Source organism: Cornus florida, unplaced genomic scaffold, assembly GCF_030987335.1.
Source record: "Cornus florida cultivar Cherokee Brave unplaced genomic scaffold, ASM3098733v1 CherokeeBrave_3.0.0_Hap2_Chr11, whole genome shotgun sequence".
Classification (NCBI taxonomy): Eukaryota; Viridiplantae; Streptophyta; class Magnoliopsida; order Cornales; family Cornaceae; genus Cornus; species Cornus florida.
The window spans coordinates 97,538,045-97,602,473 of NW_026775581.1; the positions used below are offsets into that span (position 1 = coordinate 97,538,045).

General features: G+C 34.4%; 5 protein-coding genes and 3 pseudogenes across 7 annotated transcripts in view; 3 read left to right on the forward strand and 5 right to left on the reverse strand.

The window, feature by feature from the left end:
• Window positions 1-841, reverse strand: part of LOC132284853 (gibberellin 3-beta-dioxygenase 1-like) — a 1,333-nt gene extending 492 nt beyond the window's left edge. The window contains exons 1-2 of the mRNA XM_059786988.1: window positions 363-841; window positions 1-79 (exon numbers count right to left, since the gene is read on the reverse strand). The exon at window positions 1-79 is cut by the window's left edge and continues 492 nt beyond it. Coding sequence (XP_059642971.1) covers window positions 1-79; window positions 363-841 — 558 coding nt within the window. The remainder of the gene's footprint in view (window positions 80-362) is intronic.
• A 9,757-nt stretch (window positions 842-10,598) lies between these two features.
• Window positions 10,599-24,180, reverse strand: LOC132283097 (katanin p60 ATPase-containing subunit A1). Its single transcript, XM_059784989.1, has 7 exons — window positions 23,861-24,180; window positions 22,677-23,151; window positions 21,127-21,324; window positions 20,125-20,369; window positions 19,508-19,666; window positions 19,254-19,341; window positions 10,599-11,069 (listed from the first exon to the last, which is right to left on the reverse strand). Exons 1-7 carry the CDS (start codon window positions 23,980-23,982, stop codon window positions 10,788-10,790), a joined length of 1,569 nt encoding a protein of 522 aa, XP_059640972.1. The 5' UTR covers window positions 23,983-24,180; the 3' UTR covers window positions 10,599-10,787.
• Window positions 24,181-25,452: 1,272 nt separating this feature from the next.
• On the reverse strand, window positions 25,453-33,202 carry LOC132285026 (aromatic aminotransferase ISS1-like). Its single transcript, XM_059787185.1, has 9 exons — window positions 32,538-33,202; window positions 32,263-32,310; window positions 30,604-30,732; window positions 30,320-30,379; window positions 28,813-28,969; window positions 28,032-28,138; window positions 27,794-27,852; window positions 27,567-27,675; window positions 25,453-26,071 (listed from the first exon to the last, which is right to left on the reverse strand). The coding sequence occupies exons 1-9, from the start codon at window positions 32,598-32,600 to the stop codon at window positions 25,619-25,621; spliced, it is 1,185 nt and encodes a 394-aa protein (XP_059643168.1). The 5' UTR covers window positions 32,601-33,202; the 3' UTR covers window positions 25,453-25,618.
• A 3,748-nt stretch (window positions 33,203-36,950) lies between these two features.
• Window positions 36,951-42,086, forward strand: LOC132283046 (D-glycerate 3-kinase, chloroplastic). 2 transcript variants are annotated; one of them, XM_059784925.1, is made up of 12 exons: window positions 36,951-37,245; window positions 39,371-39,768; window positions 39,942-40,021; window positions 40,130-40,181; window positions 40,268-40,309; window positions 40,405-40,483; window positions 40,569-40,600; window positions 40,679-40,747; window positions 41,106-41,180; window positions 41,311-41,427; window positions 41,515-41,565; window positions 41,682-42,086. In XM_059784925.1, the coding sequence occupies exons 1-12, from the start codon at window positions 37,020-37,022 to the stop codon at window positions 41,814-41,816; spliced, it is 1,356 nt and encodes a 451-aa protein (XP_059640908.1). In that variant the 5' UTR covers window positions 36,951-37,019; the 3' UTR covers window positions 41,817-42,086. The 2 variants fall into 2 exon arrangements, with proteins under 2 accessions (XP_059640908.1, XP_059640909.1); XM_059784926.1 differs by having other exon boundaries at window positions 36,952-37,245; window positions 39,386-39,768.
• On the forward strand, window positions 38,007-38,192 carry LOC132287612 (small nucleolar RNA U3; annotated as a pseudogene).
• Window positions 42,087-48,746: 6,660 nt separating the features above from the next.
• Window positions 48,747-53,892, reverse strand: LOC132284012 (protein CDI-like). Of its 2 annotated transcripts, none has more exons than XM_059786073.1 (3): window positions 53,722-53,892; window positions 52,692-53,610; window positions 48,747-48,957 (listed from the first exon to the last, which is right to left on the reverse strand). In XM_059786073.1, exon 2 carries the CDS (start codon window positions 53,589-53,591, stop codon window positions 52,743-52,745), a length of 849 nt encoding a protein of 282 aa, XP_059642056.1. In that variant the 5' UTR covers window positions 53,592-53,610; window positions 53,722-53,892; the 3' UTR covers window positions 48,747-48,957; window positions 52,692-52,742. The 2 variants fall into 2 exon arrangements, with proteins under 2 accessions (XP_059642056.1, XP_059642055.1); XM_059786072.1 differs by having other exon boundaries at window positions 49,549-53,610; window positions 53,722-53,891.
• A 2,438-nt stretch (window positions 53,893-56,330) lies between these two features.
• On the forward strand, window positions 56,331-58,106 carry LOC132284010 (uncharacterized; annotated as a pseudogene).
• A 3,072-nt stretch (window positions 58,107-61,178) lies between these two features.
• Window positions 61,179-63,036, reverse strand: LOC132284011 (uncharacterized; annotated as a pseudogene).
• Between the last annotated feature and the right edge of the window lie 1,393 nt (window positions 63,037-64,429).

The following is a 64,429-nucleotide window of genomic DNA, read 5'->3' on the forward strand; positions in this document are numbered from 1 at the left end:
GCCCAATGGCCCAAGCATGAGCCATATCAACCTCCCAGTTAGTTGTTTCATCTCTTTCTTATATTCCTCAATCACATCACTGTAAATCAAAAGAGAATAAAACTATATATAAGAAAACAATATTGTACTGTAATTCAACAAAACTGGAATTGATTTTCTGAATTCTATCACTCTATATATATCTTCTTTGACAATTTTTTGCTAATTGTATATATTAAGGACATAGGTACTGGGCTATTGTGCTTTCACAATAAAATACACAAATCAAAAGCATATACTATATATATATATATACACACACACACACACACACAAATGAAAAATTACTTATAGCTAGTATGAACTTGAGCATGTGATAGTACCAGAATTTGTTGTAGTCTTGAGGCCAAAGTTGGCGAGCGTGTTCTAAAGGCGAGCCAATGATAGTGAAGCCCTCATACCACATGAGCTTGGAAAAATGGGAAGCAATTCGAGGCATGCCATAGCCGGAGAAACTATCTGGAGCGCGAGCCACTTTGAGCTTTTGTTCCTTGGGGAGTGAAAAAAGGCTACTTGCCGCGGACTCAATGTCGTTGAAAAGTTGAGTTGTGATGCCATGGTTTGCAACTTGAAAGGCCCCCCATGTTTTGCATGCCTCACAGACAAGCTGTGGGGCATTGGGGTCATTGAGATCGATTACTGGCAGCATTTCTGAGCTGCACGAGTCACCGGGATGGTACTCGTAATCGGCTGATGTCCATGCATGAGAGTCGGGCAATTTTGTTACTGAATTCAAGTCCAAGAAGTTTTGGTGAAGCTGGACAGGATTGGTTTTTGAGGCGTCTGAGTTTCTTGAAGGCATGGTGAACTTTATGTTGATAAAGAGAGGAAGAAAGGGAGTGAAATTTATATAGAAGTGTTCTTCAACTTTTGAAACTAGGTTTTTGGAGCAGAATACAGTAGGGTGTTGAAGTAGTACTATGAGTTGGGCTTGTTATGAAGAAGTAAGGACTAAGGAGGAGATATGAATTATGACGGTGTGTATAGTGTAGTGTATTAATGTGTTTATAAAGAGGTCCGAGGTGGGTGGAAATAGTGTGTTGAACAGAGTAGTGGTGTTCCATTGGGTGGTGTTAGGGGCAATGTTGATGGCAAGGGGACAATAAATGAAAGAATTGGAAGGGCCATCTTGTCCTTTTACCAGATATATATATATAATACATATGTAAGTATATATTTTATGTATGTATGTACAAAGTATAAACTTAATAAGGCCCAGGTTATCTCATAGTCTCACAACCAAGAAGAGGTTCCTTCCAAGTGGATGGGCTGATCTGCTTCTCCATGTGCCCTTGTCCTCATGTAGAAAAACATCTATATCAATAAATCTATTTCTGGAATCAGGTTATTTGGTGTTACATTATCAAGGAGGATTTAGGGTCCTCTACTTGGCCCCTAATTACTATCACTAAAAAGATAGCGAACTCTAACCCCTCAACAATTGTAAAATGGTTAAACTACCATTATTCTTATCTTATTCTTTGGATGAAACTTCTTCATAACATACCTAAGATGATCGGTGGACATAAAATCTTTTCGGGTTAAAACCAGTGGCGTAGCCACATAGGGACAAGTGGGGGCAGATGCCCCACTGAATTTTTAATTTTTTTTTAATTTTATATGAAAAGATTTTTATATTTGTATAATTGTTCCCACTAAAAGTTGACATTGCACATATATATACTATATATATATAACCAAATGACTATTCACGGTATTATAAAAAATAAAAAAAATAAAAAAATGAATATAATCTTTTCAAAAAATATGATATTTTTTTTTTTCCAATTTCTTAAAATATTATATTATTTCTCACTTTCCCCAAAAAAATACAAAATATTCTTTCACACTTTTGACTTTACCACAAACAAATGCGTTGTTAATTAGACTGGTAATCTAATATATATTTTTTTATCATCTAAATTTACTATTATTATGCCATGAACATTTTGAAAACTTGACTTCGTGCTTTCAGAATATGAAAAATATTCTGAAATATTTAGTGTTGTTTAATTTTTACATATATTATTTTGGTTCAAATAATATATATATATATATATATATATATATATATATATATATATATTGTTGCTGTTAAAAATTGTCCCACTGAAGAAAATTTCTGGCTACGCCACTGGTTAAAACATAACACTGACCTATCTTATAAAACAAATTTGCATTACTCCATACGCAGATTATGCCATTCTAGTATTTCACTAAGGCTCAGTTTGGTAGAGTGGGTTTGAAGAGAATGGGAAGGGAAGGTGATGGAGGGTTATAAAAAAATTGTGTTTGAGTAAGGTGAGTGGAGGGAAAAGAAAGGAAAGGGAAGGGTTTGGAGGGGTTCTTCATAACAATGTACAGTAATTTCTTTAACCTTCCAAAAATGGGAGGATAAGGAAGGAAAGGGAAGGCAATAGCAGGCAACGGCTCATATAATATTTGTCATGCCACTTTTACCCTCAAAATTGCACTTGATATTGGGCATGTATTCAGCGCAGGAAGCTTGCGAACGGCAGACGGCGAACGGCGGACGGCGAACCCGAAATGGAATAGCGATGGAAACTGAAAGATGTGGGTTTTGATTTTTTGAGGCTGATGGCGACGGCGAACCCAAACTGGAACAGCGATGGGAAGTGAAAGATGTGGGTTTTAATTTGAGAGAGAGAGAAAGAGGAAGAGAAGGCAAGTTCAGATTTGAGAACGAGATTAGAGATGGAGGCTGAAATGGTTTGCCCAAATCTCTTTTCTTTTCTGTTTTTTTTCTTTTGTAGCAAAATATAAGAGATTATATATATATATATATATATATATATATATATATATATATATATATTCTCTTTTAAAATATAATAAGGATATAATAGTAAATTTATTATTATCCTTCCATTTCTTTTCTTTTCCCAAACATAATTATTATTCTTTCCTTTCTTTTCCTTCATTAACCAACCAAACACAATGGAGGGTTAAAATTATCATTCCCTTCATTTTCCTTCCCTTTCCCTCATAACTAATCCTATCCCTCCTTCAAACCCACCGTACCAAACATAGCCTAAGAGACAACAACCTCTCTGATTCCTCAACAATTGTAAAGTGGCCAAATTACCCGTACTCTTATCCTATTCAGGTGTATAATTAGTTTTTTGATATTTTAAAAGTTGACACGAGTAAAAACCATTGGTGGGCTGAGCATAAAGTGTATAACAGGGAAGGGCATTTTTGTCTCCAAACAGTAGATCAAAGCTTGATGAGTGTAATTATGTATTTCTATTATTTGGGCATTTTCACGAAAAGTATAGAAGTTTTTTTTTTGGTGTTCTTCGATTAGATTTGTGTCTTTTTATGACCCAACTGGAATTTTTGAATGTCACATTTAAGAATGGTCATCATTCATTAACAGGCTTTCTACTATATCTGACTATTTTCCACATTCTCTCTCTCTCTGGACAGTGTCGACGGTCGACCCCATCATCCTCATCCTACCGTCACAATAAATAAATAAATAAATATGTGTGTGTGTATTTTTTGGGGTGGGGGGTCCCTTTGTCCTCCATACATTGTGTTTTTTTAAAATTATTAAATTATCTTTTTTTAATATATATATATAGTTACAATGTTTAAAAAAGTTTAAAAAAATAAAAAATAATGATAAAAATATAAATGAAATATGTTTTGACTTCTTAAAGAAAATAAATAATTTGAGACATGTAAAAATAAAATAATAGGTTATTAGTATGGAATAGAGAGAACATGTTATTCACGTTACTCAAGCTACTCAAGCGTGCTAAGGTTTTGGTCTTTCCACAAAATATTCCAAAAGTTGTGTTTTAGATTAGGACGTCCCATCTGATTTTGTGGGGAAGAAAATCTTAATTGAATGAAAATAAAAGTAGTGGTTGTCCACGAGTGCGAAATATTTGATATATGAAGTCTTTGTTAATAGTCATGGGTTTAGTGGACTTTGTTCTCTTTTTAGAATATAAGCTAAAAGATTCAAGTCGTCCTAAATAGTATTATGAAATGATTTGCGAGGAAATTATTTTAAAAAATAAAGAAATCAATTGTAATATGCTGGGTACAGCTTTATGATAGGTCTGGAACAAAATGCCAATCTCAATAGTTACACGGTTCAGAAGAGAGACGTTCTACAATATAGTACTCCGTACTGATGATACTGTGTGTGTGTGTGTGAGAGAGAGAGAGAGAGAGTGATTTTGGTGTTTTGCGGCAGGACTTGTCTCTTGTGGCCGACCCAATTGTGCTAGCTAAATATCAACTTTTGGATAATTTAAAATATTATGAATGCCTGGGAGGAATAACCGTTTGATCAAATCAAAAGGAAAAAGATTAAGATAGGAAAAATCAAAACCGACCTAAATCAAAAGTTTAATTGAAAGGAACAATAGATCTGTCCATGTAATTCGAAAACGAATCGAACATGAACAGATCTAGCCGAAGAAAAACAAAAATGAAGTAAAAAAAAAAAAACATCCATAGAATGCACTTATTAAAACACACTGAATTTATTACAGTCGTGAAAGACGGCCATTATCTCCCTGTTCCCATGGAAGTGTGCGGAGAGGCAGAGTGATGATGAAGACAAAGGGTTAGAGAGAGAAAGATAGAGAGAGGTGGGAGAGAAAGTTGAGCCCAATTCGCTGTTTCCATTCATTAGTTTATTAACTTCGATTCGATTACCGTATGGTATGAGACATGTCTTCGTAATATGCCTAGGATAATACATAATTGAAGTGGGATTTTTTTTTTTTTTTTTAATGTTTCAAAATTTACAATTAACCAAACAAAAAATATTGCATAATTTATTTATTTATTTATTGCTAATATTTGCTTATTTTTGTAAAGTTTATCGGTATGTAATGCCTCAGAATAGTTACAAAAAATATTGTACTTTACCCTTTATTTATTTATTAATATATGAAGGACCAAAATGCCTGAATTGAGTTTGTGTATTGAATGTATATCCATTACCATACATTCATTATACATGCTTGTGTCGTGTCAAATCGATACAGGAACATGGATGAGAAAAAATAAGTCATGTAAAAAGGATTAGGACTTCATTAATTTTATAAAAAAAAAAAATTATATTTAGCATACCATTGATCAATTAAAGATATTCAAGTAGGGAATTTTTATAAATCATTTTCCTTACTTTTATATGAAATCAAATAAAACTTGACTGAATTTTCTCAAAAATTAAAATATGTAATTATATATATATTATTGTAGAGAGAGAAATTGGAACCTCAGTCTTGGTGCCTTCATGATCATGGGGAGTATACCAACACCACCTTCTTCTGGTTGTTCGTGGCTATATCAATCTATGCTCTTTAGACTGCTCAAATAAAGGAGTAACTAGTTTCCATATGTATGGTATTTGATTATTTCATGTCCTGAATTCACTAAATATTATTCTTTTTAATAGAAAATTAAAAGAATTCCTCATGTTCGACAAAGGTAAAACTTAAAAGTTACCGTAGAAGATTACAAGGTCTATAAGGTCATTTTCATACTCGGTCACATATATTATGAGGTTTGGTTGTAATCGTCATACTAGGTATTAGGGTATAGGATTACACTTACTATATATTTTCACTCATTAGAAGTTTATGAGTTGGATCGTTGCTCAATTTTTATTATTTTAAAATTATGTTTAAGAGCGTCAAATTAATAATTTAATATTAAAAAAAAAATTAATTAATTTCAATTTCAAGACTTTTGCCTTTTAAACATAACATTAGCTTATTCCAAACTTAATTCATTAGTAATTGTACCTGTGAGATCGATTTTCTTTACCCCACATGAGAAGTACAAGAGTCAAACTCATGAGCTGAAAATAATAATAATAAAATGTGAGAGTGTTTTTTGATGAATAAATCAGAGGTGGACATGTGTAAAATGGATGATCGAAGTTGGACCAACCTAGCTAGTGATGAAGCAAGTACACTAGAGACCTAAAATCATGGTACAAAAGTTACAATTAATTTTCCAGGTTCTTGTCTGTAATAAGTGAGTGGTCATTTTTTCATTTCCACTTATGGGATTCAATAATGTGCTCCCACATTGGTCATTTGGTAGATTGTTGAAAGTTTCTTTTTACATTGTGATGCACAAATTTTAAGATATTTTCCAAATGGAAGTGTTTAGAAAAGTTTACCAAAAAGGTGCGAATGTTTAGACCCCATTATCACTACTTACTCTACAATTAAGTATTTATAAATATAATTTGACAGTAATTTATTTGCATTTTTCAACTAATTAAGATGCTACAAATGTTATGTTCTTTGAGGTTTATCTTTCATTTTTAATATTGGATTTTTAATGCATTTCTGGCTTCTTTCGCCATGAATTATGTTGGCAGAGAGTCGTCTATAACTTTCCTAGTACATTCACTTTTTTACGATTTTTTTAGTATTTCTATTCATTTATATTATATTAGTACAGAATGGTCTATAATTTTCTTACCACATTCACTTTTGTTTCCATTTTTTTAGTAATTCTATTAATTTATTTATTTATGTTTTATAAGTATTCAAACGTAATTGGGTGATCTGCTGGGTGATCCGCTGATGTTACAAGGGGTATTAAAGGGTGTAAATGATGAGTATGCAGTACTATCTAACATTAAATGGGCAAACGTTTACCTATTGCAGTTAGTATTAGAATCAAACCTAATCCTTAATTCGGTGTCACGCCAAGTGCCCGACCCGATAGGCATTCGGGTGAGCTACCCGGTAAGCAAGGTGGTCCGACTGTAACGAGAAACTTATGAGTTCGGGTGGGAAAGAATGTTACAAGGGTATTTGTCTCATATCAAATTCAAATAAAAAGTGAAAGAGATATAAATGAGTGGCTCACCCGTTACAACTGACAGTCATATACAAGGAATATTTGTCCTATATCGAATCCAAAAGAAAAGTAAAAGAAGTATAAATGAGTGGCCCACCCGGTACTGCTGCCATCGGCTAGGTATAACTGAAACAAACCAACTGGAAATATTGCTAATTCTAGTGTTACAAACTGGACAAAAAAACATAACATAAAAAAATTTCACCCTAACTTTTATTTCTCCACACTTTATTATATTATAAAACTGGACTTCTTGAAAATTGTAATGCCCCTTCGCCCAAGCAGAGGTATTCAGTCAAGGATATAGAATTGCGAACAAATGCAAACCACACATTGACTGATTTTATAATAAGTTAATAGCATGTTGGTTATATATATATATATATATATATATATAAACACTCAGATATTTATAACGTAGGATCTTCTCTCCCCTTGTGCAATACAAAAAGGTCGGTCACCTGCAGAGAACAATTGCGGCTACTGTCAAAAAAGAAAATGTGGTCAGATTCACGATGCACATAAAAAAAGGATAGTAATTACAAAGTTTATTAATGAGTAAGAGTTCCAATGCGATGTAAGATGTCTGACGAATCCGAAATATTGTCTGTTGGGATATTTTGATGGGAGGTGGTAATTAGAATAAGTTTAAAATCAATAGTAAAAAGTAAAAATAAAAGAAAGTGAAAAAAATGGAACAAAAATTAATTTTCTAATTCGCATTTAGTTAGTATGAGAAAAAAAAAAATTTGTGGGAAGTGTCATTCAATAGTTTGAAAAGCATGGAAGTTTAAAAAAATATATTTAAAAATAAAAAATTATGATTTATCTAAATTATCCTTATTAATTTTTATTAAACATGATTATCAATTTATTTAAATTTGTATAGAATAAATTTTTTTTTTCTTTTGCAAGAATAAAAAATATAAGAATTTAAATAAATATTTTTGTAAAGCATTTAGAGAGAGATACACCTTGCTTCTTTTTTCTTTATTTTTCCATTTCAAAAGATGTAATTGGAACTTTCTTCTTAATTGGCTCTGTGTATGATTAAGAATAGGATAATTAATTAATTTATGTCATTTACGTCCATAGAATTAATGGATGAAAAATCATAGATAAAAATAAAAATAATAAATAAATTGCGACCATAACATTGGTTAATCAATTTTATAATAACATATAAAAGTTTAAATTATGAATTCAACTCAACAAGATCTAATTAAAACGTCCATATCGAAAGAAAAAATAAATAAAACGTCCATAATTGACTATATCATTTCTAATTAATGAAATTGTTTCAATATATATATATATATATATATATATATATATATATAATTATATATATAGGATCTTTTCGTCCCCGAGCAATACAATACAAGGTGACCAACCTGCAAACAATTGCGGCTACTATCAACCAAAAATGGGGTCAGACTTTCACATAAAAATAATTATAAAAGAATAATATATAATAATTGATGGGGTTAGACTTCCACGTAAAAATAATTATAAAAGAATAATATATAATAATTAATGGGGTAAGAATTCCAATGTCTCTAGGATATTTTGATGTTTGCAGGATATTTTCATGGGAGGGAACCATGCACTAAGTTTAATTAGATGAAATGTGAAGTAAAAACTAAATAAAATTTAATTTTTTAGCACTCCGTATATATTTAGTTAGTATAAAAAAATTAGGAAAGCTGTACGAGTGTCATTTAATAAGTTTGAAGGACGTGAAAAAAAAATTATTTTTGAGAGACAACAGAGGTTAGAATAATGATAGGGAGACCTAAGAATTAACCCATAAATAAAAATCGAATCTGACATGTTTTTACTCACCTCGTCTACTTAAACAGTTTTTAAAAAATAATTATTTAACACGTGATAAGAATGACCAACTACGTCAAATTCGATGTTAATTCGGGAATTCCTTTTCAGTTTCTCTATCATTACTCAAAAGGTTATACTTGTACGTTCACTAATATCCAAACTTCAATTTTTTAATGTTTTTATTTTTTGGAAAATTATATGAAAAAACTAGATAATAAATGGAAAGTTATAGTCCCTAAAAAAACTTTCTTGTCTTAATATCCGAACTCTTGTGCTCCGTTTGGTGGGAAGAGAAAATGGGATGAATGAGATTTCCGTAGAAAAAATATTATATCCTTCCCTCTTTTTATATTGTTTGTTAGGATCGAGAAAACAGAAGAGAGACAATATTAATTATACGAAAATTTTTGTAATTTAAAAATATTTATAATAGTCTTTCTTTTTCTTTTCTTTCTTTTTTTTTTTTTTTATTTGTTTCTTTCTTCTTTTTTTCCCTTCACTCTTTTTCCTTTTTACTAGACGGAGCATTAAAATATTAGAAGGAAAAAAAAAAAAAAAAAAAACTTATCCTTTTCTCCCTTGCTGTGTCTACCCAAATGAAGCCTTAAGAATCTGAAATTGCACACTTATGAACTCTTTCTTTGCAATAAAGAAAAAGAATATATATTAATCATGAATACTCGTCCATATCATGGTGTAATGTAAAAACTCTAATTTTATCTTCGAGTATAAAATCATTATACAAAACAACGTCAAATATATTAGGGGCATGATTACAGTTTATAGAAATATAAAACAATTTCCATAGAATTCCAAAATAATGCTATCTAAAATTTAACCAAACAAATTCTCTATGCCAGTGATATCTCCTCTACCTTTTAAAGGAGAAGGTATTCGATGTACCCAGTATAATGTGTACCAAGTTTAGCTAGCACTACACATGCGGGAATGAACGATGTACTGAGCACACCGAATATATTCTCCTTCCAAAGAGAATGAGAGGGTTAGAGTTCCTGTAAAAATAAATGAGTGCCTGAATTTCTTGTCAATAAAATTAAAATTATAAAATAAATAAATAAACTACCCTAATTCTATAAAAATGCTCACATACCTGTCCCAAACAAAGATGAGTCAACGTTAGGATTGATCAGTTTGTACAAGGTAACAACCTAGACCAAGCCCAAACTTAACCTAACCCAAATTGGAGATGAGAACTTTAGCCCAGCCCACGATTGTCAATTGTTATTGAACGATTGTTGTTGGTTTTTTATTTGGGGGTGAGGACTTATTATTTTGTATTATTTGGTGTGGAGCACCCCCATAATTTACCACCGACCACATGCAGTCCCACATTCATGGCAAAAAAAATTATGGGGAGGGTGGCCCTTAGGAGATTCAATAACCAATCCCAAGTAATTGAGTTAATGAGCACCCAATCTGCGCATTGGAATTGAAATTGCAGTATTACTTAATATCCAGAAAAGAGCATCGCAGGCCATATTCCAACAAACCAAAGCTGAAGCCCAAACAAGTTGTCCTCATAAGTCATAACATTACCTTCCATTTTGATTGTACCTTTCACCAGACTCGATCCATGGCTGTGTCCTACACCATTATAATCTCAATTCAATTCTAGTAAAGGAAACAAAAACAAGACCAAAAAAGACTAGTGAACTGCCGTGAATCATGTGATAAAGATATATATATATCTTCATACATATATACATGTGCTAATATTACATAATCAAAAGGAGATGGGAAAAATAAGAATGGGAGAAAGTAAGTACACTGTTAAGGAGTCCTTAGCCGTCTTTGAAGTGTTAAAAAAACAATGGCGGATGAGAGAAACAGAGTGAGAGGTCAAAAAGAAAGTCTTGAATTTACTATGAGTAGATTGAATGAGCAAAGAATTTTGCAAACATGATACATTTGAGGGTGTAGATACACAAGAACACAACAATAATGAGATCTATTTCAGCACTCTGTCAGTAAATAGAAGAAACAATCACCAAACAATGGTACACATCATAAGACAAGGGATTTCATGCAGATCCAAATTCTGAAAACCACTTCTCATGTCGTTCAATGTCAGCAGCAGAAACACTTGGTTGAACCTTTTTTATGGCTTCTTCGAAGTCACACATGGCCACAGGGTCATTTGAAATTTCATCCTTGGACATGTTCTTAATCTCGTCACGTGTTTTTCCTGCTATTTTACGTCTCATGCCATTTAAGGAGGCATCCCGGCACACGTTTGTGAGATCATCTCCGCTGTATCCTTCTGTTCGACGAGCCACTTCATCAATATTTACATCAGGAGCCACCTGATATAGAAGGAAATATGATTAGTTAAAAAGAGTGTTCATGTTAAAAGAGGTAAACACTATATCATAGTTGCTTTATTCTTCACACAATTTTACAATTTGTGTAGCCTGTGAGAAATTTAATTGAATTATTCATGTTAATCACAAATATTGCTTCATTACTTCCCCAATAAAATAGTGGTACAGCCAAAAAGTAAAGAGTGAGCATAAGCAAGAAGGCCAACTGGAGTTGAAAGGGAAGATTTCAACATTACAAAAGTATGCTCCACTTAATTTTACATAGCAAGTGCGAGAGCTTGTCTCATTAAGTTCGGTAAAGCTAGGAAGAGAATGAACCATGCATCTTGGAATCTTAGTTCTTCAAATCCCTAGAAATGATGCAACCAACCTCAACCCCCCACCCACCAAAAATGAAAAAGGAGAGAGAGTAACAGAACTTTAAAATTTAAGATGGACTTGGCTTTATTCATGTCATGGATGCAGAAAGTGAGTTAAATTTTCAATGCCTCAGAGGCAAATGTCAAGGGAATCCACATCAGTAGCAAAAAAACATAGGCCTCTCTGTCTGTCTTGGGCGACTAGAGGAGTGTCCCGCCCTTTGGGTGGAGTGGAAGAGTTGGTCAAGAACTACACTTATAAGGTGGAGATCTTGAATTTGATTCTCCCTTGAGGTCAGCCTCACAGGGATTGTGTTAGCAGTGAAGTGTGGGACTTGAGGTTTCAAATCTTGGTGACATCAATAACAAAGCTAGTTGTTAACCGTACGAAATTTTCATCATTTATGTAAATTCATTTACATCCCGCATGTGTGTTTGTGTGTGTGTGCAAGTTATACTTCAGCACCAAATTTTGACTCATTTCAGGAATCACAACAGATCAGAGCATTAATAGCTCTATTGTGCTAGAGATTATTCCTCTTCATTGCTGATGTTGCAGCCATTCCCTCAAAATTGTTTTCCCTTGCATCCATTTACTTTTTCTATCTCCAAAGTATTTTCACGCTGCACTTCTTTTTACCATTATTTGTTTTCTCTAGGCATTGATTAGGTGTTAGTACAGTGTTTTAAGCTATAGCTACCTGCTGTGTTAGAGACGGATTTGATTGTGCGTAGATTGAGGTGGGAGAGAGGGGGGGGGGGGGGGGGGGGGGGGGGAGATTTGTGGAGTGGATTGCTTTGGATGCGGTTGGTTCTTCGGGTGGCATTCTGATTATGTGGGACAATCGTTGGGCCTGGGGGGGGGGGGGGGGGGGGGGGGGGGATTTGTGGAGTGGATTGCTTTGGATGCGGTTGGTTCGTCGGGTGGCATTCTGATTATGTGGGACAATCGTTGGGCTTTTCTGGGGGACTCTCAGGTGGGGCTATTCTCTGTCTCTTGCGTTTTCTCTTTGTTGGAGGATGGCTTCCGCTGGGTATTTTCTGGTATTTATGGTCCTACAGAGGATAGTGTGCGTCATTTGTTTTGGGAGGAGTTGGGTAAGGTTCGAAGGAGATGGCCGTTGCCTTGGTGTATCAAAGGAGACTTTAATGTTGTTCGTTCTCCTTTTGAAAGGTCAACGGGGGGTAGATGGACGTTTGACATGGAGTCTTTCTCGGAGTTCATTGATGAGGCTGGGTTGTTTGATTTGCCTTTGGTGGGTGGTCCCTTCACTTGGTCTAATGGTCGTTCGCCTCCTACCCTCTCTGTCTTGATAGGTTTCTAGTGTCAAGTGATTGGGAGGAGAAATTCTCCGATGTTGTTCAGGCCACTTTGGCTCGCCCTATTTATGATTATATTCTGTTGATGTTGGATTGTAGGGGTTTGCGTAGTAGAAGATCCCCTTTCAGATTTGAGAATATGTGACTTCGGGCTGATGGTTTTCTGGAGCATGTCCGATCCTGGTGGGCGGGGGGTATGGTGTGATTTGCACCCCAAGTTTTTCTTTTGCAAGTAAGCTGCGTCTTTTGAAATGATCTCAAAGTTAGGAACAAAGAGATCTTCAGTAATCTGGTGTGGAGGAAGAATTGGGTCTTTTCAGAGATTGCTGAGATTGATCGGATGGAGGGTCAGGGTATTTTATCGAATTCCCAGAAATTTAGGAGGGTGGAGTGTCAGGCGGAATTTGCTGAGATTGCTGTCATGAAAGAAATTTCGTGGAGGCAAAAGTCTAGAGCTCTATGGCTTAAGGAGGGCGACAACAACACTAAGTTTTTCCATAGACTTGCCAATGCTCATAGAAAGGACAATCACATTGGGAGGATTCAGGTGGATGGGGAGATGTTTTGTAAGGAGGAGGAGATTTGTAAGGGTTTTGTTAATTACTTTTCGATGTTGTTTGCAGAATCTTCTGGTTGGAGGCCCTTGCTTGCAGGGCTTCATTTTGATTCTATTTCGAGTGAGGAGTGTTCTGTTCCGGAAGAGCCTTTTTCTGAAGAGGAAGTTTTGTCTGCATTGAAGAGCTGTAACGAGGATAAACCCCAGGTCCTGATGGTTTTTCCATGCGGTTCCTGTTGGAGTGTTGGGAGGTGGTTCGTGCGGAGGTGATGGGTACTTTCTACCCTTTCCATGCCCAGGGCTCTTTTGAGAAGAGCTTGAATGCCGCTTTTGTTTCTCTCATCCCGAAAAAGGGAGGGGCGCTAGATGTTAGAGATTTTCGCCCTATTAGTTTGGTGGGGTGTCTTTATAAGTTGATTGCTAAAGTCCTGGCTTCTAGGTTCAGGAAGGTCTTGGATCATGTCATTTCTGATTCTCAAAATGCTTTTGTGGGCGGTTGTCAAATTTTAGATTCAGTTCTCATTGCTAGTGAATGTGTTTACTCCGGGTTGAGTAGTGGGGTTCCGGGTGTTTTGTGTAAGTTGGATATTGAGAAGGCGTACGATCACATGAACTGGAGTTTCCTTTGTTACTTGATGGAGAGGATAGGTTTGGTGAGCGGTGGAGGAAATGGATTTTTTTTTGCATTTCTTGTGCTCGTTTCTCTGTCCTTGTGAATGGTGCTCCGACCGTTTTTTTCTCTAGTTTAAGGGGTTTAAGGCAAGGGGATCCACTTTCTCCTTTCTTGTTCCGTTTTATGATGAAGGCTCTTAGTAGATTGATTAAGAGGGCGGTAGAGTTGGGATTTTTGAGTGGCTTTCGGGTGGGCAGGGATGCCGCTAGTCAGTTGGAGATTTCCTATTTGATGTTTGCTGATGATACTTTGGTGCTTTGCGATGCGAATGCGTCCCAGTTGAGATATCTAAGATGCGTTTTGGTCCGGTTCCAAGTGGTCTCTGGGCTTAAGATCAATGTCGGAAAAAGTGTTCTGGTACCGGTTGGGGAGGTCCCTGAGATTGAGATGTTTGCTCAGATTTTTGGTTGTCGCACTGGCTCGTTTCCCATTTCTTACTTGGGGTTGCCCCTGGGTGTCCTTTCAAGGTGTGTGGGAAGCTGGGACCCGATTGTTGATACATTCGAGAAGAGACTGGCGGAATGGAAGAAACAGTAACTCTCCAAGGGGGGTAGGGTCACTCTGATCAAGAGTACCCTTTCATGTCTTCCCACGTATTTCATCTCTTTTTTTCAGATTCCTTCTTCTGTGGCTGAGAAAATCGAAAGATTACAGCGTAATTTTCTCTTTTGGGGGGGGGTATCATTTGGTTCGTTGGGAGCAAGTGTGTCGTCCAATTTGGAATGGTGGTTTAGGGATTAGGAAGTTGTTGCCTTTCAACAAGGCTCTCCTTGGGAAATGGCTTTGGAGGTTTGGGGAGAGCAGTGGAGTGTGGAGTTCTCTTAAGGTGCGTGGTCCTAGAGGGATGGGGGTTTAGACTCTCATCCGGAAGGGGTGGGATGATTTCAGCAAACATGTTCGTTTTCGGATCCGTGATGGTAGGAGGATTAGATTTTGGGAGGATGTTTGGTGTAGAGAGCATCCGCTTGCTCTTGCTTTCCCTCGGCTCTACAGGATTGCTTCTCATAGGCAGGTCATGGAGGTTGACTGTTATCATCTTGATAACGGGAGGCTGACTTGGGATGTTCAGTTTAGGAGGCATTTTCAGGACTGAGAAATTGAGGATGTCACTTGCTTTTTGGAGTTATTGTATCGACAGGCGATTTTTGCTGGGGATTCGGATTGTTGGCTTTGGAATCCTAACTCTCAGGGTCGTTTCGAGGTTTGGTCCTTTTTCAGATGTCTTACAGTTGGCGCTGGAAGTCCTTTCCCTTGGAAGTCTATTTGGCATTCTAAGGCCCCTCTCAAGGTGGCCTTTTTTGCTTGGACCTCTGTCTTGGGTAGGATTCTAACCCAGGATAAGGAGACGGAATCAGATGGTTGTGAATCGTTGTTATTTGTGTAAGAGCAATGAAGAGACTGTCGATCATCTTCTGTTGCATTGCAACATGGCTAGGAACTGTTGGGATTTAATGCTTGGTTTGTTTGGGATCCCTTGGGTCATGTCTTGTTCCTCTAGAGGGTTGATTGAGGCTTGGAGAGGTTTTTCAGTGGGGGCCCTCATTCAGGACGCTTGGAGGGCTACGCCTATTTATATTTGGTGGTGCATTTGGCTCAAGAGAAATCAGCGCTATTTCGACAGGATGGAGAAGCTCATTTCTATGCTTAAGTTCTCTATTATTTCCACTCTTTTTTGTTGGGTTTCATGGAGAGATTATAGATCTGTAGAGGAGATTATTGTTTTTTTTTCCTCTTTAAAGGCTTGAGGGGCTCCTTGGCCTTTTCTTGGGGTTCGCTCCCCTTCTAAGCGCTTTCTTAATAAATTTTTACTTATCAAAAAAAAAAAAATCCACCAAGATTTGAAATCTCAAGTCCCATGTTAGAGAGGGAGCCTTGAATTCAGTCTAATGAACACGAGACTTTACCAAGTACCGACATAGCTAACTGGTGCGTTAGATGTTGACAACTAGCCAGACCCTTCCAAGCATGTCCTTTTTTTTGGCAGGTACTCTCTCTCTCTCTCCCCCCCCCCCCCCCCCCCCCCCCCCACACACACACTATTGCCATTACTGTATGTCTTTTATTTCCTAATTAATAAAATATATCAAATAGTATGTAATATACTACCCAAGTTATGGTTAATGTTATTATTCCACATAATTAATAAACATTTATAAAGTACATGACAAGAACACGATACGTGCTAAGCAATTAACTATACATAAAAGTGAAGAAACTATAAGTTAGGCTTTTTTTTTTTTTTTTCAATTTTCTTATTACAATTTTACTCCTATAATTGCCTCTCACATTTAAGTACATGCTCTAATAATGAAGAAAACCTGGGTTCAACCACAATCATACTTTTGTACAGTGATAAGGCATTCTCTTCACGTAATTTTTAGAGCCACATGAACTATTCACGCAAAAGGTATGATTGTCGATCCCTTGAAATCTCAAACTACATTTTCCACACAGAAGGTCAGATTTCAAACTTTTTACGCAGAGGCTTGAGATTAATATCTCATAACAATTCATATCAGAATTTGTTTGCTTTATTGCACAGATCCAGCAGCCCAAAAGGCACACCATCAGTTCCAACAAGAAATCGCACCACAACCGCTTCCATCGATTTCAAAAAGGTTCTTATGTGCGTTCTTGAGGTATTGAAGTTCATCTTTGACTACACTCCTACACGTCCTGATTTTTCTACTTGGATGTACAAATCGAGCAATTACCAATAATTATTCTTCTCCAGGACTGAGGGAGGGGTGGGTGGGTGGGTGGGTGGGGCCATGGCCCCCATAAATTTGTCTCCAAACTCTATTAAGGTTACCTAGTTGGTCCCCTCAAATTGTTTAAAAAATCTTTTTTGTAGTTACCTATTTATGGTTATTAAGGTGGTTTGAATGAAACCTTTTAGTCCTTGCTTTTAAAATTTTAAATCTAGTAAAAAATCTAGTCATTATTATTGTAATTATTGCTAGCTACAACATATATATTAGAACTCCCCCTATATATGTACATATAACTTTTTTTCTTATATATCTATTCATATGCATATACATTATTTGTTATGAATTAAAGGAGAAGAAAAAGTATGGTTCACACTTCATAACCTCATTTATCGTCTGCCAATTATTTTTCTCTCCATTTTTTCTTTTGGTATCATTTATAGACATGCTACTAAAAATATACTTTAAAAATGCATTGGAAAAAAATCATTACATTTATTTTAATTTATTTTTAAAATTTAATTTTACTACTGTGCCACCCCCCCACAAAATGAAGAATCCTGGCTCCGCCCCTGCTCTTCTCCATTTAATCACACTCGTTATTAACAGTATAATTGTACTCTCTGATGTCAGCAACACAACCATTATTGTTAATTTTCCAATAAAGTTCATCTTCTTGTTGCTGTTGTTTATCTCATTTTCTTCATTTACATATTTTGAAACAAACCAGTCCACCATAATATGTAGTTATCAGTTTATTTTTTTTATTTTTTTTAGAAATGCTACTTCCCTATTAACATTATGCATTCATCTGGGTAAGCCAAATGTCAGTATTAAACAAGAAATACCAGTCTTTAGAAAGAGGACTGCAAATCATTTTCCTCTAATTTTTACATATACTGTTTTGTGCTGATTAATCTCCGATTCTCCATTGCATATGAATCATCATCCCAAGTATACTTGTCTGAGGACATTCCTCCAAGAGATTAGAGCTCACTAGATATCTTTAGCCCTTAGTTTCTTATGAAGTGGTATCTCACTGTACATGCATCCCATGAAAATATCTACATAGAACTATATTAGTTTGAATAATTAATCTAACACAATTTCATTTAACAAAGCCCTGATATAACCATGTTTATTTGTTCTATAATATTCTTAGCTGAATACATTAGAGTATGCTAGTAGCTCATTCCCTATTTAATTAGTTTTGTCTTAAGAAATAGACAAAAAAGCAATTGCGAGAAATATATAATTATTTGAAGGACTTTCAAATAAAAGGTGGCTTGAGCCTTGAGGTACTATACTTTGCAAGTACCCAAGTGGTTGGGCATTATTAGATGCTCTCACCATCGCACCACGTGTAAATATACAAATTGAAGTACCTAAACATGTTCAAGACTATCAGTTTTGAATATAAAATGAGCAAATACCTCTCAATTCCAATGACCTAAAAAAAGGAAAAACAAAAAATAGAAATGAGCAAAGTACCTCCTAGATACAGGTGAAGGAAGGCCAATGAGAAACCCGAACCAATTTGTAGACAATTGAGTGAAATTCTTGAGATTTTATTCTGTTTATCTTTGCCGGTTGTTATAATTTTCCTCCAAAATAAATGACTCCCTTGAAATTTAAGTCCCTACTACTTGGATGAATATTGTTGGGACGAGGTAACCTCCCCTTTGCTATATTGATAACCTACTAGTCATCTTTGGAACTTCCAAGCTTGCCGCACTTTTGCATGCTCGTACTGGGCATTAATACGAACTTTTAAAATGGTCACAGCATTTTGCTACACTCCTAACTATAGTTGTGCAAATTCTTGTGCTCTAAATTTCCATGTCCATAAGTAATGACTCATTATTTAAGGATGCGTTTCTAGCATTATATTAGTCAAGTACACTTAGTTTCTAGGTCGACAAAAAGGAAATTTAGTGTTCATTATAATACAACAAATAGTCCTACCTTCTTACATTAACTACTCAGCAGAAATCCAACTCAGATTTAAGCTGGAAAACAAAAAGACAACTGCTACTTTTTGACAAGTGACGAACTAAAAAAAAAAAAAAACACCTATAGGAATATTATCAGAGCAAGTCCAGAACCTCACTAATTCACCGTGACCTTTAATTCTTGAAATCTAGTATTGCACAAGCAGGAAGAGATGGAACTCTGAGCGTTATGCCATAAATTCTATAAAATTGACAAATTATTTAGTTAATACAAGAGTTTATTAGTTTGTCATTTTGTGCCATAAATTCAGCATTGAAGACCTTTTGAGTTTACTCTTACGGTTTGTGCACTCTTACAGCATGAAAATAAGAGCATGAATACATGAGAACTTGAACTTTCAATTTACTCATCTGGATTACTATATTTACAGCTTCAATTAGAAGAAAGAAAATGATTTATCTGTTTCATCCATTTTGCTATATTTATGCTAAAGGCAATTAATCATTATTAAAATTAAGATAAAACTTTAATATGAGAGTTAGATCTTCAACTCCAACAATATGACTAAAAAAACTGTCTGCAAAGCCACCTTACCTCAACAGTTTTCAAATTAATCCGTATAAGCTCCTTACGGCTCTCAAAATTTGGAAGAGGAATATATATTCGCTTTTCCAGCCGCCTCCTGCATTAAACAAATCCCCACTCAGATAGATCAGCATTACTTGATATACCAATATAATAATATCTGTCACTCAAACAGCTTGGTACTAATATATGAAGTAGTTAAATCTAGCTGACAAAATAAGCATGAAGAGGAAGCGTATTAAACAAATAAAATGAGATACAACCTTAGTGCCTCATCTATATCCCACGGAAAGTTAGTAGCTGCCAAAACCATCACTATTTTGCGACTTCCATCTTCATTAGTGGAAGTATTGTTTACACCATCTACCTGAACTAGAAGTTCAGACTTAACCCTTCTGGATGATTCATGCTCCCCTGAAGCCCTGTAAAAGTGAGGCCATTCATATAATACAATTTTTTTTTTTTTTTGAAAAGGAATTCATATAATACAATTGATTAAACAAAAACACAGAAGGGGCATTTATTATACGTGACACAATCACTTCAAAGTTCATAACACATGGCATGATGAAACTATTTCTAATGGATCTCATTGAACATATACGAGAGAGAGAGAGAGAGAAAGTTCTAAATACAATGTCGTGTACGTACGAAGATGCAGCAACCATAATAAACATATGCAAGTGAAATGCCTACATATTAAAACAATACAAGTGCACATGTCTACATATAGATAAAATAGATGCATATATATGTGAGACGATAACATGCATATTTAAGATATTATGTAATACTGAAACAGCACACAAATTTAAAATAAAAATTTTGCGATGAAAACTAGGCTAACAATTCAAACCACATCAAAAAGGATTAAACTCACCCCCGGGCATTGCAGAGAGAATCAATCTCATCAATGAATATTGTACTTGGAGCATAAGCTCTTGCAAGCTCAAACAAGCATCGAACCATGCGTTCACTCTCCCCACGCCATTTCGAAGCCAATGTAGCGGAAGAAACATTGAAAAATGTTGTACCACACTCTGTAGCAACTGCCTTTGCCAGAAGTGTCTTTCCAGTTCCAGGAGGGCCAAACATAAGAACGCCTTTCCATGGTCTCCTAATTCCCTGCATATGCAAGAAAAGTTGACTGGATTCACCATGTGTAGGCATACATACAGACATATACACAACTATCAATGTATGGCAAGAAAAACTATCTTACTTAAGGTATGCCAAATGCAGTATTAGAAACAAGTAAAAGTTCTTAGACTACCAACTATCGGCAAAACTAACTACAGGGTCCAATTTAGAACGATTTTTATGGCTCTTGGATCTCTTTTTAATTAGTGCAAATTCAAAGAACAGAAATAAGTCAGCCTGTAAAGAAAGATTAGACATAACTTAGAGGTAATCAGTCTATAAGGCATTAGAGATGCTTCAGAAAATACTAAAGAAAATTCAAATTTTCATATCGTACTGTCTCTATCCCTCAAAAGGTGACTTATTTAGAAGCACCATTTTTTTACTCAAGTAATGGATAGACAAAATAGCACTTAAATTTAGTATTACATAACTACCCTCCTTACTTGATGATAAATCACACTTTTGCTCATTTAATGCCATATTGTACCAGGGACATAGAGGTAATATGAAAAAGCAAAAACGTTTGATGCTTCAACCTTTCGTAATGAAAAAGAATTGTGAAGATGAATGAGAAATAAGACTCTTTGGGGACGGAGAGAGTAATGATAAATTATCTCCAGGCATCCTTGTCTCCCCCACCACGATGAAGTAGAGATGTTGTTAATGTCATTGAATATAAGGATTTAAGTCAGATTTATGAATTGACAATAATCATTTGGCTTCAACTAATCTTGAATACCTGGAAATATTCAGGCATCCACAAAGGAAGAACAACAGCTTCCTCTAGAAGTCTTTTTGCTTCACTCAACCCTGCAACATCATCCCATCTCACTCCAGGGGTGGTTTCCAAGACATCCCTTTCAAGCATTGCAGCTAAATCTGAATCAGGCCCCTCATACTGTCCACGCTTTGATTTTCCGTCTTCAGCATCACCATTCTGACGACAACAGAAATCAGAAATCCAAGCACAAACAACTGAGAAATAACTAATAATGAACACAAGACTTGAACAAACTTGAAATTAGGTAACTGAAATACCCATGATACAAATGAGAAGCGATAAAATTCTCCCAAACTCTAGCAACAACTAAATTCTAATTACAAGGATAGCCCAAAAAATAAGTAAATGAATATAATAATAATAATTAAAAAAGATAGAGAGATACATATACAATCTAAAAGATTCTATCCACAAGATATGCAATATCGAGATTCAACAAACAATCTCATAAAATTACACACGTTCTTAGCTTTACTTATGGTACCCAATTACAAAATACAGGCTGAAGAAACATCCTCTACTAAAACCATATCTTCCAAAGGAATAGGTTAGATCCATGGTGCAAATTCAACATGTTAAAGAAAACAAAATTTCATCCTTATGAAAACATATGCTATAAATGACACGTTCAAGTATATTAATGTGCACTGTTAAAGAGCAACCACAATAACAATCTCCACACACTATTAAAGGACCAGTAAATCAACCATTAGATTGTGGGCACCTGGTTTACTCTGTACATTACAATTTAAGGAAACCAGGTCATGACAAAACTAAACTCAACAAAGCCTTTTTCTAGTTATTCAGGGTTGATTACAGGTTTCCTGGACATAACATTAGTCAAATCACATGCCATCATATTTTTTCTTGTGATATAAACCCATGTTGGTTTTGGACTTCCGTTCCCTCAATGTGGACCATGTCACTTTTTCTCTTTAGTGCACATGGTGAAACCAGGTCCAGACAATTGAAAAAATAATTACTTTAAGATTTGAGGTACTGTCAACCCATGGTGATTTAGAATTCAAGCAGCATCAGACAACGGCAACAAAAGCAAACTGCTCCATTCAACCCTTAATAATAAATATCTATTTTAAGCAATTCCAAGAGTAAAACTCTCATATGAAACATAAAAGAGGAGGTGTGAACTTCTTGTATTTCACTTTCGTTCTGAACAGGACTAGGTTTGATGCGGAAACTAAGAATTAAGCTTTGATGTCCAAACTCAAAAATGCCAATTACTCTTATCCTAGTGAGTGAATTGACACAAAACAAATAGGATATGTTAATTTGAACTATAACTTGGAAAGTAACTAAAATGAGCTCTTAAAATAATGGAAATTATCCTCCATCAAATTTAGCTAGTTGAACTATTTATCCATTTAACCTTCCCAACAACCCAAGTATAACTATCAATATGTTCTCGATGATTGAATAAACTCCAAGCACCATATAAATTCAAGGATAACTGGATAAATTATTTTGCCTAGTAGAACAGTAGAACTTACCACTGAATCTGACTTGCCAGAGTTGGATTTTCCTGATCCAGTGCCTCTCTTTCCGGTAGTTGATGCTCGGACTCCCACATTCGACTTACTAGAACCGCCTGTTTTTGCTCCGCGACCAGTTGTTCCAGCTCTGGTAGAACCACGAGGCCAAGTTGCATCTTGCGATGACTTCCTCATTCCCACTTGACCAGCTCTTGTGGGTCTTCTACCTGTTGCATCTCGACTAGGTGGCCTCCATACATCAGGATCATCCATTGAAGCACCAGATGAAGTTGGGTACTCGTCTAATGGTTGAAAAACAAATGATGATTTAGTTGAAATAGGAGGTGAAGGAGGCCGTCTACCCAGAGGAATATCCTTGAAAGCCCTTTTCTCTGCATCCAACTGTTTAACAACCTCTGTTTCTTCAGAGAGAGCTTTCTTTACATTCATCCATTTTGCACGAATTAATGGGTCATCAAGCGTGATTAAGTGCCTGAAGACAGAACAAATCAACAAAAATGTGAGATCCTCACAAAATGAACTTCGGCATAGGACAGAAAAACAGAAGAAAACAATACAAGTATAAACATATTTGTTTCAATATCTCATGAGAAAAGCAACAGTGCGTGACTATAACACCGATTCCTTTGTTACATTAGAAAATATTTCCTTTAAGAATTTCGCAAAGGAACAATTTTTCCTCGAAGAACCATAATTTTTTTCCTCTTAAGAACCAACTAACATGACACATATGTCATCCAGAAGCTTGGGAAATTTAATTTGTTCAATCAGTCTCCTAAACAGAACTTCTAAAGGGAAATTTAACCATTCAAAGTGAACATCTGAACTCTTTTTCTGGGGAATAAGATTCCCGGAATTATTCCCCTGAAAATTTTCCCCAACAAAACAAAATAGGAGTGAGCTGAACTAAACGGTTCACAACTGCAATACTTATTTCTTTTAAGCAAATCAGCACACGAATGCATCATAAACAAGTCCAGATCGAAGATTATACAACTAATTCCCCTAATCAAGCATTTCACTTCCATTCACTAACGGAATAAGTTTCTTACTTCTACACTTAACAACATCTAATAACTTCGAATTCCACATTATTAAATGATGCATAAACAAAAACTTGAACTTAAAGAATACAAATATAAGTGCATTCATACGTATGTATAGAGAGAGAAAGAGAGTACTTGTTGATCTGAGCGATAGCACCGTCAAAGAAGATGATGGAAGTGTCGTATAGGCCTTCAACGGCGTACTCTCTCGCCAATTTGAGATGATCATGCACGCCCCCAAGCGACGACCCCACCATTGTTATATCTGTAGCTACTTCTTCGCAAGGAATTTCAAAATTAGGGTTTCAAAAAAATTAGGGGTTAACGAAGGAGCGAAGCAAAGTCGAAGCTCGAGGAGGTAGATAGTTATTTCAGGAGATGCAGCTCTCTCTCTCTCTCTCTCTACTCTCTATCTACTTTCTCTCTCTAGGCTGCTTCAACCAGAGTGAAGATGACGGCGACGTTTAAACGATCGAGGGACGGGATAAAGAGGAATTGATTTTACCTGATTGTCCTCGGACTGGCGCAGATATTACCATTTGAAAGGGTAGGGGAATGAGTATTTTGGGGTAATCGTGGTCATTGTCGGCTGTTGAGACCGTTGGGTCCACTAAGAAAAGACTGGTTGAACGGTTAGAAATTTACCAACCAGTTGTGGGACCAGCTTCGGTTCAAATCCATTTATATGCACTCGATGGTCATGATAGATCTCTCTCTTTTACTCTCTTTTTTCATATTCCCCTTTAATTAATTTTTTTATGGCCAGTGGTAAACAAAGTGAAAAAATAAATACTCGTATTCAACAAAGACATGGTAAAATAAAAAAAATACATGAAAAATGCTGGGGAGTCAGGTTTGGGCTATTGGAGAGTCAGAATTTGAACTATCTTTTGCATTGATTTAGTAATTTTAAAGAAATAAGATTCTCATTATAGTAGGTTTTTTTTAATTTTATTTTTTATAAATGATCTCTGGTTCTTTTCAGTGTGTCTCTATTAAAGGACTTTAGAGAGAGAGAGAGAGAAGGTGTCAAAGGGAGAGGTCACCTTTGAATTTGAAAATAAAGGAAGAGAAATTGACAACTATTTGTATGTTTCCATATAACAAGTGAATGCATGACTTATCTTTTCACCTCATGTAACAAAAATCTTTTCCTTTCTTTCATCTCTTCTATTTGAAAAACAAAACTTGAAAAGTTGGCACTAAAATTTGCTTTTTTTTTTTGTTGATTAATTTAATATGTTTTTTGGCAGAACTGGTTTGCAACTAGTCTAAAAACATGTTTAGGAAAAAAAAAAAGTGTCTAACTAGTCTTCTGAGAGTATATGTTCAATCAGTAGAACACACAAGACCCTTCAGAGCATAGCAATTGGTTTTTTATTGACATTTACAAACTGTCCAGCTTCTGAACCTCACATTAATACTAACTAAGCCAACTGTATCTGCAGTAAGACAGTAAACCACCCTGCATAGAATGGAATGAAACTTCTGGTACATGTCTCAATTCAATGTTCTCAACATAGCACATTCTATATAAAAAATATAATCCTGTAATGATAAGTTAAAGAATAATGCTAACCACAGTCGCGACTATGGCAACCACGATCCCTCATCAGGCCACGATCGCCACAAGATAGCAAGTGCAAAGGAAATGTATTTCCATATGCATTGGCTAGCAGTGCTCTCCACTAATGCAAGTGCATGCACAAGAAATGTACTACCACATGTTCATCACAATGGTCATACTTCTTCATAAATGATTTCTCATGCAAACTTTATTGGTAATGGAATGGCATTAATGTTTCAGATGAATTACACAGAACCTGAAAACCCCCCAATTATTAAGAACAGAAACGCACTGGCTATGGATTTGCATTAGTTGCTTAAGGGCAGTCACTGTACCATTCCGTCTCTCACCAGTTCTTCTAACCCTCTTCTCAGCCTCCCTGCAGCAATTCGACATTCATCCTCTATTAGCCCTCCATATGAGATTCTTACATACCCTGGACAGCCGCTTGCACTTCCTGGGATCACAACCACCCCATGCCTCTTAGCAAGCCAACGAACTACTTCAAAGTCGTCCAGGTAATTATCTGGAAGTTTTGCCCATAGGTAAATTGCACCTTCTCCTCCTTTAACGGCATCCTCTCCCAGGGGTGATAATGCTTCTAGAACAAGAGCTCTGTTCTTGACGAGGTCTTTCACCTGTTCCGTCACCCACTCAGGTCCCACTTCTAAGGAGTGTAGAGCCAGGCGCTGTGAGATTACAGCAGCACAAATCGGAACATTATCTTGGATTTTGAGGAGCTGAGCTCCAATGCCCTCCACGTCTGAAGGATATGCTATCTGAGAAATTGAAGATAACAAACTCTTATTTGCAGCACTAATATTTGTATTAAATATGAAAATAAAAGCAGAAAGTATGTGTTAGAAAGAATATATTTCTATCTCAAAGCAAGAGAAAGAAAGCAAGTGCCAGTATGAACAAAATAATGAAAAAATGAGAAGATGTTGAATTCAAGATACCAAAGGCCGTCATCTAGGGCCAGTCCCAATAACATGGGTGCTGGTAGAGGTAGACTAGAGACAACTAACTTTTACCATAATTTTTACACAAAGTTGAATGCTTTGAGACTTAACCTCGCGTTCTCACACTCATTTGTCAGAACTTTACCATTTCCCAAGCAATAGCCCCCATATTTTTTACAGCTTCACAATTTAAGTACGATTTAGAAGAGTCATTGCAACATTAAACAAACATCATTGAGGTAAATAAGCTAGGCTTTAAGATCAGATAAGATGTAATAATTGGAAAAGAAAGCATGATGAAAACAAAGAAAGAAGATAATAAAAAGGGATTATTCTGTTGTTTGGCACCAAAAAAATTTCCATCCTACTACTCTCTATCGTGTATACAATATACCTTTCTTCTTTTGTTCCTCTAGTCCTCCTCCAAGCACTCTAGCCTTATTGTCCTTCCACTCATCCAGCTAAAACCTAAACAAATCCATCCCACTTTCTGCTACTACAAGAAGAGTAGGTGCTACTGGAGTCGAGTATTATGGCATAAACGATGTAACTTGAGATAAGGAGAATTATGAAGTGAGAGAACTTCTGGCTGGCTGTGCAAGACTGGTAGTTTAAAAGAGTAAGATATTAAAATTAAGTTGTGGATACGGGATAAAGTTGTTCATGTGATACCTCAAACTAGGGGTTTTCATCATGTTCAGGAATGCTAAGGTGAGGACATGATTTAGAACTGATCAGGTCAAACACGATGGTCCAAGAGGGAGAACCCATTTTTGAATGATTTACATTTATTAGCACATGTAGCATGGATTTGTAACCATTTTGGCCACTTGAAATTTTAAAAGATCAGTCTTTGCACAGGAAGAAAATTTAGAAGCAAATAACAATCATTTTCTTGGAAAGCAAATTATTTATCACCTCACAAAATTTTAATCGTGTTTGATAATACACATTATTCATATCTTAGAAGAAAAAAGATTATAGTATCACATGAAGTCATCTACTTCAAAATGATACTACTTCTATAAAGAGATATTAATGGCGTAAACTGGCGGTGTAAGGATAGATCTTGGCTTTGGAAAATATCCTGTCAAAGTAAGAATACAAAGAATGATCGCGTGGTGTGAATTTAAGAAGAGAAGCAATAATTGCTTATGAGATAAGAGAATACAAGTTAAGCATTATTTAATCATACCATTTGTTCTTAGCAAGCTTAATATTACATTTAAAAGGAAGCAAACACTTTATATTTGTTACCAAAGAAAACAAATTGATTTGTGAATAAACATAAAGAAAAGCAACCATTACTTACATATCCAACTCGCCATCCCATCATCCCATATGCTTTAGAGAAGGAAAAGATGTTGACTATGTGGTTGCCCTCGAGACAGGAGTGTTTCAGACCATCATACATAAAGTACCTGCACATGCAATGTCTAGAACAGTCACTGGCAATATCTTCAAGCATAGTAGAAAAACAACAAGAGAAAGTATCATTATACGAAGAGTTTTCAGGAAAGGAAGAACTAATATACTTACTCGTATGTATTATCTACAACAAGCCAGCATCCAGCATCTCTGCAGAGATCTGAAATCCTCTACTTAAACGAAATAAAACAAGTGAAAGGTGTCAAAAAATATTCTACAACAGGAAGGGGGAAAAAGCTCATTCTCAACTGTTAATTGATAGTGACAAGCTTCAGACTGATTTGTTCACAATAATATATGTATATACACAAACGCGTGCGCGCACACACACTTATATAGAGAGAGAGACCTTGAGAAGAGGCTCAGGAATGTAAGTTCCAGATGGATTGCCAGGATTAACAACGGAAACAAGTTTTGGGGTTGGTTTAGTTTCCAGTAAAGTCTTTTCTAACCAATCTGAAAATCAAGAAAATACTGATAAATGTTTGCTCATATAGAACAATAATAAAATCATTATCAAATCAAGGAAAAACATGTACTGTTTATTCAATTCTTCCAATGCTTAACTCGAACGGAACAATAATAAAATCTCCAATGTTTCTCTCACAACAGTATCTTATGGACAACATCATAGATACACTAACATAGCAAAACATTTATTACTTGACTATGACAATTGAGTGGGTTCAAAAAATAAAGTAAACCAACTCCAGAGTAACCGCATTTTCTCAAAATCTGGAACCAGAACCATTAAAAAGATGAAGAAAAGATTATTTCATCCAAAGATTAAAGAAAAAAGAAATACAAGTACGATACACCAATGGAAAACAGCAACCCAGTTATCTGCCCAAATTCCAAAAGTTACTAAAATTCAAGCTGGAGAAAGTAGTTCTTAATACTTCATATTCTGAATCTACAATAAAGAAGTAAATGGAGATAAGCTTCCACAAGTAAGCTTACGAGTCACCATCCATTCTAAGCCACCAGATCAAAACCGTACACACTCAGTGCAACTAAAAAAATCAGAAAATTTGAATTAAATCTCAAAATCCTGAAACAACAGAGAGAGAGAGGTGACTGTTTCCAGGACACATCCCTATGCACCAGGAACAGTTCACAAAGTTTCTAACCTGCATCAGGATGGAGAGTTTTCTGATTACAGGGACCCACCAGAATGTTAGTTACGCCAGTCATCTGGAATGCCATATAAGAATTGAAGTAGTATGGTGCAAACATAACCACAGAATCCTCTACATCACACAATGCAAGAACAATATTCACAAATGCCTGTAATTTAAAGAAAGAAACTGCCTTCAAAATCTTTATAGAATGGATGAAAAATAACAAATATAGGCACAGATACAAACAATCATGAAATTCAATACTCATTCTTTATGATAAAAAATAAAATAAACAGTTATAAACTGATAAGAATTTACAGTGAAGGAAAGTTGGCAGTCTTACTTGACATATATGAAACTCAGGTTTTGATATCCAGAAAATAGGTAATGATCTCTTGCTCACCGGTGAGCATGAAATTTATCCACACCAAGCATGATGACCGTTTGATATGATTCAAGTCTAAAAACGATAGTTACCACAAAAAAGATAGCATTCATATCCAACTGTCATCATGCTTGGCGTGGATAAATTTCATCCTCACCAGTGAGCAAGAGATCATTACCGTCTAGAAAATAGCAAAAAGTGTAGAATGCACATAATAATATGTAGAGAAAGAATATCACATATGTATGGCACATGCCCATTTCTCATTCATCTTTATAGCTGTCATTCTATACCTTCTTAATTCCAATCTCCCAAAATTTGTAGGAGTTCTTTCAAATAGCCTATTGGATAAAAAGAGTCGGAAAAAAAAAAAAAAAAAAAAAAAAAAAATGGAGGAATCATTACCCAGCGTGGTCCCCATTTATCGAGGGTGCTAGGAGGGTCGACTATATAAAGACATTATATTTGGCATTAATTGCACAAAATGACTGCTCTCGGGATTCAAGCTTGCATCATCACGCTTGATAGACTGAGGAATTTACCAGTGCACTAAGCAATGGCCCCTAAACATCTAAAAAGATTGGATATGATCAATAAAAAAGAGAACTACCAACACATGAGATCAAAAAAAAAAAGAACTGGAGAATTAGGTACACTAATTTCTTTCTTCTGAAGGAAATTATGCCTCTTAACACCCCATTTGCATCCTATCAAAAATGTTGCATGGATGTTAAGGGAGGCAATCTCCATACCGCGAAATTGATTAGATGAGAGAAAATAATAATAATAACATGAGAAACACCCAATCTAGAGAAGACAAAAGCGCAACTGTCAATATTAACTACAATGAAACAAGAGCAGCTCTAATAGCACATAAATACAACGAGGCATCACACAACTTCTTTTGCACCTTTTCACTCTTCAGTATTTCCCTATGGAATACGAACCAATGTTTAAATAAAATCTCAGACCCTTCCAATTAGCTTTGGTAACTTCCACAGAACCAGACAATTTTTTTTAATTACCTCACAAAGTTTTTTTTAAAAAAAAAAAAAGGGAAGAGAGGAGGGGGGGTTGGTTTTGGGGAGTTTGAGGAAAAAGACTAACAACATATAAAGCATGCCTTGTCACCTGATTTGCACCAGCAGTAACCATCACTGAAGATTTGAATAACTTATTTTCTTGATGCAACTGCAAAACAAAGAAAAAGTGGTTAATTAATGAGTAGCAGAGGAGAAAATTTTAGTTGCCCAGTCATGTGGTCAAAAACCAAATTCAAATTATTACAAAGAAACATAATATAAACATGGTTTTAGCTAAGACAATAAAATCACGAATCTTGCTTGTTTAGCCTTATCAGAATCTCTAAACATTACAAGTCTTCAACTGGAAATATTAGAATCAATTGATTATACCTTTTCAATCAATGCCTGCCTGAGCTCAGGAAGACCTTCATCAGCACCATATCGACTAATTGAAGGCTCCCAAACAAGTTCTTTTACCCTTTCCAGTGCCTGTTTGGGTGGCTTCCAATACACTACCCCCTAAATGAGAGTATAATAATCAAAGAATGAGATGCTGCCAATGTTGTTGTCAAGACAGATATTACCAAGTAACATTACACGCCAAATCCAACAAAAGGGCAAAACTAAATCAAAATCAAGTTACCAAATCAATAATATCACTGATTGCATTATAACTCTGAAGTAGTTACTGAACTACCAGATACTGATTTAGTATTGTCATGTTAGTGGGGCGGTCCATTCAATATGAAGTCCACATTAACCATAATATGTTAATAATATTATTTGATCTTTAAAGAAGTCCCATGTTGGTTAAACAGGAGAGGCAGATGCAAGACTGAGCTTCCAGTTTCAGAATTTCACAGAACATGATGTCCATGCTGTAACATCCAGCTTAAGCTGCTTGTTCACCCCCACCCTAAACATGAAATTTAACCATCAAGTGAGGAAGGACTTCCTCAAAGATTAACAGAGAAAATACCCCAATAAAACATTGGGGCAAATCAGAATGACATTGATCCCAATAAAAATTTGCACACGAGATGAAACTCATGTAATGGAGAAGTGGGGCAGTTATCAGTCCCACCTATAGGATTTGGATCTTTATGATACCACACCAAAAAATGAAAGAAGAAAGCCAAGGAAACTTTTATCTAAATGAGGTCTTATGGGATAATTGATATCTTAAAATGCCACAGTAGTTACTACACCTAAAAACAGGTTTCTTTTAAATATTATTATCCACCAGATAAAAAGAAAGTTAATAAATAAAAATAAAAAAATAAAAAAAAAAAGGATATATAAAAAGATAGTCTAATTCATCTGGAATCATCTCTTTACTCAATACTAGAACAACTAAAACAGATCTTTCTATAATAGAACAGCCCATCATCCACACAATCATAAACTACCAATGCAACTGTCACTTAAAACAGCGACCAAGTAAAAGGTTTCTGGCTTTGTGCCTTTGAACCAGTGAAACCCACATGGAAACTGACATTGGATACATTTTGTCAATGGGTAAAGTTTTCAACTTATAGCTCACATTGAGCCATCCAGCCCACAAACAACGTTCGTTTCACTCCCACCTCAGACCACCTTACATAAGCACCATTGCTTAAACAATGACCCTGTTCTCAGCTCAGTCATGGACTCAAAATCATGGTATTAAGATACCGAAACCAATCCACTGATTTTAGTTGTGCACGGAAAAATTCAATCAGAAATTTGATCCGTGGCTCTTTAATTACTAGAAGCATTTAGTCATTTGCTTGAATATTTCAACAGATTGGAATTTCTCCTCATAATATGAATATTTAACATCTAAAGACGTCCAGTGTCACTATAATTTCAGCAACTTAGACAAGTCAAATTGGGGGAATAATGTATTTGCCACAAACATATGGATAGAAAAACTGAGTCATAGATTTAAGAACAGGGACAGAAGGAAACTCCTCACATTTTCTGAAATTTCTCGAACTCCATTTCCACCAGGCCAACAACAATTATTAAACAACTACTTTGAAAAACATTGAATAGAGTAAAATAAACCTGAGCAAGAGACATTGCATCTTTAGCACCTCGGATCAGCTCCTGTATCTGCAAACACAAAACCCATTTACAATCAAAACGCCATTACATTATGCACTGGAAACATGTAAATATGCATGCATATATTAATAATAAAAAATTTAAATAAAAAAAAATGTATAATCAAGTGTACAAACACAACTAACATATAAAGTTGTAGAGATTGATCGAGAGAAAAACCAGCTAACAAAGAACAATAAAACCCAATTTGGGGCTTGAAATTATCGTGATCATACCTGAACCATGACGGGTGTATTAGTGAGTAAAGCCCTCTTAGCTAGCATTCCAGACGAACCCATCTCTCAGACTCTCACCAACTCTTTCTCTCTCTGTCTCTGTTCACCTTCTCTCGCCTACAATGACCAAAACGGTCCCTCCAAGCTTTAAAGACAAAAAAGCATTCTCAGTACTCAATAGATTAAAGCAAATGCACTTTTCGTCAGATGTGGATATAGATTGCAATTACGCAAAACAGGCCAGTCATATATATCGCACGCCATTACCAACCAATTGCTTTGAAAGAGTCTCAACAACTACAAAAAGGCAAAGCCAAAAGAAGACGAAAAGTTTGTGTATCAATGTGAGACTCTGTGCTTGTGTTGCGTAATGGCATCTCTTGACTTTGTATTGTTCTGAATGTTGATGGAAAAGGAGGATTTGGATTATCCATTACAGATCAGATAGATAAGCATCTCTCTCTGTCTAAAATCATCCAAAAACAACCACTTGACTGTTTAATAGACCTAATTGAATGCTGCCTCTCTCTCTCTCTATTCTCTCTCTCTACCAAACGCGAACACAAAAACCGACTCGTCTATGTGTCACTCCATTGGCTTTCTAATACGAGGGGAACAAAAACCAGATCCATAATTAGATTAAATTCCTCTGAAATTTCAACTTCCATCAGTGGGAAATAACAGAATTAAACAATGTATGACCCATATACAGGAATTTTAAAATACAGGCATTTTAAATGCTTCACTGTTTCATTCCACTGAAAAATAAATATAGACTCTAATTTAGTTTTTTTTTTTTTGGGGCAGCGCCAAATCTACTGCAATTGAAGAGAACAATTAAAATTTTGATTCAAGTCAGTGCTTACAAAAGGAATATGGAAACTTTTTGAAAATTTGTTCAATTACAATTTATAATAGTAATCTTTAAAACTGATTAGAAATTAAAAAAACTATTCTTTAAAACTAATTAGAATTTATATTAAACTATTATTTGATAAAAACAGGTCTAAAATAGTGATTGTATTGTCCTATTTCAAGTCGAGAAATGCACGGAGGACAACAAATTTTGGCAGGGATAGATGCAACATCATTCGATAAAAGATTGTATTTTTTTTTTTTTAAGATTGGATGATGGAGAATACTGTAATTTCATAATTAACTGTAAATATAGTTTTAAATTATTTTTATTATTATACATATTACTATCTACTATAATATTATAATTTATAAAAAAATTAATTTAAAATTTGTAAAATTTAGGATGGTATTATATTTTTAAATTAAATTCACAAGTTGGACCAATATTTTTGCTCTGTGGGAGATTAGTCTGATCCCTCAACAACAACCAAAGCTGTTTTTTTTTATTTTTTGTTTTTTTTAGAGCAATTTAGAGTCGGTGAATATTTACTTTTCTTTCAATTTGAGGTCGTGATCATTTCTTAATAACTTTATTTACCTTATTTTTTACTCTTTCCCTTCCTGGTAAAAAAATTATTTGCGGCATCTCGAATAGTTTTAACCATTTTTGTTTCATTTCATTTTCAATTAGTGATACTCTAATCATCTCATAAACTTAATTCTTTTTAAATTTTACTGTATATCAATCTCAACATTCTCATTTTTATACTCACTTTATGCATAAGTTTTATCTCTTAAAAATTAAATACAACCCATCTAATAAATAATTCACAAATTTTTTCTTTCTATTTTAAGGAGATACTATTTACTTCTTTATTTAATCATGTCTTGACTTTTTGATTATTCCCACACAATGAACATAAATAAATAAACTTTCTCACCAGTAAATTGTGAATTGGGTTTTGATGACAATTGGATTACAGCGGATATGGAAACCGTTAGTACTGTCTCTTACTCTATTTTGTTGAATGGTAGTACTGGGGATCTCTTTGTGCCATCTAGAGGGATTAAACAAGGTGATCCTTTATCACCTTACTTATTCCTGTTATGTGCAGAGGGACTTACCAAGTTAATTAACAAGGCAACGACTGATAGACATTTCTTTGGGATTCGAATGAATAGAGGGCCAACTGTACCTCATTTGCTATATGTTGATGATTCTTTGGTGTTTTGTAGAGCAAATGACAGAGAACTAAATGTATTGAACAGCTGCTGCTCATGTATGAGAGATTAATAGGACAACAAATCAATTACTCAAAATCTTCCATTATTGTTAGTGCTAATGTCCCGGTTGATGAGAGGGAAGATTTGAGTAGAAGGTTGGGAGTTGTCATAGGGGAAAGGTTTGACGGGGATTTGGGGCTGCCAACTGAGATTGGTTGATCCAAAAAACAAATTTTCAAATATCTTGAAGACAGAATGGTTGACAAGATAAAAAGGTGGAAAGATTGTTTCTTTTCTACTACTGGGAAGGAGACTCTTATTAAGTCTGTTCTTTAAGCCCTTCCTACGTATACCATGAGTTGTTTCAAGCTTCATGTGGGAGTTTGCAAAAGTCTGAGTAGTAAAGTTATGCACTTTTGGTGGTCTGGGTCTAAGGAAGGACAGAACTTGTGTTGGTTAAAATGGGAATAGTTGTGCAGGAATAAGCAAGAGGTTGGCTTGGGTTTTAGAGATCTCGAAGCTTTTAATATTGCACTTTTAGCTAAATAAGGATGGCGGCCAACTGTGGAGGATGGTAGTTTACTCTCAATAATTTACAAAGGAAAGTATTACCCTCATAATTCTTTTTTCGAGGCCAGAATAAGAGGTAATTCAAGTTGGGCTTGGAAGAGCATATGTTCATCCAGAGAGGTTGCGCAGAGAGGCCTGAGGTGGCGAGTAGGTACAGGGACTGTAGTGCAGGTATGGACTGATCCATGGATTCCAAATTCTTCAGATTTTAAAATTTCTTCACCTTGTCTTACGGGGTGTAATTTGCGCACAGTTCAGGACTTAGTGGATCCTTATTCAAAATCTTGGAATATTAGCTTATTTCTCAGTTTTTTTCTTAAAAAGAGTTTAAATTTTTTTTGTCAATTCCATTAAGTGAAACTATTGTGAGGGATAAAAAAAGTATGGCACTTCTCAAATGATGGAAGTTTTATAGTGAAGTTTGCATACAAGGTTACCCTCGAGTGGTTGCAAAGAGCTACTAGATCGTTGGGATATGAGAGAATAATTGATGGATGTGCTGCTGTTAATGGAATTTGGGACAAAATATAGAAGCTTAAGGTGAAGGAGAAATTGAATCACTTTATTTGGAGCTGTGTTTACAGGATTGTCCCAGTTTTAGAAGATCTAAAGAAGCGTCAAGTTGTGGAATTTGATATTTGTTTGAGGTGTGGTTTAGATAGTGAATCTATTGAGCATGTGATGTTGAGATGTCGTTATGCTGTTAAAGTGTGGAAATTTTGCCCTATCAGATTGGATCCTATTTGTTTCCAAAATAATACATGGATGCATTGGTTTTGTGATCTAATGAAATTGTGGGAAAAGGCAGAGTACAGAGATTTATATTTGAGCTTAATTGTCTATGTTTGTTGGTATTTATGGAAAAGTAGAAATCGATTTTATTATGAGCAGAAAGAGATTGGGGAGAGGGCTCTAATGCAGTTAGCGTTTCACCATTGGAATGAGTATCAAGAGGTTATTAAAGGCAGCCATGAAGCTAGGATGATTAGTTCTTCTCAATCTGATGTTGTGCGACGGAAAACTGCTGCAGAAAATGGATTGAAGCTGAATTTTGATGCTGCCTATAGAGATCACACCAAAGATGCTGTTAGTGGCTTGGTTCTTTGAGATTGTAAGGGTAAGGTTTTAAAGGCGGTCATCCATTTCTTTGCAAATGTGACTTCTGCACTAGTAGTTGATGCACTAGTAGTTGAAGCCATGTCTGCAAGATTAGCCTTAAAGTGGGCTCAAACATGGGACTTAATAGAAATGGAGATTGAAGGAGTTGTAGTTTGGTTATTAATCCATCAAAAGTTTTAGTTGACATTGAAGTTATTTGGGGAGATATTCAGGCTTATATAAAACTAATTGATCAATGAAAGATTGGTTGGGTGAAGAGGTAGGTAAATATTTTGGCTCATAGTCTTGCCCAGTATGCTATGCAGAGAAGAGAAACTTCATATTTTTTTTTATGTATGTTTTCCCAACTTTCATAGAAGAGAGAGCTTGTATGGATTGTATTCATATTTTATTTCATCTAATGAAAGATTTTCTTGCCTTGGAAATAAAATAAAAAAAAATTATGAATTGGGTGGCTATTTTTTCGTCATTGACACCTAAAATTGAACCAAATTGTACAATTTATTACCAATCTATCGCGCCAATTTGGTAATTGCAATTAATCGTTACAATTCAGAACAGGAGTGCCAAACTGGACTGGGGGCATTTTCGTACTTCCACTTATGTCACAGTTGGACACTCGTCAGTTCTATCGCTCTAGTCTATCCTAAGCTGAATTGCCCGCGTTTAGAGAGAGAAAGGGGAGAGTGAGAGAGAGTGGAAAGGAGAGAGATGGCGGTTTCGAATATGTTATCCAAGCCAGCGAAGCCATTGCTGACGACGACCACTTCACTCTCTGTATGTAATTATATTAATTATAATAATAATGATAATTATTATATATATAACCAATTGTCCGTCGTTTCGACTCTCTCTCGCTCTAAATCAGAAGCAACAACCACCAAATCGAAGCTCTCTTCCATGCCTTCTCAAATGTTATCTCAATTCTCCAAATCAGGTAATAATATCTCGTCTCTCACTCGAATGTTCACTGATTTTTATTTAGTTCTTTTCGCAATATCTTCAGGGATTTTGTTAATTTCAATGAGAATTTATATCGAATGTAACGATTATGTTTCCAGGGACTTTTTTATGGGGGCATGATGCTCTGTTTGTTTGCATAGAAAGTGTAGGAAATGACAAGGAAAGAAAATTTTGTAGTTGATTCTAATCTTAAGCCTTCTTAAAACCAAAGGACGTGCTATGGAAAGTCAGAGAGTATTAGATTTAGTTCAGCAATTGTTAAATTATTATTAGTTTCAAGTTCATCGTTTGTGGTTTAGCTCTATTCAACAATGTGAGGTACTGCTTCTCACCCACAATTTTTTTTAAAGAAGGATTAGCTGCGCAAGTGGTCTTTTAGCCCAACCAATCTGTTTCATATCTTATCCCTTTTTTATTTTTTTATTTGTGATACTGGCTTAATCTCCAATGACAAATATCATTATAACTTCCCTAATAAGTTATTACATTCTCAAATATATATATATATATATATATATATATATATATATATACAGATAGATAGATAGATATTAGAAAGAAAGAAAAAAAACCACTTGCCTTGTTACATGTTGCTGCAATCATGTATTCTCATGGTGGCCTGGCAATAATTTGAATTGGATTTTAGCTAATTTCTATTCTTTTACATGGCTTTTGGCTTTTTCACATTGTCTGGTGTACCGAATTAAATGTTGGGCCTGTTGGCAACACTGGGACAAGACCTTACTTGAACAGGATCTGTTCTATAGGCTTGTACCTCTGTATCCTTGAGTTCTAACGAGATAGGAATCAAAGTCTGGTGGATGAACCAGGGGATTAATAGTCCTGTGGTACTCATTCACGGAAAACCAGGTTCAGCTGGTTTGATCCGGCTGGGGTGGTTACACGGTTGTCTGACAGACACTCCAAATTTTACCTTTCAAAACACACACACACACACACACACACACACACACACACACACACACACACGTTGGCACAAGACACGGAATTGAGTCTTGGAACTATTTTTTCTTCTTCTCATTTTCCATTATCACTTTGTTTTTCCTTTTTTGTGGGACATGATGCTCAGTTTGGTTGCATGAAAAATGTTGGGAATGACAATGAAAGAAAATTTTGTATGTTGGTTTTCTTAATTTGGGTAGCCAGTTGTTTGACCGCGCTTAAAACAACTATTTGGCATAGTCGAAGGAAATCATTCATCCTTCTCTTACTCTCTTGAAAGCGATATTGTTGAAATATTATGTTAGATTCTATTCTTAGCTTTCTTGGAACCAAAGGACAAGCTTTGGAAATGTTTCAGGGAGCATTAGATTTAGTATTATTAGTTTAAAGTGTATCATTTGCAGTTTAGCTCTATTCAATAATGTTTGATACTGCTTCTCACACACAACCACATTTGTTAATGAAGTAAGCATTTAGCAGGGCAAGTGGTCTTTAACCCAATCAATCTGTTTCATATCTCATCCCTTTTTTTATTTTTCATTTTTCATTAGTTATTACATTATGGAAAAGAAAAAAAAAATTCCCTTGTTACATTCTGCTGCAACCATGAATTTTCTTAGTGGCCTAGCAATACATTGAATTAGATTTAAACTAATTTATGTTCCCTACATGGGTTTTGGTTTTTTTACAATTCCTCATGTCCCGAATTACAAGTTGGCAACACTGGCACAAGACACAAATTGAGTTTTGGCGACTAATTTTCTACTTCTAAGGTTTTTGGAGGCTGTTTTTTAGATGGCCTATAAGAGAAAAATTATGTAGGAGAAAGCTTTCAAGTTTGAAAATCATATCCAATAAGTTTATCGTTGCTTATTTAGTGGAAATCAGACAGTAGAATTCTCGTTATAGTCAATTCTACTAATGCTGAAAATGTGGTCGTTGACTTTTAGTATAGCCCTCTTCATTTACAACATGGAATGCAGGAGCTATCCATTAGAATTGATTGTTTTGTTCTGTTTGATATCTCTAGTGCATTTTGTATCTTGCAGTGAAGCATCCATTTGCTGCAAAAACATTTGCTATTACTGTTTTATAGTTGATGTTGGATTTTCTATTTTTCCTCTTTTTTATATCAGAAATTATCAATGCAGGCCCTGGAAGTTCATGGATGCAAAACAATTCCAGATGTCATGATACTGTTGCCAACAGGAGAAGGCAGGGTATATCACATTCGGTGTTTCCCACAACACCTGCAGAAGTATCGTCTGTGCAGGATCTTTTTGAATTTATATGCTCAGGTCCCCTTATAAACAAATTGGGTCTGACCTCAGAAATGGTGGCTGAGTCCATTGACAAGTGGTTAGAATACGGGGTACACCTATGTAGACTGTTTCAGTTCAATGAACTTTACCTGACAATACCTCAGAAAGCTAGGTTCTACCACTATTACATACCGGTCTTCTTGTGGTGTGAACAGCAAATTTCTCATCACAGTTCCATGTTTAAAGATGCTGAAGATATCCCTCCTTTAGTGGTATATTTTAAAAATGTTCAAACCATCCTTTATTTGTTATTTTCCCCCTTTCTTTTGGACGTCAGTAACTTAACTCTCTTCAATTGTGTTGTTTTATATGATTAATGGACACTGTTATACAGGTCATCAGGAAACAGTAGAAACTGCTAAGCTGTCATCTTTTTGTGATGCAGATTGGTTTTAGTGCACCGCAGGGTTGTGGAAAGACTACACTTGTCTTTGCACTCAATTATCTTTTCCGAGTCACTGGGAGGTATTTGCCGACTGCTATCTATTGCTTGCCTGTATGGAATCCTGTTATTCCAATAAAATTATGAGAAAACAAAGGAAATTTGTTACTGCTGACACATGTCTATATCAGGAAGTCTGCAACTATCTCCATAGATGATTTTTATTTAACTGCAGAGAATCAGGTAAATATTCAATGCAGCTCTGCCTCTTACTTCCCCTATTCTTCTTTGTGTTCAGATTTTCTGATGCTGTTTCAATTTGATTTTAGGCCAAACTGAGAGAAAATAATCCAGGGAATGCACTTTTAGAGGTGGCAATCAAGATCTTTTTTTAACAAATTTTCAACTCAACAAAGTTGGTGTGACTTTTTAGTAACTAAATAATTGAAAATATCTTTATGCCCAGCTACGGGGAAATGCTGGAAGCCACGATCTTTCATTATCCATTGAAACACTGACAGCTCTAGGCAAATTGACTAAAGAAGGTGAGTCTCCTTCATTCTATGCTCATCTAGTTTCAATATATCATTATTCAAAGTAGAAAATCATTTATGTATCAAAGCTGTCCAGGGTTGAAGATGAAGCTTCCTCGATATGATAAAGTAAGCACACAACAAACTAAAGTTACTTGATCATCAATCAACTTTTTAGTTCAAGTTTCCTTGTTTGCTCTCATGCAGTCTGCATATAAAGGTAGGGGCGACAGAGCCGATCCTTCAACATGGCCAGAGGTTGAAGGGCCTCTAACGGTAAGAGGATTTTCATTTCCAAGCTGGCAATAATTGGGTTGAAATTGGATTGGTACAAAACTTTACCTCCATTTCGATCCAGGTTATATTAAAATAATGATATGATATTATTTAGGAAAAAAAATAATGATGATATTTCTAAAGTTGAATGACATGAAAAATATTAACTATAACTTTGAACTATGGTTTGATGCAAATCAAATGGCACAAGCGCCAAACTGAAAACTGGTTAGATTGGGTGGCATGGTTCGCTTTGTGGGTTCAGGTTAAATGTCTGTCTCTACTTAACTTTCCTCCATAGAAAGACTTGTAATTTTGTTCCCCTCACTATTTATATGTCTTTTGTTGGATCAATTAGGCTATTTTGTTTGAGGGTTGGATGCTTGGTTTTAAACCCCTTCCCACTGAAGTCGTCAAAGCTGTTGACCCACAGGTTAGAGAACTCAAGTTAGATCTGGGGCATGTTTGTCTTCTTCATTTTATGCGGATTCATTATCGCATTATGTTAGTTTTTACTGGACTACTGGGGCCATTTTAGCTGAAGATGAAGCATAATTTTACAGCTGGAGGCAGTGAACAAAAATTTGGAAGCTTGTTATGATGCATGGGACAAGTTCATAAAAGCGTGGATAGTTATTAAAATTAAAGACCCGGATTGTGTCTACCAGTGGCGATTGCAGGTTGGCATCATGTTCACAAGCGCAATTTTCTCTAAGAAAATTCTTATTGCTAGCAATAGCTGTTTTACTACTCGTGGGAAATTGCAGGCAGAGATTGCTATGAGGGCGGATGGAAAACCCGGGATGTCTGATGAGGAGGTGGGCTTGACCATGTGTATTCTTATTGAATTTCCTGATTCAGTGCTTTGAAAGGACCAGCAGCAAATTCCAAAATTTGAAGTTTTTTTTCTTTTCCTGACTCTTCTTATCTGCAGATTATGGATTTTGTGTCACGATACTTGCCAGCATACAAGGCTTACCTCCCCACACTCTACTCAGAAGGACCAAATGGTTCAGATCCAGAGCATCTCCTTCTCATTGAAATTGATGAAGGAAGAAATCCATTCTGATGGAAGGTTAGAATAAGCAAAGCCCATTTTTTGTTCTTGCTGAAAATTCGTTGGCTTAGGCAAGCTTTAGTAAAGAGCATCATCAATGAGAAAAGTAGTCCTATATAAGCTATTTTCAGACTGGACTACATATGTAGATGTGAGATATCTTGCTTCAAAACCCGCCTTTATTTTGAATGGGAATTGAGTTGTAGGGGGAGGGTACCCCCATTGTGTAGCCTCATTTTAGAAAAAGAAAAGGGGAAAAAAAAAACTATTTTTCAATTACAATTTTTTTTTTTGGTTGGAAGTTAAAAAGCAAAAACACACCCCTCCATGTCTCCAATTGGAGAAGAAAGGATATACTATTGGGGTTACATTCCGTTTGATTTTTCGATTACAAAGTTATACCTACCGTCAAGTGTTAAAACTCAGGGGAAAAGGTTGAAGAGTCTCCATATATGCAGTGCTTGTGAATTATTTGCTTGGATCAAGAATTAAAAAATAATAAAAAATTACAAAATTGGTCATTTAAAGCCCAGCTAATTTTTGTAGCTCAGAAGGAGATGCTATATAGTTTGTGCTTTCTTATCTTTAAAAGTAGCAATATGTGTCTTGTAAGGCCAAGAAGTGTTTTTCATATTGCAAGCATTGGTAGTGGAAAAATGTAAGCATTTGAATTCCATGAATTGCATCGCTCGTGTTAACATTAACATTGTGTCAGGCTCCTTGAATTGCTGATCTGATTATTTTGGAGGGGGGATTCGGATTTTAGGAGTTTCCATGTCTTTCTAAGTCGTCCTGACAGTGAAGCTCCTCCCACGCTTTTCACCACGTCACTCATGTTGGGCCCCTCATCTCGGGACCCGTTGCTAGGCATTGGGCAGCAATTTTGGCTGCTCTCTGTCCCCCCACTGTGTACTGCCCTTGGATATGAGAATCCAAGGCTAGTAGTTGCAGGGGGTGGGCAAAAAATTCGCCAATCCGCGAATCCGATTCCATCTCATCCGTATGGATCGGATTGAATTACCAGACCCACGGATCGGTGGCGGATTTTAAAAAATTGAATCCGTAGTTCACGGATCAGATCACGGATTAGACTGTCAAAAATCCGATCTGATCCATGAATCCGATCCATGGCAATCCGTGGGTAATCCGTAAAATATATATATATATATATATATATATAATATAACAACTATGTGGCAATCCGTGTGCCACATATCGTTTTTTTTTTATTATTTTTTTTTGGTAACTAATTAAGTATTATACATATTAGTATATTACACACTGATATAAAACATATTAGTATTTTTTTTGGTAACTAATTAAGTATTTTTTCGGATAATTTGGATAACTACTGTCCTTTTGATTATGCAATATTTTACAGTTTGATTATTCTTGTTATTATGCATTTAAATTGGATTAATCTATCTTCTATTATACACTTTTGTAATTGGATATGAAATTAGTAAAAAATTAAAAATAGACTAATTTGGATAATTCAATCAGCGGATTGATCCGATCCGATCCGTGAATTCACGGATCCGATCCGATCCGATCCGTGAACTAACGGATTGGTGGCGGATTCAAAATTCCCTAATCCGTAATTCACGGATCGGATTAGAATTGATGCCTAATCCGATCCGATCCGTGGTCACCCCTAAGTACTCGATAAGTCTACGCTTCACGGGTTGTGATGTGTTTATGTCCAATGATGTCGTTGCTCTTACACCCAACATTGTAGTTTGAGTACTTCATATTAAATATTTTTCTCTGAATATTTTTTCATTTTTTTATTTTTTTTCTAGGTAAAATGTTTTCTTTTATTTTTGTTTTTCGGTGTTATTAGAGGTCAAAGTTGAGTCCATCGGATAGGGCGTGTAATGTAGTTTATCGAAAATTAATGAATAAGTTATTTTTATTAGGTTTTATTTTTTTTTTCTTCGTAAATATTTTACGATAATCAAACACTTGAAAATACAAAAAATATTTTTCAAAAAATATTAGGGGAGCGGAGCCTAAATCTCTTTACGTATGAATGGGACTATATTTACAGTCATGAGAAAAATAGTGGGTAGATGACATGTTTAGTTAAATATCACATTGAAATATCTTTAGAAAATAATTATCAATGTAGGTTTAATTTTACTTTTTCGTCACTAACGTCGTTAAAAAATGTACGAAAAAAACAAATCTATCCTTAATTTTTTAATTCATTTTATTTTAAAATATAAGCAATTTAAAAGGACATAATTGCCCTCACTAATTACTCGCGCCTACCCACTCCTCTCTCTCACATTGTTGGACCAACACCTCAATTCCTCCATTTTTACAATTTTCAAGCTCTCGCTCTCTCTGGTGATTAATTAAAGAAAAATAATAGTGATAAAGATAGACAAAATAGAGAGATGGAAAGTAGAAGAAAGAAAGAACTTAATAAAAAAAATAAAAAAACAAAACGAAAAATATTTGTATTACCTAGTTACTGTCTATCAACTTTTTTCTTTATTAATCGCGTTTAACATAATGGTTATTATTACTATTATTATTATTATTATTATTTTGCAGTTTAACATAATAGCTTGCTCTTCACCACCATGATTCCTTCCCACCCTCTCTCTTCTTCCTCCTTTCTCTAATATATATACACACACACACACACACACCTATATACCGAAGGATTTTTCATGATATATTTTAAAGTTCCATTGATGTATTTTCTCTCTAATCATAAGAGACGCAACTTTTATTGTTTTTTGGATGAGTCTCATAAGAGACACAACTGAGCTAATAAATGGTATTGTAAATATATATATAAATAAAGGATAATTATAAAATTACAAAGTAAAGAGTATATAAGTCATTTCAACCATTTTTTTAAGTCAACACATAATTAAAGGGGGTAACAATGTCCTTTTATATGCAAACTAGTCTGACACATCTGAAAAGTAATTTTTTGGATGTGAGTAAAAACGGATTAAAAATTTGTAATTTGAGTGATAATTATTTTTAAAAAGTATTCTAATATGATATTTGGCCAAACCTGACTGGGCGACAGTGAAATTAACCATTTTATTTAACTTCTTAATTACGGAGTAATAAACTTTTTTAATTGGTAGAGTCTAGTTCCTCATACGGGTGTGCCCGTGTTCAAATCTACCATTCTCTCTTCCCCATCTCTCTCTCACAGCCGCTCGACCCTTTTCGCTTTGCTCCCTGCTCCCTTCCATGGGAGTGGGGAGGTGACCTTGCTTGCCTCCCACAAGTTAATAATATCGGTGTGTCATAATAAGTTCGTAGGTAGGTGATTTTTCATGTCGTTTTTTGTTTTTGTATGGCTAGATCTACTCTTATTTGGTTTGTTTCAGACTCGACAGAGTGGATCTGTTGTTTTCCCTTTGACTAGATCTCTAATCTAGGTCGATTTTTGTTTTTTCCTAACTTGATTTGATCTTGTGCGGGGTTGGGTGTGTGGAGGCGCCTTTAATCACTCCAGTTTGTTACTCTTCTCCCTTGGTGGTTTCTGTTCTGAAGCGGTGGCTCTTTTTCAACAAATCTGGAGCCTGTTCTTCATTTTATTGTATTGCTTCACAATTTGTATGCCTTTATCTGATTGGGTTTATGCCTCTGTACTGCCTCCTGACCTTTGTGGCTTTTAAATGATATAAAAAATAAATAAATAAATAAAAAGAACTTAGAATATTCTAGAGACCGTTATTTAATTTCAAAGTATGTGGCGTAACAAATTTTAAAAAATGTTGGACTCGTGTGGACCCACCACAAAGAATATTTTATTTTATTATATTTACCAAACCACAAAGAATATGAAAAAGTACAGAATGTGACGAGTAAGAGTAAACAAATAAAAATGTGAGGTCTTGTTTTGTCACAATGAAAAATAATAGAGAAGATAATTTTTTATGGGAAAATTACACTTAGAGCCTTAAATAACAAAATAGTTTATTTTAATAATTTATTTTTCATTTTGATTGAATTAAGTAAAATAATTACATATGCATCAAAAATTATTGTTTAGGTCCAAAATACTCTCCAAACACTTATATCAAAATACAAAAAATTATTTTCTTAAAATCAAGTACTTTCTTTAAATAATATATTTATTTAAAAATTTTAAGAAAATAAAATCTTTCCTTCAACTTTAAACCATATTGCTGCAACTTATATATATATATATACACACACACACAAGAACTTATACAAATAATAAAAAAGATTCAATATAGTAAAAATGTGGTAATCAAAGGTTAGTCCCCAAAAAGAAAAATATAATTAAATTCAAGAATATATAAATCGTCTTTTCTATGGTGCATGCCTTGAGATGATCATCAATTTTTTGACTCAATTAATTACACTTGTTTATAAATAAATAAAAATGATTGTTGGTGTACCATTTACTGAAGCAACCATTTAATTTTTTCATAATCTCCCTCTACCGTGTGTGTGTGTGTACACCTTTTTTATATGTATGTAATCATTTTGGAAATGTGATATATAATTTGCATTGTGCGTTGGGACATGATAGATTAATTTTAAGACCAAGTGAGTCTATTACATTTTTATGTATTTTAACAAGTTGTAGAGGAACTTTTTCTGTATGTGTAGATATGTATATATATATTCATACTAATTTTTTCACATTTACAGGTTTAAATTGGTATGAATTAAGCGATATGGTTAAAATTTTATATATATATATATAGGATGAATTTACACTTACCGAAATAAAAAATTCTATACATAATGAATTTTCACTAAATTTTTTGTATATTTCTAAATTTACATTTGCAAGTTTGAACCGATATAAATTAGGACATACTGTTATTTTATTTATTTTGGTAATTTATACATCATATGCAAAAATGCTAAGTTGAAAGTCAACTTAAAAATCATATTTTTCTAAATTTTATGAATGAAAGAATTATTTAATTTAGGAAGGATTTTTTGATATTTGGAAATAAGAGTTTAGAGGGTATTATGGACATAAATAATAGTTATTTATGCATATGTAATTATTTTACCTAACTCGACTAAATTAAAAAATTAACTTTAAAAATAGACCAATTTGTTATTTAAGGTTCTTAAATCTCTTTAAGAGTAGTTTTCTCATTTTTTATTTTCTTAATAAAGAAGAGAATTCATGCACGCATGGTAAAGCTATTAGGATGTGACACGGAGTATACATCTATACCAAATTTAGCATAAGATTCTTAAAATATAATAAAGTTATTTTGTACTCTTTCTCGAAAAAGAATGCAATTAGTTTGGGTCTTGGAATAAAGTTATTAGGCACGAAAGAAATTTGAAACACCAGGATTGTAAGTGTAATGCAATCAACGCCTTCGTTGCGGTTCGGACCACCCTGTTTATTCGGGATAAGAATTGGGTCTGACTTTGATACTAACTGTAACGGGTGGGTGCTTGTCCATTTACCAAAAAGTTCGAACTATTGAGTAATACTGCATACCCACCCATTTATACCCAATCACTTTTCCATCCGATTCTGATGTGGGACAAATAAACCTTGTTACAGTAAGCGTGTACGTTTACAAGTGGCGTGTTACTACATATATATCGATGTGTTATATATTTATAATAAGCTTATTATAATGATGATTTAATTATTCTATGTCAATTTTCAATAATTACACTTGCAATGGATAAAAAATTCATCTTTCAAAAGATTGGTGGTTCAAAGTTTTTGTAGGGACATGTGGGGTTTGAGTAGTGATGGAGAATTGTATGGGAGGAACGACCTTGAACAATAATAATATGTAATAAGGTATCATTAGAAATTGAGTGGAGGTATTTTTAAGATTTTTATAAAAAAAAAAAATAGGGACATCTTAAATATTTTTTATAAATTTTATAATTACTTTTGTAAATAAAATTTTTTTCAGCAGAGGCAACTGTCATCACTGAGTCCTTAATAAGTTCGTGCCAAGGCTCTAACATGATAAATAGGTGTGAGTGCAAGTGTGATTAATTAAGTGAAAAACAAAAACAAAAGTGAGATTTGTAACTCTGAAAACACAGTTCTCAAGAATTTAAAGAATAAAAAACTGTTTTTAGATAATTATAAAAGAGTTTTGTCTAATTTTTTAAAAATTATTTTTAAAATTACAAATCAAACAAATCCTTAATAATTGCAAACATTTTCAATATTTCAAGAAGATTCGACAAAATTCACAGTTCATGTGAAGCTGCCAAAAAATTATTGTCTATGGGAATTTTTTGCATTTTATTTATTTTTACTTCTCCTTCAAGAGTGTTTTGGTACTTTTACTAATTATTGATGGAATCCTAATGACAAATACAGATGAGGAGCTGATTGCAATTTTTATCAATAATTCATGGGATTTTTTTTTGCCAAATTGATTGTTCAAGGAGTAATCCATAAAATAAAAAATAAAATAGTGACAATTATTGGGGTTTATTTTTCCTTAAATATATACTAATAGTTCTTTAGAATAAAATGCTAAAAACCTCCTTGAATTTTCTGCATTTATAAATAATTACCTCCTTGAACTTTCAAATGGATTACTAAATTAAAAAAACAAGATATATATAACCTATTTTCTTGATGAAATTACAATAACCACCCTTAAAAAATAAGATTATGCTGCATTTTCTTCCATTTTTTCTTTAAATTGAATGAAACTATTAATTATTGTGTTTCTTTTATCATAATCAGTATACTACAACCAATTTGCACAACGCCTATATTGAATCGATGCTTTATAATTGAAATTAGTTAAAATTTAGTTTAAAATTTTAATTAAATATTTTTTAAAAATTAAATTAAATTCAAAACACCGATTTAATACTCACAAATTTAATTAACTCCATACAAAATTACTCACAGGATCTCTTCGGTGCCTCCCAACAATCACAAAAACATATGATTAATAAGATAGTAGTTGGATGAGATTGCTTGAGATGAAGAAAATAAAGTAGAAGCACTATGATTCAATCATTCGACACAAATTTCATATTAAATCATCAAATCATACAATATTAGCAATAGAAAGAATTTCATGCTACTAGCAAATACTTGATCTATGAACAACAGCAACACACACCATCCAAACAACTCTCGCAGGTCTCAAAGCAGCAACAGCAGCAGAACATTCCAAACAAGCTGCATCAATTATACAAACATCAACATGATATACACGCACACACACATAAAGAAAATTATATAAAAGTTATTTTTTTGATATTTAATTCTTATTCAATTAAGCGCGTTTGATAACGCAATTTAAATATCACTAAAAATAGTAAGCGACATTTAAAATGAGATAAAATGTAAGTGACAAAAAACATCATTTATCAGTAAATGTTGAACGTTAAAAATTCAAAAACATATACAAATATATTTATTTTTTAATTACCACTTAACAACTTCGACGCTTAAAATATTCTATACTTAATTTTTAATTTTTATAAAACAACACCCCAATGTTACTCAAAAGAGTTATAAATCCTCGCCAAAAGTATCCACTACCTTATTTATTACCATAATAACTCATTTCATAAAGTTCCATTCAAAAAAATATGTATGTTAAAACACACACACACACACACAAATAGTGTGATTTCTTGGAAAGAAACTCACTCACTTTGAAAAGTTTCAGTACACAATCCTTTGGTGGTATGAATCTTGATATATGAACAAATGAAATAGTAAAAAAAATTATTGCAATGAAGAAAAAGTGAGAAATATACAGACCAAGCATAGAGACAGCCTTTATCTTCATGCCGTTTCTGAACATGATCAAAGTAAGATATCTGCTGATTTTCTGGTGCTTTGTCCATGTTTTTTCCTCTGTGATGTTTGATATAAATAAAAAGTGAAAGAAATTGATGGAAGGAAAAGAGAATTGGTTTTGATGCATGGGAATAAGCTGATGATTTAATAGAAAAGGGGAAGGGAAGAGAATTGGTTATTCCATACACCATTAAATATGGTGGTTGGCAGCAAGTGTTTCACAGTTGCACAACCTCCCTCTTTCTAACCAAAAGCACCATCCCACATATTCTCCTATTTAATATGGCATTTATAAGTTTATTATTAAGATTTCTTTTATACATGTATGTCAATTTTTTAGGACCACATACAATGTAGCTTAATGTTATTTCTTTTATTTTTTAAGTGGGAGGTGAGAATTTAAGCCCTAGTAGAAGCTAATGAGACAGCAAGTTTTTTGTCAAAGGAAAAATCTGCTGGCTACAAAATTATTGCAAGTTCTTTTGTAAGTAAATTCTTTTATTCATGGGATAAATGGCCAAAAAGAAATAGTGTCGGAAGAGTTTTCTACATTTTTAATTCTTCCTCAAACAGAGGTGAGGGTATGATTTCAAAATTTTACTTTTTTTTGCCAAATTGATAATTAAAGGGAAAATCTATCAAAATGAAGTGATAGTTCATGGAGTTGAATTTGCCCTTAAATCTATAATACTATTCTTTATCAGCATTTGCAAAGAAACTACTTGAACTTTAAAAAGATTTCCTAAACTATTGAAAAAAAAAAAAAAAAAAAGAGGATAAATAACCTGCTCTCTTGATGAAATTACAAAAAACATCCTTTAAGAATAAGAATGAAATAATCAAGTTAAGAAAGATCTGAAATAAAAAAGAAAGAAAGAAAGAATCCAAAATTAAGTTAAAGACCCTCGGATTTACTATTGAAGATGTAAGCCACATTTTGTGTCTTAAGATTGAATGACAATTTGAATTGATTACTGTTTCTTGTATGTTTATCAGGATACTACAACCAATTTGCACAAGGACTATGAAACGTCACTCAAGTGCCTTTCGCACTGAAAAAGGTCAAACAATTACATAACATATGAATATGTGATTAATAACATTGTTGTTTGAAAGGAAAAACAAAGGGTGATGAAATTCCAAGCTGTTTTTCATATCAAAATCAGGAAGATATTGCAATGATATTCTGTAAGAAAGGAGGCCTGCGGACAGTGGGTTCCATAGAGAATTGCTCATTCAATCACTTTCTCGTTTGTTTCAGAAATATAAAAATATCATCTTATCACAAAACAAATGATCATGCTAAAACATGGTAGAGCAAGAAGAGGCAACAATAACAACATAAAAATGCTTACATTTACCAGCGGGCATTAGCTGAGATGCTCTAAGCTCTCCTTGCCAAAAGGTGCCTAGGCGAATCCAGTCAGCTGGGTTACAAATCCAGTCTACGACTTACACGTTGACCGAAACCTGCTCCTACACCTTTAGGTCAATACGTTTTAGCTCTGTAAATCCTTCGTTTTGGGGTCCTAGTTCATGCGACCCTCCGAGGTACTAACTCAGAAATACATGTGTATATTCCACACCTCCCCAACATTGGGGAAGCATCCCCATGTCCAAATGTCTAACAACCATCCCTGGCCGGGACCACCTTTTGAAACAATGGGATGCCAAGAATGTCATCCCATGCTGAAGCTGTTAATACAACTACACACATCATCAACATAGTGCTCCTTAGGCCTAATTCAATCAAAACTCCCATGCAAGGAAAGTGTGAAATGATTAAATACAACTGTGAAAAGTCACAAATGCCTAACTAATTTCTGGTGCATGTAGTACGCATGATCGGGGGTGCGTGTGAGTCCAAGCTATCCCTATTATTTGATTTCGGTTTATATTTTCCAAGTTGACATACTTGTGTAGTGTAACTTGGCTTGATTTGGATTCTAATATAGGGTTAGCCCTTCAAGCATCAATCAAGGATGATATGGATGATGCATTTGAGAACGATGATGAAGACGCTGCTCACATTACTCAAGTGTTCAACCCAATTTGGAGACAGGAGTCAGAACCTAAGGTGGAAATGCCAAGTGTTGGCCCAATGAGGGCCGGCACGACTCGATCAGAGGTCATGTTTTTTAGAGGTTTGGATTATGATTGTTGTCGGACGGATGGGTAGTTTCATATTTTGTTGGGAGATATGTGATTGTTTTTTAGAGGTTTGGATTCATGACTTGTCATAGGAGGATTTTACGATGGGGACACCAAGGGCTTCAAAACCCTTGGTTTTGTTTTCAATTCTGAGCCATGCGAGACCGAGTGATAGAAACAATAATGTGGGTGCGCGTGCATTTCCTTGAACTTTCGGAAGAAAAAAGATGGCTACTTCTGGCATGCCAGAACCAATTTGTGGGAACTATATTATACAAGACTTGCATACTGCATATTTTCCTAAAGGGTCACCTCCGCTCAAGCCAAGCATCCTCGTACAATCCTCAACTCAGCAAAACCTTCCCAAGTTGAGCTTGGCTACATGAATTTAATTCCACTATTCTACCCTGCCTAATGTCATGATTTCAGTTAAACCGTATACAACATCATATACAACTTACTATATCAGTTCATATTAGATTTGCTCTTTCACATCCTCTATCATCACTCACATCATATACAATTTCAGAAGCAATAAAGAGAATCTTAAATCATAGACGAAGAGATAGAGAAGATAGCTCAACAACAAAACCAAGTGACAGGCAAATATAGAATTCAAAAAAAACAAATAAATACAACAAAATTGTATCTCATTCAGAACAGAGTAGAAAGGCATCTAATGGTTTTTTACTTATCAATACTGATCAACAAACTTGTTATTACCCTCAAACATGTTCTTTTACTAATCATAAATCAATATTAATCAACAAACTCGTTGTTACATTCAAATGTAATAAATGGTATTACAATTGAACATGAAAACAATTGAAAGTAACCAATATGAAGAGAGTACATCAATGTACCACCCTAGTAATGATACGAATTCTGCCAAGAGAGCACATCTGAGAGGCATGTAAACAATTCAAGAAACAAATGGTGATGAAAAGAATTACCTTCACTACACACTAGAAATGGAATTACATCACCGGCTACAGCTACCTAATCTACTTCTCTTTTTCCTCCATTGCCTTCTTGTATTCCTCCATTTCAATCACCCAAAGCTCCGCAAACTCACAGTCCTTCCAACAATCAAACCAAGGACCCCCAAGTGTATAGTGTATCGCCTTCGGGAATGTACTTGGATCATCCTCAACAACCTTGTTATGACCCACAAGAAAATTCCAAACAAAGGGAACAGACCCAATCTCATGATCATCGAGCCACTGAAATCTATGCAGAAACGCGCCCGATTCAGAATTCACAACCTCAGGAGTTAGAACCCTATTTTTGGGATGCCCACAATTATACAACACCATGGAAGACCAATTCTTCCTCGGATACACAGTTTGCACCGCCCCGTCCATTTTCGTAGTCTCCTTAGGTGCATAATCATGTTGCACACACATTATAGCATATTTATCATCAATCAAATCAGTCAATTCCTTAATGTCAGCTAAGTAGAGAAAATCACAATCCACAAACATAGCCCAACCATCATAATTTGACAAGTAGGGTGTCAAGAACCGACTAAATGAAAACTCAGTGCTCTCAAGCTTCCCTCTCTCACGCCAATACACACCCTTTTGCCTCATTTCAGATTGTTTAATGGGTAAAACCTCAACAGGGATTGACGATCGCTTGAGAATGGAGTAGCGACAGACCTCGAAAGCTAGGTCTTCGCGTGGATCGTAACCTACGAAGATCTTAAGTGGCTTTGAATTGGTGTCATTGTTTTGATGTTTATTACCATTACTCAAATTCATCTCAAGTGCATCAGATCCAACATTAGGGTTTGAAGGTTTTACCTCTTGGCCGTTCAAATTTGCACCAGGGAGCAGTGTCGGTGATGACATTTCAATTGAAGAATTGGTGCTGCAAACATACAGAAACTGATTCAGAAACACAATCTCAATAGTAGATTTATATATACAAATATATATGTCTGTGAATAGAGATCAACATTGAGGTTTGAGAGAAGAATACCTGCAGAGAACAGAAGTAGATCTAGAAATGTGACAGACGAGTTATTGAAAAAAGTTTGAACTTTAGAGTCTCTTTGAATTTCTTTTGACTATTGTTTTTTCATGGAATTTTCTGAGTCACTAAATTTTGGGCACAGTTAGCGTAATAATAGCAAGACTATGAGGATGGAATTTGGGGGGATCAACTCAAACATCAAGCGAGTCTATTACAGTCAATATCATTTAAATTAGGTATTTTTTATTTTTAATTTTGCAAATTAAAATTAGGTATTGGATCAATCAAATCTAACGTAAATTCAATATTAGTCTATGTCAATATCTATATTATTATTAAAAGTGTAAAGTGATTCAGTATTTATTTATAAATATAAAAAATATTTATTAATTAAGATATATATATATATATATATATATATATATATATTTTAATTTATACAATTATTAAAAGTATAAATATTTTCACTATTAAAAAGAATTTTTAATCTACACTATTATTAAAAGTGTAAAGAATTTTACAATTTCCGTAATTATTTATAAATATAAAAAAATGTATTAATTAATATAAAAAGAAATTTTTTAGAGAATTTCTATAAAACTCTACTACAAATTACTTATTTAAAATAAGTTTTTATTTTTTAAATTAATATAAGGTGTTTAGAAGAGTTTTAATAACATTCAAATATCTATTTATTGTGAATTTTTTAATAAAATAAAGTCTAATTAGACAAAAAAAAAAATTTAAAGAAAATAAATAATTTAGTATCCCTAATTAGACAATAAAATATATAAAAGAAACATATACATCTTAGTAAAGTTAAGAGTTTCTATAAAAACTATAACACAAATTACCTATTTATTATAAAATTTTATTTTTTTAAATTAATATAAGATATTTAGAAGAGTTTCTATAAAACTCAAATTATCTATTTATTATGAATTTTTTTAATAAAAAAAATCTAATTATATAAGGAAATATATAATTTATTATTGTAAAAATTTTGTAAATTGCTATCATTATTTAATCTTGTAATCTGTTTATCTTAATTATTATAAAAAACGAAGACCACACTCTAATTTTTTTCAATTGCACTCCACTTATCATTTTCTTTTAAACAAAATAAGAAGAAGATTATTGAATTCATTAATATACCATCCCTTATATAATATCTTAACTACCTTTTATATAACTTTATCACCTTCTTTACTTCCTTTATTATTATTTTTCCTTCTGTGCAATACTTCTTCTTCTTTTTTTTTTTTTCCTCGAAAGTCCTTTCAAAGAAAATAATTTATTCCAATAGAAATAAAAAAATTTAATCCTCTTTTTTCGGTTTTTTTTTTCTTAACAAAAAAAATAATTTCTTCAATAAATATATATTTATATTTTTGGAATATTTTTTCAGAAGGGATAATTTTTTTAAAGGTTACTTTTTTTTTTTGGTCCGACCAAAAGAGGCAATTTATTCAACATATATATTTTATATTTTTTTGGTCCTCTAAAAAAAATTTATTAAACTATTTTGAAGTTTAGAGGCAATACCCAAAGTGTGTTGGATTATGAGAAATATTGATAAAACATAAGGACATGTTCTGATACACGGAATATTTTTTTATATTTTATTTTTTTTGGTGTAAAATAATTTCTCAAGGATAGACCGATCTTTAATTTTTTTTTTTCTCCAATGTTTGGTAATTGCCCTTAATATTTGGGTTATCCATCAATCCAGAGTCTACTAAGGGCATCTCCAATGGTAAAAGCCATTTTCGCATACCAAATTTATATTTTGACAGGTGTTATAGTGTCAAAATGTTACATTTTAAGAATTCTTCTCAAATGGTGCATTTCATGCAAAATGTTATTTTTTAGCACAACCACTATTCTTTTTCAACTACCATTCCCACCATTCATATTTGCATCACCAATATTAATATAAGTCACATTCCAAGTCAAGTTGTAGACATTAGAAGGAAACTAAAATTAAACATAATTAAAAAGAAGTAAATATCTAAAATATCTTGTCAAAAAATGAAAACACACACACAAAAAAAAAATAAAAAAAAAAATAAAAATAAAAAAAATAAAAATAAAAAAACGAAAAAGAAAAAGAAAAAAAAGAGAGATAAAACAAAATGATATATATATTTTTAATTTTTTTTTTCAGGAATATATATATATTATATTTGATTATATTATTATTAAAAACAAAATATTTTTAGGGCAAATTATTTCGGCCTCCCCAGTCGCCTCCATCTCTATTCTTGTTCTCGACTCTGAACTACCATTCTTTTTCAACTATCATTTCCCAGTACAATTCCCAGCTACCATTCCCAGTTACCATTCTTTTTCAACTATCATTTCAACTACCATTCACAGCTACCATTCCCAACGACCATTCTTTTTCAACTACCATTCCTAACTACCATTCCCAAGTACCATTCTTTGTCAACTAACATTCCCAGCTACCATTCCCAACTATCATTTCAACTACCATTCCCAGCTACCATTCTTTTTCAACTAATATTCTCAACTACCATTCTCAACTATCATTTCTCCATCTATAAATACCATCATCCTCTACCTACAAACTATCTTCCTTCATTATAACTTTAGTACTGCAATGAGCAATTTGAAAAGAGCGATTTTGAGAGAAGATTTTAATGATTCTTCATCCGATGAAGATCAAAGCGTAGAGGTTATGGAACTTATGGCATCAGAATTTCATAGAAGGAAGATACAACGAGACAACCAACCAACTATGCATGTTGGTTCTGTAAGTGGTCAGCGATACATCCATCGTGATAGAGTCTCCGGCAACGAGAGACTAATCAAATATTACTTCGCTGAAAATCCTGTCTACCCGGCTAACATATTTCGAAGAATCTTTCGAATGAATCGTCCGTTGTTCCTTCATATATTAAATGCGATTGAACAATATGATGACTACTTTGTCCAAAAGATTGACGCCGCCGGTTTTCCCGGGTTATCCGGTTTGCAGAAGATGACTGCGGTAATTCGGATGCTTGCTTACGGTATGCCCGCTGATGCTGTTGACGAGTATATGAGAATTGGTGAAAGCACAACAATTGAGTCTTTGAAAAGATTCTATGTAGGAATCATTAGCATTTATGGTGAAGAATATCTGAGATCGCCGATTGAGGCGGACATTTCCAGACTGCTACGGGAGGGGGAGAAACGTGGATTTCCCGGAATGTTAGGAAGTTTGGATTGTATGCATTGGAAATAGAAGAATTGTCCTACTGCATGGCATGGTCAATTCACTGGGCATGTACAAAAACCAACAATTATACTTGAGGCAGTAGCCTCGTATGATTTGTGGATATGGCATGCTTTTTTTTGGTATGCCTGGATCCCTTAATGATATTAACATTCTTAATTAGTCTCATCTCTTTGCTGACCTCATTGAAGGACGTGCCCTGCTGCCAACTATACCATTAATGGCAACCAATACACTATGGGTTATTATCTTGCTGATGGTATCTATCCTAAGTGGGCAACCATTGTCCAAACGATTTCTCAACCTCAAGGATTGAAAAGGCAACTATTTGCAACAATGCAAGAGTCATGTCGGAAAGATGTGGAAAGGGCATTTAGTGCACTGCAAGCACGTTTTGCTATTGTGTGGGGGCCGGCAAGATTTTGGAGCCATGAAGATCTTGGTTATATCATGAAGGTGTGCATAATTTTGCACAATATGATCATTGAAGATGAGCGTGATGACTCTCTAGATGACAAGTATGATGCACCCGAAACGGTGCATCTAGTTGAAGTATCGCGAGAGCCGATACCCTTGTTTTCTGAGTTCCTTACTCATCATGGTATGATTCAATCTTCTACAATCCATCACAGACTCCGCAATGATCTTATTGAACATTTGTGGTCACGACAAGGGGAGACTTGAAGAAGTATGTTTCAGATATCTTTTGTTTGGATCCTTGATTTATTAGTATGTGTGTTTTGTACACTAGATAGTGTACAAGTGAGTTTGTAATTTTTTTATTTTTTTATTATTATTATTATTTTTTTTTTGTGAGTGTTTGTATTTTATTTAGTTTGTTTGCCATATTAAAAATAAATAAAAATATTTGGCATGTTTGCCTTATTAAAAATAAATAAAAATATTTGGCTTCTTTACCTTATTAAAAATCAATGAATTATCTATATTTCATGTACTTGATTAAAACCAATTTGAGGTGGTATAAGCAAAAGTTTTTCCAAACATTGAACAGGAAATCATACATAAATGTATTGGAACATTGAACGGGAAATCATGCATATCCTACAAAAAAAAAAAAAAAAAACGCATGTTTTAAGTAAAAATAGCTGACTTAACTATTTTTTTTTCCCTGACTGAAACAAAGGAACACTAAACCGTTCTGATTTACACAAAAGGAACGCTAAAGAGGGCCACACATCCCCTCCAAATCCGAAGATTTGTTTTTGACAACCCATTTACACAAAATGGCGACAACTAGTTGCAAAAGTGAAATCATATCTTCACGTGTCCTTCATGGTAGAGATGGGAGAAGAGGACCATAATAATCAAAGTTTGTTGAGCGTGCTTGTAGTTTGGCAAGAATCTTATTCTTGTGCAGCTGGTAATAAATTTTGCCTGAGGGTCCATGTTGGAAAGGTCCATCATCATCTCTCTCTTTTTCCTTGGCTTCTTTCTCTTCTTACTCCATTTGATACATTTGCTCCATTACTATAACTTTTCTTTCTTCTATTTCGAACTTCTTCATTCTACCTTCAGTTGTATTTTCGTTAAATTTTTCCATCAAATCACAAAAACGAGTGTCTGAAGTATCTGCTATCTTGCTTTTCCTACGTGCTTTTTTTGTAGTTTTCCTTCCACTAGGCCTTTTGGTTCTTGGGGAGTTAACAGATTTTCCGGTTGGATCTTGATCGGAATCGAAAGAAATGGGCGTCTCAGGAATTTGGGATGCGGAAGAGGAAAATGGGAAAGAGGAATATGGGGTCATTGCAGAAGACTTTGGCTTTTTAGAGGATCCCCAATCTTCCCACTTAATGGCATGTTCCAAGATTGCCCAACAATGATCCAAAGAAAAATGTTTCTTCTCATTTGCATAATACAAACTTTTAGCTTAAAAAACCTAAAAAATGATATGAAACAAAATTAGATGTATAAAAATTAAAATTACAACTAACAAGAAAAGTATAAATCTCACCTTATCTGTTTCATTGATTCCACTTTGTTACCTATTTTCAATTTGTCTGAGGCACCCACTATATTTACCGCAACATTTTATGATTATGTCCCAACGAGATTGGATAAAAACTTGTGTTCTACCATTTTCGTCGTTGCTATGATAAAGATAATTTTGGAATATCTGATTCCAAAACTTACTTTGTGATTGCGAGTTACCAACAATTGGATCTTGGGTGATGCTCAACCAAACATTGCAAATTGCTATATCTTGATCCGGCGTGAATGTCTTTCCCCACTTTGTTGATGATTGAGAGACTTCCATGGATAGTTATCAATATGCCAAATCAAAGCAAGAGTTTGTGAAAAAAAATGAACCTAAAATTAAACCTAATTTGGCTACGAACCTACTGATATTTTATATACTAGGAAAATAGTCCATAACAACATATAACATTGTAACCTAAACCAACTTTTTCTATAACTTATATTCTATCCCTGTGAATCTTTTATTTATGTTTCAAATTCTATATAATATCAAGTTTTTCCTTTACCAGATCAAAAGGAACTGAAGGGCCTTTGTAGCCAGCTACAACAAATGGGAGAAGGAAGTGTGTGAAAGACTCAAAGTGCACTTGAATTCAATTGTGATGCATTCTTGACTAGTAAAAATTGCTTGGTATCTTATTGTGTGTAGAATTATATTAATTTAGTAAACGAGTTTGGCATTGGGTGTTCTTGTTAGTGCTTTCGGTCTATATAGCCAAAAAAAATTCTTATGATAGGCTTTGCCCGTGGAGGCAGAGAACAACATTGCAAACTAAATAAATTGCTAAATCATTACCACTCCATATCTTATACAGCTCCAGGAACATATTTCCATATAATAATTAACGTCGGGAGAGTTTGATTACGGGGAATGGTTCTAAAATAATCCTTGAAGTTTCCAGATACATTTTATGACAATGGTATTCTGAAAAAATGAAATTGTGTACCTTTATTAGTAATATGATGCTACATAGCCTACACTGTCTGAAATATGCTGGATAAACACATTTTTTTATTTATTTTCAATCTCAGATTATGAAATTATTTCAACAACAGCAACAAGTTGTGAGAAACATAAAAGTCTTACAAAAGAATTACGTTACTCTAATGATAAAACATATGTCAAAACAGCACCTATTTCATGTAAAAAAAAGATAAGAAAAATGAATTTCCAAATAGTTCCATTTATTTGATGGGAAAAAAAAAGATGTATGAAGTTTCAGAAATTGTTAACAGCTATCAGAACTTCATATTAATACACATAATAATGGAAATTAATTCAAAATTCACTTCATATTAGGAGGTTGGAGCTTAAATTAGTAATTACCCAATAAACATACTTGTAAAACAGATCATTAAGAATCAAGACCCAATATCTTTCACTTTCACATAATCATTTTATGATCCCAATCTCATTTTCCGCATTTTATAACCATTCAAAGCTAAAGCTCATTTCAGGTGATCAGAATAGATTGAGTACTAGTAGTGACCACCCAATTTCAATAATTCCAAGGTTACAACTGAAGGTTTTCACTTTGTCAAACTGCAATGCCAACCAGTTTAATGAAAGGCTTTTCCATTTTCTCTATCATCAACATGACCTCATAGTGATTGATCTATCACATAACAATCTGACTTATAGTGGTGGGATATTATTTTTCTCTCTTGGTTGTTAGCAAACAATACACAATTGGGTTATCTTAATCTAAGAAATAACTCATTCTCAGGGCATTTCCCATTTTTGACTTCTTCTCCTTATAACATCACAAAGGGAATTGATATCTCTGACAATCATATTCATGGTCAACTGCCAACAAATATAGGTTCCATCTTTCCCAATTTAAATTATTTAAACTTGTCCGGAAATGAATTAGAAGGTAGGATTCCGGCTTCATTAGGTGATCTGCATTCTTTATGGAGGTAAGACTTGTCTAACAATAATTTGTCAAGACAAATACCTCAACATTTTGTAATTGGTTGTTTCTCCTTAGAGTTCCTCACACTATCTAATAATAGTTTGGATGGTCCGATGCTTCCTGATGTTGTGAACCTAATTAGCTTGGAGTATTTATATTTGGACAATAACCGTTATGAAGGAAAGATTTCAAGTAGCTTGAATTGAAGACCTAATTGAGAAATCAACACTGAAATTGAATTGAAGACTGCAAAATACATATACACACACATGGAAATCAAATCAACACAAAACATATGCACACACATGGAAATCAAATCAACACAAAACATATGCACAGAGAGAGAAATCTGGATCCCAAATACAAAGCCCATGCCGGATTTTAGAATGAAATTGAATTTTTTAAAATCAGAAAGCATATATATATATATATACACACACACATGCAAATATATAGATTTCATACCTGTTGCTTTCTTCTAGAGTTTCAAAGCGACGGAGGAGTGGCTATGGTGTAGGCGAGTTGTCTATGGTTTGAGGAGAGAGTGTGTGGTGTAGGAGAGAGAGAGGGAAAGAGGAGGGCAGGGCTGAGGTTGAGCTCTAATCGGGATGCTGGTGGTGGGGTTTGATCGAGAAATAATAGCCATTCTCTTCTCTCTCTCTGTCGTTGGTCGCAGTCTGTTGCCGCTGTTCTCTTCTCTCTTTCTCTGTTGCCCTACATAGGAACGAACTATCAGAAATAGCAAGTGCCATTTCTTGTGCTAGAATTGGCAAAAGAATTGGCAAAGTTAAAATTTAGCAGGCTAAATGACAGCCCATTGGAGAGCCCATTTGAAACCCATCTACTATATTTTACAAATAGCAACCCAAATAGCATTGGGTTGAAGATGCTCTAATAAGCAGATTGCGGAGTCTGTGATGGATTGTAGAAGATTGAATCATACCATGACGAGTGCGGAACTCAGAAAACAAGGGTGTCAGCTCTTGCGACACTTCAACTGGATGCACCGTTTCGGGTGCATCATACTCATCATCTAGAGAGTTATCACGCTCATTTTCAATGATCATGTTGTGCAAAATTATGCACGCCTTCATGATATAGCCAAGATCTTCATGGCTCCAAAATCTTGCCGGCCCCCGCATAATAGCAAAACATGCTTGCAGTGCACCAAATGCCCTTTCCACATCATTTCGACATGACTCTTGCATCGTTACAAATAGTTGCCTTTTCAATCCTTGAGGTTGAGAAATCGTTTGGACAAGGGTTGCCCATTTAGGATAGATACCATCAGCAAGATAATATCCCATAGTGTATTGGTTGCCATTAATGGTATAGTTGGCAACACGTCCTTTAATGAGGTCAACAAAAAGAAGAGACTGATCAAGAACGTTGATATCATTAAAAGATCCAGGTATACCAAAAAAAAGCATGCCATATCCACAAATCATACGAGGCCACTGCCTCAAGTATAATTGTTGGTTTATGTACATGCCCAGTGAATTGACCATGCCATGCAGTATGGCAATTCTTCCATTTCCAATGCATACAATCCAAACTCCCTAACATTCCAGGAAATCCACGTTTCTCCCCCTCCCGTAGCAGTCTGGAAATGTCCGCCTCAGTCGGCGATCTCAGATATTCTTCACCATAAATGCTAATGATTCTTACACAGAATCTCTTCAAAGACTCAATTGTTGTGCTTTCACCAATTCTCACATATTTGTCAATAGCATCAGCGGGTATACCGTAAGCAAGCATCCGAATTGCCGCAATCATCTTCTGCAAATCGGTTAATTTGGGAAAACCGACGGCGTCAATCTTTTGGACAAAGTAGTCATCATATTGTTCAATCGCATTTAATATACGAAGAAACAATGGACGATTCATTCGAAAGCGTCTTCAAAAGATGTTAGCCGGGTAGACATGATTTTCAGCAAAGTAATCTTTGATTAGTCGCTCGTTACCAGAGACTCTATCATGATGGATGTATCGCTGACCACTTACAGAACCAACATGCATAGTTGGTTGGTTGTCTCGTTGCATCTTCCTTCTATGAAACTTTGATGCCATAAGTTCCATAACCTCTGCGCTTTGATCTTCATCAGATGAAGAATCATTAAAATCTTCTCTCAAAATCGCTCTTCTCAAATTGAACATTGCAGTACTAAAGTTATAATGAAGGAAGATAGTTTGTAGGTAGAGAATGATGGTATTTATAGATGGAGAAATGATAGTAGAGAATGGTAGCTGGGAATATTAGTTGAAAAAGAATGGTAGCTGGGAATGGTAGTTGAAATGATAGTTGGGAATGTTAGTTGAAAAAGAATGGTAGTTGGGAATGGTAGTTAGGAATGGTAGTTGAAAAATAATGGTCGTTGGGAATGGTAGTTGGGAATGGAAGTTGAAATGATAGTTGAGAATGGTAGCTGGGAATGGTAGTTGAAAAAGAATGGTAGTTGGGAATGGTAGCTGGGAATGGTAGTTGGGAATGGTAATTGGGAATGGTAGTTGAAATGATAGTTAAAAATGGTAGTTGAAAAAGAATGATAGTTGGGAATGGTAGCTAGGAATTGTACTTGGAAATGATAGTTGAAAAAGAATGGTAGTTTAGAATTGAGAACGAGAATAGAGATGGAGGTGATTGGGGAGGCTAAAATAATTTGCCCTAAAACTATTTTGCTTTTTAATGATAATATAATCAAATATATAATATATATATATATAAATTCTCGAAAAAAAAAATTAAAAATATATATATCATTTTGTTTTATCCTTTTTTTTTTTTGTTCTTTTTTGACAAGATATTTTAGATTTTTGCTTCTTTTTAATTAGGTTTAATTTTAGTTTCCTTCTAATGTTTACAACTTGACTTGGAATGTGACTAATATTAATATTAGTGATGCAAATATGAATGGTGAGAATGGTAGTTAAAAAAAAATAGTGGTTGTGTCAAAAAATAGCATTTTGCATGAAATGCACCATTGGAGCATAATTGCTAAAATGTAGTATTTTGACACTGTAACACCTGTCAAAATATAGATTTGGCATGCAAAAATGGCTTTTACCATTAGAGATGCTCTTAGGATCTATTTGGCACGTGTTTTGTTTTTGTCGGGTACTGTAATAGTGAATAGTGAAAAAACACATATTTAGTAATAAAAATGTTTTGTTTAGCATAGTACTGAAACGTTTCGTGAATAGTGGCCAAAAATCACAAATATCAATTTGACATTTTTACATATTTCAGCACCGTAACAATGGATGCGGTAGCTATCCACAGTAAAAAAATAATTAAAAAAAAAAAAAACTCTTAAATGACATTTTTAAATTAACTATTATATTTTCAAACTTGTAATACTTTTTTACCAAACATGTTTTCATATTTTTACTTCAAAATTTCTCACAATATATAAACGATACTAAACACGCTTTCAATTACTATTCAAATTACTCTATAACAAAAACACTTATTTTGTTTCTTTTATATAAAAACACTTATTTTGTTTCTTCTATATTTTTTCAGGTAAAACCTCAATATAGAGCACTTGGCCATTGTATT

What these genes read in the sequence shown, in the direction of transcription:
- LOC132283097 (XM_059784989.1), bottom strand. Translation starts at nt 23,982, where the DNA reads ATGGTGGGGTCGTCGCTTGGGGGCGTGCATGATCATCTCAAATTGGCG. An exon ending in GCTATCGCTCAGATCAACAA is followed by an intron (nt 23,152 to 23,860) that starts GTACTCTCTTTC and finishes TTCTGTCTTCAG; the next exon opens with GCACTTAATCACGCTTGATG. An exon ending in GATATAGATGAGGCACTAAG is followed by an intron (nt 19,342 to 19,507) that starts GTTGTATCTCAT and finishes TGTTTAATGCAG; the next exon opens with GAGGCGGCTGGAAAAGCGAA.
- LOC132285026 (XM_059787185.1), bottom strand. Translation starts at nt 32,600, where the DNA reads ATGGGTTCGTCTGGAATGCTAGCTAAGAGGGCTTTACTCACTAATACA. An exon ending in TTCCTGAGCCTCTTCTCAAG is followed by an intron (nt 27,853 to 28,031) that starts GTCTCTCTCTCT and finishes TCGTTTAAGTAG; the next exon opens with AGGATTTCAGATCTCTGCAG. An exon ending in GTTGTAGATAATACATACGA is followed by an intron (nt 27,676 to 27,793) that starts GTAAGTATATTA and finishes TTGCATGTGCAG; the next exon opens with GTACTTTATGTATGATGGTC.
- LOC132283046 (XM_059784925.1), top strand. Translation starts at nt 37,020, where the DNA reads ATGGCGGTTTCGAATATGTTATCCAAGCCAGCGAAGCCATTGCTGACG. An exon ending in ATTTAACTGCAGAGAATCAG is followed by an intron (nt 40,182 to 40,267) that starts GTAAATATTCAA and finishes ATTTGATTTTAG; the next exon opens with GCCAAACTGAGAGAAAATAA. An exon ending in AGGCAAATTGACTAAAGAAG is followed by an intron (nt 40,484 to 40,568) that starts GTGAGTCTCCTT and finishes AAAGCTGTCCAG; the next exon opens with GGTTGAAGATGAAGCTTCCT.
- LOC132284012 (XM_059786073.1), bottom strand. Translation starts at nt 53,591, where the DNA reads ATGTCATCACCGACACTGCTCCCTGGTGCAAATTTGAACGGCCAAGAG.